The sequence below is a fragment of the Lethenteron reissneri genome, chromosome 5 (assembly GCF_015708825.2).
Source record: "Lethenteron reissneri isolate LAM-NWPU_2019-01 chromosome 5, ASM1570882v1, whole genome shotgun sequence".
In the NCBI taxonomy this organism is placed as follows: domain Eukaryota; kingdom Metazoa; phylum Chordata; class Hyperoartia; order Petromyzontiformes; family Petromyzontidae; genus Lethenteron; species Lethenteron reissneri.
The window spans coordinates 4,288,220-4,360,308 of NC_083783.1; the positions used below are offsets into that span (position 1 = coordinate 4,288,220).

The 72,089-nt window shown below is 50.9% G+C and overlaps 2 protein-coding genes across 2 annotated transcripts in view; one reads left to right on the plus strand and one right to left on the minus strand.

The window, feature by feature from the left end:
- The first annotated feature begins 8,076 nt into the window (after positions 1 to 8,076).
- Positions 8,077 to 28,304, plus strand: LOC133351578 (G-protein coupled receptor 12-like). Its single transcript, XM_061566896.1, has 2 exons — positions 8,077 to 8,640; positions 26,469 to 28,304. Exon 2 carries the CDS (start codon positions 26,695 to 26,697, stop codon positions 27,700 to 27,702), a length of 1,008 nt encoding a protein of 335 aa, XP_061422880.1. The 5' UTR covers positions 8,077 to 8,640; positions 26,469 to 26,694; the 3' UTR covers positions 27,703 to 28,304.
- Positions 28,305 to 51,661: 23,357 nt separating this feature from the next.
- TYR (tyrosinase) overlaps positions 51,662 to 72,089 on the minus strand; it is a 25,361-nt gene continuing 4,933 nt past the window's right edge. The window contains exons 3-5 of the mRNA XM_061566639.1: positions 68,632 to 68,779; positions 65,240 to 65,418; positions 51,662 to 52,201 (exon numbers count right to left, since the gene is read on the minus strand). Of these exons, the coding sequence (XP_061422623.1) occupies positions 51,924 to 52,201; positions 65,240 to 65,418; positions 68,632 to 68,779 (605 nt within the window). The 3' untranslated portion in view covers positions 51,662 to 51,923. The remainder of the gene's footprint in view (positions 52,202 to 65,239; positions 65,419 to 68,631; positions 68,780 to 72,089) is intronic.

Below are 72,089 nucleotides of genomic sequence, written 5' to 3' on the forward strand. Positions count from 1 at the left end.
TCAATGGAAATGAGTGCACGCAAGCCCGCCTTTGCGATGAGGGTAGAGAGAGAGGGCGGGTGGGGGAGGTGATCGAGAGCGAGAGAAGAGGGAGGGGAGAGCGAAGAGAGATGGGAGGAAAGGGTAAGGGATTGTGGGAGGGGAGAGGGAGAGAGGGTGGTTGCCACCAATGAGGTACGTAAAAATCCGGGACGTGTCATGCAAAGTAAATGAAGAATATCTCACGATTAACATCTCACAGAGAATATCTCATCATTAATATCTCACAATTAATATCTGACAGTGAATATCTAACAGTGAATATGTCACAGTGAATATCTCACCATGAATATCTCACCACGCATATCTCACAGTGAACATCTCACAGTGAATATCTCACACCGAATATATCAGTGAACATCTGACAGTCACTATATCACCATTAAGATCTCACAGTGAAAATCTGACAGTGAATATCTGGCAGTGAATATCTCACCATGAAGATCTCACAGTGAACATCTCACAGTGAATATCTCACAGTGAATATATCAGTGAACATCTGACAGTCACCATATCACCATTAAGATCTCACAGTGAAAATCTGACAGTGAATATCTCACAATGAATATCTCACAGTGAATATATCAGTGAAAATCTGACAGTGAATATCTGACAGTGAATATCTCACCATGAAGATCTCACAGTGAACATCTTACAGTGAATATATCAGTGAAAATCTGACAGTGAATATCTCACAGTGAATATCTCACCATGAAGATCTCACAGTGAACATCTTACAGTGAATATATCAGTGAAAATCTGACAGTGCATATCTCACAGTAAATATATCAGTGAAAATCTGACAGTGAATATCTGACAGTGAATATCTCACCATGAAGATCCCACAGTGAATATCTCACAGTGAACACCTCACCATTAATATCTCACAGTGAATATCTCATCATGACCATCGTTTCACAGTGCCATTATTATAATTATGTTTGCTAGTAACAGCAGAAATAATAATTCACAAGACGACGATTCCCTAGAAAAAACCGGGACAGGTGGCAACCGTGAGAGACGGCAGCCGAGAGGAGAGTTGGAGAGACAGAGAGAGCCAAAGGAAAAGAGAGAGAGTGAGAGAGGAGAGAGGGGATAGAGTAAAGAAAGAGAGAGAGAGAGGTAGGGGAGAGATGGGAGAAAGAAACGCATCACCATCACCACCACTATAAGAGTATAATCATCGTGGCGGAGACAGAGAAAATAATAATAAAACAAACGAATATAGGGAGGGAGAGAGAGAGAGGCTTCATGTTCTCGTGTGTTTTCAGATTTTAATTTTATTTTATGCCGAATTGAATATCGGGATGATTTGTGTTTTTAAAAACGTGTGCATTAAAACACGTGTTTGTGTGTGTGTATAGATCGGGAGAGAGATATGGTAGGGCTAGGCAGGTAGGTTGAGAGAGAGAGTAGAGAGTGAGAGAGAGAGACGGAGAGAGGGAGAGAGTGAGCTTTGCCAATTGGCATGCGAGCGGGGTCTGACCGATGTGCTTTGTTTGTGGAGAGGGAATCTCGGCTGAGATGTTGAGAGAATTCTGCGTCCCGTGGCCATAGGGGCTTTGAGACAGCAGAGGTAGTCATTGTGTGTGGGAGGTGGGGTGGGGGGGGGTTCGAGTTAGGGTTCGATTGCGGCTAGGGTTAGGTACCCGTAGCAGGCGATATGTGGAGAGTTCGAGTTATATTATGGCTAGGGTTAGGTACCCGTAGCAGGCGATATGTGGAGAGTTCGAGTTATATTATGGCTAGGGTTAGGTGCCAGCGTTAGGCGTTGTGTGGAGCGTTGGACTTCGCTTGCTGAACGAATACATTGCGCTCAGGTCGCACTCATTCCACGCAAAGCGCTTGCCACGAATGAACCACGACACCTCGCTGCTGATCTAGTCAAGGATCACGAACCACCATCACGCGAACTCCGCTCATCCTCGAAGTAGCGGCGGCGGCTTCTGGCTCGGCCATCGGACAGGAAGCAGTGGTGGTCACCGCATCGCGCGGCGCTTTCAGACGCGCTCCTGCGACCGTCTGGAACGTTCTTCCGATACGAGGAAGCCACCAGGAGCTGCGCATCTACATTGGAAGCGCATTTCTTGAGGGCTTGCTCTTTGCTGTGTTTAGTTTGTTGTCCTGACCGCCCGCCAACCTCCGATTGGCGCGGTTGGATACGTACGGGTGCGATAGAACGCTCAGCGTACCGTGCAGGCATCGGTGGGTACCTGGACAGAGACACAGAGAGAGAGAGAGGAGGAGGACACGGGCGCCACTTCGAGCGCAGTTGTTAAATGTTTAATGTTCCTTTATTTAAACCGGCTTGGGGGGGGGGGGGCGGCGGGCGGCGGGATAGAGGAGGAAAACAAAATCCCAAATCATTCAAGGACGAATTGATCCGCGCTTTCGCGGTGCCTCTCGAAACGAAGGCTCGCAGAGCCGAGACGAAACTTTTCGAAGGAAATAAAAGTTTGGGATCTCACTCGCCATTGGTCGCGGCTCTTCGCCCCCCACCCCTCCCCGTTCCTGGTTGAATTCGATTTCGGGTCTCGGTGCGCTAACCATTGCGCCACCGCTCCCCCCATCCTCCCCCACACACGCACATAGAAAGACAAAGATGCCCCGTATAGCATTAAATAGATTTCGATTTAAAGCTTTCGTGACTGTAGGGATTCATCTTCTTGGTTCTTTCGGTAAAGTCACGTAGAAGGGAAGTAATAAAAGAATATTATATTATTTTATTATGTTTTATTTTTATTATTTTATTACTTCCCTTCTACGTGACTTTACCGAAAGAACCAAGAAGATTAAATAGATTGTTGGGGCAAGTGCTGTTAGCGAGTAGTACCTAGGGAAGCCCGCACGATACATGTACGATGGACTGATGTGGCAAAACACCACGCCCGGCCGCCTTTGTCTCCCCAGTGGAGATGCCTACACGGCTACTCTTTACAATTTTTTTTCAACCAGGTGGATTTTTGTCCGGGGCCTCCGGTTTCTCCCTCCACATTTAGAATCAACGTCACGCGTTTAAAGTCTTTGGCTGCGATACATTTCCACATGATGAGAAGCCATTTCGTTGAGCTATCATTTGCGGCCAGGTCGCTTCTGAAGAAAAAACCCAGCTTTGTAGTTCAGTGGGCGACACCTGGTAAAAATAAAAAATAAAAAATTAACCCGTAAAAACAAAGTTTTTCACTATAAATCCTTTATATGCGTGGCGGCTAGAGTCCTCTCATCCTCTGGCATGAGATGGCTGCCACCTAAGGGATAGATGATTGCCTGCCACCATTAAGCAATTGGTAATTAAATATAAAAAAAAATTCCTAAACAGTGTAAAGTTATGGAATTTTTTCACGAAAATTAATTGTCACGCACAACGAGTCTGTGTGCAAAATGTCAGCTCGATTGGGTCACGGGAAGTGGGTTAAAAAACGACCGAAAGATTTGCACGGTCGTAAGCGCGCAAGCAAGCAAGCAAGTGACCTTAATATAAAGGATTTAAAATGCTCATATATCTAGTTTTAACCTCAACACATTTTTCCATGGGTCTTTCGGTAAAACCACCTGAAGACGATTGCTTGAGTTGCGATCGAAACGTCGTGATACAGTAATTTTATTATTTTTCTATCTCCGTGGCTTTACCGACAGACCCATAGAATATGTTTTCTGCAGTCACGAAAGCTTTGAGTCACGACTCAACACATTTGTTTAATAACACTGTGTGGCCTTAAACAGAGGATATAATAGGCGACGTTTCTGGCAGCAGTCCTCATGCAGAGCACACAGAGAGGCCACAGTGGTAGAGCGAGGCGGTGTTCTTGGGTTCTGCTGTTGGCTCTGCCTCTTGCACCACTGCCAGTGCAGCAGATGCACCAAGCCCGGTTGCTGTTGGATCGTCAGTGGCGGCGAGTGACACGTGTCCCGCATCTAAGGCTCCCTCCCGGCTCACCATTCGGCAGTGACCAGTGTGGTGAAGTGTGGTAGCGGCCAAAACAAGCTCCGACCACGGCTATGTGGTGGCTATGAGATGTTAACTACCTCGCCTGGCGTGCAGGAGTTCGTGGGTTCGATTCCGACCCTGACACCTGCTGTATATTTGGAGTTTGCGTCTCTCTCTCTCTCCCTCTCTTATCATCATCATCACGGTTGCTAGGAGATGTTAACTACCTCGCCTGTTATACAGGAGGTGGTCGGTTCGATCCCGACCCTGACACCTGCTGTATATTTGGAGTTTGCGTGTCTCTCTCTCTCTTATCATCATCATCACCACGATGGCTAGGAGATGTTAACTACCTCGCCTGGTATACAGGAGGTCGTGGGTTCGATCCCGACCCTGACGCCTGCTGCTGTATATTTGGAGTTTGCGTCTCTCTCATCATCATAATCACGGTGGCTATGATATGTTGACTACCTCACCTGGTATAGAGGAGGTCGTGGGCTCGATCCCGACACTGACGCCTGCTGTATATTTGGAGTTCGCGTCTCTCTCATCATCATAATCATGGTGGCTATGATATGTTAACTACCTCGCGAGGTATACAGGAGGTCGTGGGTTCGATCCCGACACTGACGCCTGCTGTATATTTGGAGTTTGCGTGTCTCTCTCTTATCATCATCACGGTGGCTATGATATGTTAACTACCTCGCCTGGTATACAGGAGGTCGTGGGTTCGATCGCGACACTGACGCCTGCTGTATATTTGGAGTTTGCGTCTCTCTCATCATCATAATCACGGTTGCTATGAGATGTTAACTACCTCGCCTGGTATACAGGAGGTCGTGGGTTCTATCCCGACCTTGACGCCTGCTGTATATTTGGAGTTTGCGTGTCTCTTTCTCTCTTATCATCATCATCACGGTGGCTAGGAGATGTTAACTACCTCGCCTGGTGTACAGGAGGTCTTGGGTTCGATCCCGACCCTGACGCCTGCTGCTGTATATTTGGAGTTCGCGTCTCTCTCTCTCTCCCCGTGGTCGTGTGAATTTTCTTCGGGTCCTCCGGGTTTTCCCCTCCACATTTAGAATCAACGACGTGCCCTTTAGAGTGTGTGATGATAAGCCACTTTGCTAAGCTATCATTTGTGATTGCCAGGTCGCTTCTGAATAAGAGCTGTACAGCTCAGCGAGCCTTACCTGGTGAAATAAATAAATAGTCGCAGAGTTTAGTTAGAGCGTGGAGGTATCTTCATCCAGCAGTATATTGACTAATTAGTGCTTCGCGAATACTTTTGTTTTCATGTGGCCATATTTTATAGCGAAGGGGAAATTGATTCTAAGTGATACTCATCAGCAACGTGATCATCGGTAACGGTGGGGGAGTGAGGTGGGGGGGAGGGCACGGGGGGGGGGCTGGGGAGAGGGGGGGGGTAGGTCCATGAGGGGGGGGGGGGCTGGGTGGGGGGAGGGCACGGGTGGGGGGGCTGAGGAGGGAGAGGGTAGGTCTATGAGGGGGGGAGGGCACGGGGGGAGGGGCTGGGGAGAGGTGGGGGTAGGTCCATGAGGGGGGTGGGGGGAGGGCACGTGGGGGGCTGGGAAAAGGAGGGGGGATAGGTCCATGAGGTGGGGGGCTGGGTGGGGGGAGGGCACGGGGGGGGGGGGGGGCTGGGGAGAGGGGGGGGTCCATGACCTGTCCAGATTTAGGTATCACTCGGTACTGATGGTAGCCCTTGCCGGGCATCGAACTATAAAATTCTGCGGCCACCGGCTTACATAAGCGGAGCGCAGTGCGCTGACCTAACCACTGCGCCACCGTTCCATCCTTTGAAGGCGCAACGCTTCCTCCTGCAACTCTGAGACTCCTTGCAATTCGATTGAAGATGTCGACGATGACGACGATGATGCGGCATTCGAAACAACAAAGACAAAGATCCCCCGTATAGCCTTACCAGATTGTTGGGGCAAGTGCTGGAACGGCACACGAAGGGGTGGGTGGCCCAGCACCGCGCCCGGCCGCCTTTGTCTCCCCAGTGGCGATGTTGTTACACACCGCACCAGGTACTCATTTGAGGCTGAGTCGACCTAGGGGAGGCCCAGGACCGGTTCAGATAATCGTCACTGATGTTGGCCGTGAGCGGAAATCGAACTCGGGTCGCCAGGTTCGTAGCGCAGCGCGCTAACCACTACACCACCGCTCCCCACAACCGCGACACACACGCGCCACTTATTAACCCCCGGCTTCTGTTGTAATGCTGCTGCTGCTGCATCGGCAGTGGTGCACAAACATTCGCAACAAAAGAAACCTGAGCACATTCATCAACAATAACAACAACAACAACAACACAGTTGCCCTAAACGGGAAAAAACAACAACAGTGAATATAATAGGCGACGTTTCGGGCAATGACCCTTGTTTATCATAGCATCGATTACAGCCATCTTCATAGCAGAGATGCCATGACCATCGTTGTGCTATGAAGGCTCCTTGCCCGAAACGTCGTCTATTATATATATATTTCCTTGCAGGGCATTGCTATTGATATTTGAGTCCAGGTCGCCTTTGTAAACGAGGTAATGCATCTCGTGTCTCAGCTAGCCTATATTTAATATCTTGGTTAAACAAAGGATGCACACTGCTACTGAATTCGCCACAGTGCGTGCGCGCGTGTCTGTGTGATGCTGTGGGGAGCGGTGGCGCAGCGGTTAGCGCGTTGCGCTGCGAACCCGGCGACACGAGTTCGATTGTCGCTCACGGCCAACACCGGTGACGATTATCTGAACCGGTCCTGGACACCACCCCTGGGTCGACTCAGCCTCAAATGAGTACCTGGTGCGATGTGTAAACATCGCTACTGGGGAGACAAAAGCGGCCGGGCGTGGTGTTGGCCACCCACCCCCTCGTGTGCCGTGCCGGCCTTCATAGGTGCTCGCTAACAGCACTTGGCCCCACACTCTGTTGAGGCTATACGGGGGATCTTTGCCTTTGTGTCTGTGTGGAGTGGTGGCGCAGCGGTTAGCGCACTGCGCTACGAACCCGGCGACCCGATATCGATTCCCGCTCACCGCCCAACAACATTGACAGCGACCATCTCCTCTACGTCGACTCAGCCTAAAATGAATACCTCGTTCGATGTAAAAAAAACAACAGTCCATCAACACGAGGGAGACAAAGGCGGCCGGGAGGGGGGCGGCGTGGGCGGTTCTGGTCACCCCACGCCTCGCGCGTAGGTGCCGGCTTTAATAGGCGCTCGCTAACGGCACTTTGCCCCGACAGTCTGTTGAAGGCTATACGGGGGACCTTTATCTTTTGTGCGTGCGCAAACAAAGACAAAGATCTTCCGTTGTAGCCTACACGGGCTGTTGGGGCAAGTGCAGTTAGCGAGCACCTATGAAGGCCGGCTCGGCACACGAGGGGCTGGGTGGCCAACACCACGCCCGACCGCCTTTGTCTCCCCAGTGGCGATCTTTACGCACCGCACCAGGTACTCATTTGAGGCTGAGTCGACCTAGAGGGAGGACCCAATACCGGTTCAGATAAATCGTCACCGCTGTCGGCCGTGAGCGGGAATCGAACTCGGGCCGCCGGGTTCGTAGCGCGGCGTAGCGCGCTCACCACTACACTACCGCTCCCCCACACAGCGACACACACACACACACACGTGCACGTACACGCGCGCACGCGCACGCACGGAGACACGGGCACGCGCGCGTGGATTTTGTGAATGAAAGCCGCGTTTAGTATTCCGCTCTCGCCTCGCTCTCTGATTACCTCGGCACTGTGGTCGGTCCCCTTCTGACGTCAACGCGCGTGCGATGAGTCCGTGAACGCGGACGGATTGGCGGTGGTGGTGGTGGTGGGGGGGGGCAGGCAGAGAGTGGGGAGAGAGGGGAGGAGGAGAGTGGGGAGAGTGGGGAGAGTGAAGGGGAGGGGGGGAGCACGGGAGAGGCTGCGGCTGACGGTAAGAGCGCACGCGCGCGTGTGGGTGGCTGAGCAGGCAAGGCTGGTGGTGGATGGGTGGGGTTGTAGGAGGGACAGGGATAGGTGAACATACGCGCGCTCACTACTCCAAATGCGGTGTGTGGTGGAGGGGGGGTGTTTGGGGGGTGTTGGCGCGTAGGCGAATGCGGTACAGCCCCAACAGACGATCGTCACCGAGCCCCTAGATGTTGGGGACGCCGGTCACCCTGCCTCGTCTCTCCTCTCGGCCTTTGTCGGAATCGTTGCTGCGACGGCGACGATGATGCGACGTGGAACAGCAGCAAGACGCAGCAGCAGCAGCGGCAGCAGCGGCGGCGGCATCATAGCCAACAGCAGTAGCAGCGGCAGCAGCAGCAGCGACAGCGAGATGAGCTAAAGGAGGAGACGACAGTTTGGGATTGAACATCACGGGGCGAGCGATGTGTGGCGAGTCGATCGGGCGCTTATAGGACAAAAGGGCCACACACACACACCCACACACACCCACTCACCCACACACACAGTCTCCACTCCACAGCTAAGGGAGCTGAGTGAGCGAGTCAGCGTTAGAGGCGGTTAGCGTATCGGCCTAACGATTTATAATTGCAACTCAATTATAATATCATTACATCCGTGTAGGTGACCAGCCGAGGCGGACGTCATATATATAGAATTTCGCTTTCTTTATTTATTTCACAAGCGCTGGACAAGACCCACAAGGTGAGAGAGAACATGTCACGATCATGCTTGGGGATTTTTCATTGACGCGTGCGTGCGTGTGTGCGTGTTGTACTGTTTGCCTACAAGGTGCGATTATTACATCGCCACTAGGGAGACAAAGGGGGTCGGGCGTGATCCTGGCCAGACACCGTCTCGTGTGACGTGAGGGCCTGCAGAGGTGCTCGCTAACAGCCCTTGCCCTAACAGTCCGTTGAGGCTATACGGGGGATCTTTGTCTCTGTTTGGTGGGGGAGTGGTCGCTACGTCGGGCTACGATGTCCCGGCGATCCGAGTTCAATTCTCGCTCACAGCCAACAACGCCGGTGACGAATACCTGATTCAGTCCTGGGCTCGCAGCACTTGCCCCCAAACGTATGCCGAGGCTATACGGGGGGTCTTCATCTTTGCACTGTTTGCACACGCGAATAGAGACAAAGAACCGCCCCCCCCCCCATGTAGCATCAACATAATGTTGGGGCAAGTGCTGTTAGTATATAATCACGTGCACACACAAACACACGTGTAGTGCGTATGCTTCGCGCATGTTAGTATTTTGACAGTCCATAGATACACACACACACACTCAATATGTCTCACACACACAGAGACATGTCCATAGACACACACAAATACACTCGGTCTCAGACAAACACATGTACAGAGACATACACACACATGTACAGAGACATACACACACATGTACACAGACATATACACACATGTACAGAGACATACACACACATGTACATATACATATCCACAAACACATTGTCATAGACACACATACAGAGATAAAGACAAATATCCCCCGTATAGCCTTAACAGACTGTTGTGGCAAGTGCTGTTAGCGAGCACCTATGAATGCCAGCACGGCACACGAAGGGGATGGGTGGCCAGCACCACGCCCGGCCGCCTTTGTCTCCCCAGACACAGTCACACACACATGTGCGAAGAAACACACACCCAGACACGGTCACACGCGATCACGTCACGCACGCACACGGCCGCACGTGCATTCGTGTCCGTAGCGGCGTGACGAATGTGGGGGGCACAGGGTGCCTGCCCCCCCCCCTCCCTTGATAACCACCGTTTGAGACGAATCCAACATCGGGACCCCACCTGAACCATTGTCGGATGCCTCCGAGCTGACAATTACGCTACTACTGCGCCACCGATCGCTATACGCGATGCAGTGTGCACAACTCATGCACACACATATACACGGATATGTGTATCTAAATTTTTTAATGGATCCATGAACAACGTTAAAGATACGTACATATATAGACAGTCGCATAGACATACAAAGACACACGTTTACAAAGATAAAGGTGCCCCGTATAGCCTGCACCGGATGTTGGGTCCAGTGTTGGTCACGTACAGACATTCGCATGAACAGACACGCACGGAGATCACACACATGCGCAGACACGTTGCACGCAGATACACACATGTACACAATTGCACCCACGTATACTCATGAACATACACGACTACACATGCGCCCACACACGTACACTGACACACATGCGCGCAGATGCTGTACATTGCACACACACATACACAACGAATGCTTGTACGCATGAACAAAGAAGGTGGACACACGCGTACACGTGCACACAGTCATGTGCACGCGTACACGTACACACCCAGACGCAGTACACACAAAAGACACATACTATGACGACTCACACACTCATATTTTGCATATCATATGTAACAAAGACAAAGATCACCTGTATAGCCTGAACCGATTGTTGGGGCAAGTGCTGCATGACACGCGGTAAAGAGGCTTTCGCAACAAATATCATCGATAATACAGGTTTTTTTTTTGGGTTAGATCTCGTAAATATATAAATGTGTCGTTAAACCCGCCACCACCCGATACAGACAACTAGTAAGGGTTGTCACGTAAACAGAACGTGGCCAATTCGTCACTAGGACAGCGCACCGGTGTGTTGGAGAGCAAATCCACAACATTTACAATCTGAGCACGACGTTTCGCCAGTGATTACAACGCTGATGAAGCGAGTTGTTATTACTGGCGAAACTTCGTACTCAGATTGTAAATGTTGTGGCTTTGCTCTCCAACACACAACCGGTGTTGCTGTACTAGTGTACTACACTATACACTACACTATACACTACACTACACGCTAGTGATGTACTAGTAACGAATTGACCACGTTCTGTTCACGTGACAAAACTTACTAATTGGCTGTGTCAGGTGGTGGCGGGGTTAACGACACATTTATTACACTGGTCAACACACTTTTTCTGGCATAAGGTATTCCAACGGGTTTGAAGGTAATTTTGGGGTGCTGATTCCAAATCTGGCATCAGTTTTTGTCTATCACATCAGGTTTTTGAGATATCATATATTGCATTTTCAATAAAAACTGCAGAAGAAAAATATTAAATAAATGTGGATATCTACATAAAATGATATTATAAACACACTATCCTAAAAACACAGCACCATATTTTAACACTAAAGCAGTCACTGACTCGCAACAACTTGCAATCATAAGTGACAGAGTTAATTTCGGGTAAAATCAATGAAAATGGGGTATGCCGATAGCATAAAAAATAAGATGTGATAGAGCAAATCTGAGATCAGATTTGGAATCAGCACCCTGAAATTAGTCTAGAACAGCTGCAAAAGTCCAGGCCAGAAAAAAAGTTATTTTTTTGTTGACCAGTGTTATTTTTACAAGATCTCACCCCAAAAAACCCCCTGTATTATGGGGCAAGTGCTGTGAGCAAGCACCTATTGGTGGGAAGGCCACGCCCGGCCGTCTTTGTCTCCCCAGTGGCGATATTTTTATTACACATCGTACGAGGTACTCATTTCATCTGTTTCTTCCTGGTTCACCAGTTCCACTGCTGGATAATTTTTTCCGCTGGTATTGCGATCGAAACGTCGTGGTATATTTGTTTGATTTTTATACCTACGTGACTTTACCGAAAGAACCAAAGAGTATGTACTCATTTGAGGCTGAGTCGACCTAGGGGACGACCAGGACTGGTTCAGAGCGGGAATCGAACTCTGTTCTCCGGGTACGTAGTTCAGTGCGCAGCGAACAGCGCATTCACCGCGACCACAGCGCGTGTGCCAGGCTCGGGGCACCTCGAGGCGCCGAGTGAAGTGTGCAAGGCTGGCCGCTGGCAAGAGGTCAGAGGGCAGGCACAGGTGTTCAGGGTTGGCTGACTCAGATTACAGGCAGATGCACCTCCCCGTGCTTCCCACTGCGCCAACACACGTATTGTGGTTGTTGTTGTTGTTTGACTTGCATCCCACTGGGATTTTTGCACAGCGTTGTGTGCGGTGCTTTTTTTCTGGAAGACTTTGCAGTTTTTTCCTGGATTTTTCTGTTTGCGCATAGTCACTTTAAGATGTTTTCTTGTTCATGTTTTTTTTTGTTTGTTGCGGTTGCACCCGATTCAAGAGCCGAATGGCTCACAGGGCTATACCTAATAAATGAAACTGAAACAAAGGCGAGGATCTCCCGTTGTAGGCGGCACACGAGGGGGTGGTGTGGGCAGCGGTGCTCACGTTCGCGACACACCGCATCGGGTAGTCATTTGAGGCCGAGTAGACCTGGAGGACGACCAGGACCGGTTCAAATCTTCGCCAATGAATATTGGTCGCGGGCGGGAATCAAACTCGGGTTGCAGCAGGGCTTGTAGGGCTTGCAGGGGCTTGTAGTACAGCGCGCTCACCACTACACTACCTCTCCCCACGATATATAAACAAAGCAAAGACAAAGATCCCCCGTATAGCCTGAACAGGCTGTTGGGGCAAGTGCTGTTAGCGAGCACCTATGAAGGCCGGAACGGCACACGAGGGGGTGGGTGGCTAGCACCACGCCCGGCCGCCTTTTTCTCCCCAGTGTCGAAGTTGACGACACATCGTACGAGGTACTCATTTGAAGCTGAGTCGACCTAGGGGAGGCCCAGGACCGGTTCAGAAAATCGTTACTGGTGTTGGCCGTGAGCGGGAATCGAACTCGGGCGGCCGGGTTCGTAGCGCAGCGTAGCGCTAACCGCTACGCCACCGCTCCCCAACACACACACAACAACAACAACAACTGCCATTCGCCACTAAGTGGCGGTGACGTCACCACGGCGCTTGTGCCAGGCCATGTGCACCTTGAGGCCACGTGAAGTGTCGAACGCCCGCTGGCAGGAGGTCACGGGGCAGACCCAGGTGCCACAGGTCGACTGACCGAGATGATTGAGATGACTGGCTGATGCACCACCTGTGCCCCCGACTGTGCCAACTTGCTGTGTTTTAGCCACCCGGCGCTCCGCTCGTTGACACACACACACAAAGACACACACAAAGACACACAGTTTCAGTTTTCAGTTTCATTTATTAGGTATAGCCCTGTGAGCCATTCGGCTCTTGAATCGGGTGCAACCGCAACAAACAAAAAACAAAAACATGAACAAGAAAACATCTTAAAGTGACTATGTGACTGGGTGCAAACAGAAACATCCAGGAAAAAACTGCAAAGTCTTCCAGAAAAAAAGCACCGTACACCACACAAAGACATACACACGCAAAGACACACACACACACAAAGACACACACAAAATACATACACACACGCAAAGACACACACACAAAGACACACACACACAAAGACACACACACAAAGACACACACACGCAAAGACACACACACACAAAGACACACACACAAAGACACACACATGCAAAGACACACACACACAAAGACACACACACACAAAGACACACACACACACACAAAGACACACACACAAAGATACACACGCACAAAAATACATACACACAAAGACACACACATACAAAGACACACACATACACAAAGACACACACACATAAAGACACACACACAGACACACACACATGCGCACGTGGAATGCACTCGTTCCTAACTGTGCCACTTTCCCGTGTGTCACGGCTGCCCGTGTCACAACGCGATGTGTGCCAGCCACCTTCTTGGTGGCGATTGGTGTCACAGGGGGCGGCCTCTCGCGGAAACGGCGGTGATCAGCGGTAACGTTGGGCGCTAGAGGCTCTGCGACCGAAACGTCGGCCAGGTTGCGCCGGGCCTCGCTTGAAAGCTAAGCGGGGTATGGAGCCTGTAGAGAGGGTTGCCATGGGCAACATCGGACGCAAAGAGACAAAGATCCCCCGTATGGCCTTCGACAGACTGTTGGGGCAAGTGCTGTTAGCGAGCACACGTGAAGGGCGGAACGACACACATGGAGGGGTTGGTGGCCAGCAACCACGCTCGGCCGCCTTTGTCTTCCCAGTGCGGAGGTTTACTCGCTGCAGCGGGTACCCATTTAAGGCCGAGTCGAGCGAGGGGAGGCCCAGAACGTGGTTCGGATAATCGTCACGGGTGCGACGATTTTCCGAACCAGGGGGGGAATCGAACTCTGCGGCCCGAGTTTCGTAGCGGAGTGCGCTAACCACTGCGCCACCGCTCCCCTCCCCCCTCCACACCTTGCAAACATGACTGCGGGTGGTCAGTAGAGGGCGTTGCAGCAAAATCCATTGTTGTACTGCACTATACTTCTATGCTCCAACGTCCGACCCGCGTTGACCAGTGTGGTGAAGTATGGTCAAATAGCCACCCATCCAGCAGTGGATTAACAGGGAATCAAGGGGTCATCCATTTAGAATGTACGCATGGAGGGAGGAGTGGGGGGGGGGGGTTAACCTAAATGCGTAGCTTAAGTATGGGGGGGTCTAAATTTCGATTTAAAGCTTTCGTGACTGCAGGGATTCATCTTCTTGGTTCTTTCGGTAAAGTCATCACGTAGAATGGAAATAATAAAATAATGAAATAAAACATAATAAGATATTCTAGATTTGAAGCTTTCGTGACTTGCAAGGATTCATATTCTTAGGTTTTTTCAGTAAAGTCACGTAGGTAAAACATCAAAATTAATAAAAATAAAATAAAACAAAAATCATGACGTTTCGGAGGCAACACAAGTCTCCGTCATCAGGTGGGACCGTCATAGCCGGATTAGCTGCATCAAGTGAGGCAATGATTCAAGATGTAATCCCTTAAAAAGCAAGTTGAGGGGGAGGAGAGGAGAGGGGGGAGCTCATCAGAATGATAAGATAATTCTCACGACGTTTCGGCCACAACGCAAGCAGCCGTCCTCAGGTGAAGACCAGGTCTGTCGGGGAGACAGAAGATATGGGGGGGTCTGACAATGTACGCAGAGGAAACGGGGGGGGGGTGGTGGGGGGTTGAAACCTCGATAATAATTTGTCTACATTGGCCTTCAAATGAGTTCGATAGCCCGGCGGTAGACTGATCCGTTTGCTTAAACACGTTCATATTATTAATCCTTGATCGTTTCTGCATGGATTAAATATCGGCCGTTCTGTAGGATTCGAGGGGGGGGGGGGTGTAAGGAGTCCGCGTGCGTACAGGGAGGGGGCGGGAGGGGTCAAGGTTTGACAGATTTTTTAGTAGCTACTAAATGGATGGGTCCCGAGCGAGATGTACATTGTTAACGTTACATGGATGTTGGCAATGATTGCATAATAATGACGGCAGGATTGTGGTATGATCCGATGATGATGATGACTGATGGTAATTGATGATGGTGATAACGATGGTGATGGTAACTGGTGAGTGTGATGATAACGACTGCGATTGCAATTTGTGAAAACGATTGATGGTGGTGATAACGATGATGATGGTAACTGATGGTAATTGATGATGGTGATAACAATTGATGGTGATGATAACGATGATGATGGTAACCATGGTGATTCATAACGAGGCACGATCAACCAGATTCAATCCACTGCTGCGTGAATCACAACGGAAATTATTATTTATTATAATGAATTATTAAAATGTATATATACACACACACACAATATCCGCAGTTACCTAATTGAATTAAAATTGCACGCGCGCCGGCTAATAACAATGTGTTTAAAAATACTCGATGGGAGCGAGGGGGCGGGGTTTGGGCAGAGATGGTGGGGGGAGGGGGATGGGGGGAGGGGTAGGGGGATGGGGGAGGGGTGGGGGGTAAATGAGGGCCTCAAGCCGAGCTGTAGTGACGTCAGCATCGTCGTCCTCGCTTTCACAAAACACCCACGCGCGAATACGCACTGCGAAAATCCGAGTTGACCACCACCACCACCTCCACGACCACCACCGCCACCACCCTCCCCTCGCCTCTCTCTCTCGCCATTCCCATCGCCTCTCTGAGATACCCAGGTGATAGTCGGACATTACCATTGTCATCATCGTCATCATTGGCAGCCACGGCCATCTCCACTGCTGGATGGATACGTGCCCAACGCACTATCACCAGCTCCCCTTCCCCCCACGCCCACTGGATGAGTTTTCTCGCTCGATCAGCACCGACATCCTTCGTGATGTATCAGCCGTTCCCTGTCTCTACTGCTGGATGGGGGAGACGTGGGGGAGGGGGGGGGTGTTTAAACCATAATTCACAATCGTTGGCGGTCAGTGCGGGAGCATAGATGTAGGAGCATAGTACAGTACAACAATTCATTTTGCTGCCATACCGTTGACCGCAATAGGAGCGGCACCTCCCACAACGTCACGTGGGATGTGCCTTAGCTTCCCAGATCGGGTGCATTCGGGGTGGGTGGGAGTGATGATTGTAATGTTCAATCCACTGCTGGATGAAGGCCTCCCCATGCAGCGTTGACCGATGAGGGGTGTTGAGCATTCTGGTCAAGTTCGGGTTGGTGAAGGTTGAGACCCATAGAGTTACACAGGGATTCATAGACTCACATAGAGATGCATAGAGACTCACATAGAGATCCATAGAGACTTACATCGAGATCCATAGAGACTCACATCGAGATCCATAAAGACTTACATCGAGATCCATAGAGACTCACATCGAGATCCATAGAGACTTACATCGAGATCCATAGAGACGCACATAGAGATCCATAGAGACTCACATCGAGATCCATAGAGACTCACATAGAGATCCATAGAGACTCACATAGAGATCCATAGAGACTCACATAGAGATCCATAGAGACTCACATCGAGATACAAAGAGACTCACATAGAGATCCATAGAGACTCACATAGAGATTCATAGAGACTTACATCGTGACCCATAGAGACTCACATAGGGATCCATAGAGATCCATAGAGACCCACATAGAGACCCATGTTTATTTTGGTTTATAAGAACTCAAGAGTAACGTGGGTCAAATGCTAAACTAAAAAAAATAAAACTATTATGCAAATTGCATCTCCGATTTGCTGAGTGAGAACCCGCCATACCGAGCTGGAAGGCTGCCAGGCAGTGAGCTGGTGCTGCGAACAGCTGTTCTACAATCCTCTATCCATTAAGATGTTTTCAGCCAATGAGTGGGTAGACTACCTTGCGGGAGGAACACCCGCAGAAATCCTGCGCGTGCGAGAGGGGGCAACGCTCTATCCCACGCTTCGCTGCTGCACTGCATTCTGCCGGCGAGCCCACGGGTGGAGGGAGGGAGCCATTCGTGCGGTTGTGTTCCATCAACCCTGCCTCCACCGTGACGCAATCACAGGGGGCCACCACCCCCACCACTACCACCAGGCGACGTTTCGGGCGACGGTCCCTTCTTGTTCTTCTTGTTCTTCTGACGAAACGACCCGCGGTGATCCTGGTGGCGCGACACGGGCCCCCGGCGCCGCGGGACGGAGAGTGAGCCCCCGGGCCCGAGTGTCGAATTCTCGCGATGAATATTGAATGCGGCCGCGATTAATGATGGATGAGTGGAACAGCGGTTGGGGGGGGGGGGTGCAGTGGACGAGGCACGTGTACGATTGTCCCCTTTCGTTATTATTTTTGAAAATTATTGTTTATCATTCTTGAACGCGTCTCGTCGCCTGGCCGCGCCGATGCTTTTGAAGATCCTGATGCGTCGTCTACCCCCGCCCAAGGGAATGAACCAGGCTCCAACGCTCCCTTGTGCTGCTTCGGAGATCCGTTCAACGAGAGCGGGCGTATAGGTGGCTGCAGGAAAATACAAATAATTAAATAGACGAGGCAATGCAAGCCCCAGTGTTGGTTGCGGTGACACGAGCCACCTCCCAGCAACACGTGCCTGGGTTCGATCCCGGCCACGGGCACAATCTCTCCTCCTATTCTGCACGAGTTTCCTTAGAGCCCTCCGCTTTCATTCCATAGCCCCCCCCCTAACATCCCCACCCGCCCACACAATATAACTGGCATCCACCAATGACGTCCAGTGCTGACTCAGAGAGAGAGAGAGGACGACTCAGAGAGACAGAGAGGAGGGGACGACTCAGAGGCGCGAGGAGGAGGAGGAACCACAGACGAGCGAGAAGGCAGCAGCAGCAGGAGCAGCAGCCAGGCGGCGTTGAGCAGTGTTCTCAACAATTGCCCACGCTCTGCGGCCCTCTGCGTATGAAGGTGTTTTCGCCCAATGAATGTTGAGTGTTTGTCTTCGCGCGTGAAGAAACCGGAGCACCCTGACAGCACTCGCACGTGCGAGGAGGCTTTTGCCACGGCACGTGCAGATGGAACAGATGGAGATTAATCCGCACTTTGCTGTCCCACCTTGGACCCGGCTCCTCCTTTCACAACCCATCTGCGCGGTGGTCCACCAACCCTGGCTGCTGCATCCACACGCAGTGGTGGATCAGAGGCAACCCACGTGCTTAGCCATCACTCCTCTGTTGATACATGTCCACGTGGACATGTATGTATGCGTGTGTGGGGAGCGGTAGTGTAGCAGTTAGCGCACTCCGCTATAAACCCGGCGAACCGAGTTGCGATTCCAACACCAGCGATGATTATCTGAACCGGTCATGGGCCTCCCCCCCTAGGTTGACTCAGCCTCAAATGAGTGCCTGGTGCGGTGTGTACAACATCGCCAGTGGGGAGCGAAAGGCGATCCGGGCGTGCGTTGTGTAGGTGCTACTCGCTAACATCACTTGCCCCAACAGCATGTTACGGCTATACGGGGGATCTTTGTCTTTGCGTGAATATACATATGAAACGGTGTCCACGCATATATTAATCCCCGTAGCGACGAGGGTTTTTTTTAGCTTGGCTGCATGGCATGCGATGTCTCCCACGTGATGTCTCCCTCGCCCGATTTGACCCTCGCCTCAGGCGCGGTTAATTCAAGTGCCGTGACTCTCTCACATTGCCTGCCGCTGCTATTCCCACGACTTGCTTCATTATTCCAGGATTTTCACGAGTAATGTAGTAATATTCTTCGCGATAGTACTGTAGGTAAAAAATAAAATAAAAAATTAATTAAAGTAATGATATAAATAAAATAATAAATCACGACGTTTCGGATGCAAACAGTGATACAGTAAATTTGGCTGTGACGGTCCCACCTGATGACGGAGACTTGTGTTGCCTCCGAAACGTCGTGACTTATTATTTTATTTATATTACTACTTTTATAACATTTTAATTTAATTTTTTACCTACGTGACTTTATCGAAAAAGCCTAAGAGTATATGAATCCTTGCAGTCACGAAAGCTTTAAATCTAGAAGTACGGTCTAAGTAATTATTCCAGGGGTCAGAGGTTAGAATCGATGACCCCGCGCCGGCAGTTGAAATCGTAAGGGCACATTTTTGTTCTCAAATCAGAATCGTTTGAATATTTATTTATCACATACTCTTTGGTTCTTTCGGTAAAGTCACGTAGGTATAAAATGAAATAAATAGCAATATTTATTCTCGAGGAATCCGATGATCTGCGAAGCTCTCGTATCACGGATGCCCAGTAAGGGGCACGCGGTTAGCAGTCGACTCGTTGCCGGCAGTCGTTAACCCTCTATCACGTGACCCTTAACTCTCTATCACGTGACCCTTGACCCTCTATAACGTGACCCTTAACCCTCTATCACGTGACCCTTAACCCTCTATCACGTGACCCTTAACCCTCTATCACGTGACCCTTAACCCTCTATCACGTGACCCATAACTCTCTATCACGTGACCCTTAACCCTCTATCACGTGACCCTTGACCCTCTATAACGTGACCCTTAACCCTCTATCACGTGACCCTTAACCCTCTATCACGTGACCCTTAACCCTCTATCACGTGACCCTTAACCCTCTATCACGTGACCCTTAACCCTCTATCACGTGACCCTTAACCCTCTATCACGTGACCCATAACTCTCTATCACGTGACCCTTAACCCTCTATCACGTGAACCTTAATCCTCTATCACGTGACCCTTAACCCTCTATCACGTGACCCTTGACCCTCTATCACGTGACCCTTAACCCTCTATCACGTGACCCTTAACCATCTATCACCTGACCCTTAACCCTCTATCACGTGACCCTTAACCATCTATCACCTGACCCTTAACCCTCTATCACCTGACCCTTAACCCTCTATCACGTGACCCTTAACCCTCTATCACGTGACCCTTAACCCTCTATCACGTGACCCTTAACCCTCTATCACGTGACCCTTAACCCTCTATCACGTGACCCTTAACCCTCTATCACGTGACCCTTAACCCTCTATCACGTGACCCATAACTCTCTATCACGTGACCCTTAACCCTCTATCACGTGAACCTTAACCCTCTATCACGTGACCCTTAACCCTCTATCACGTGACCCTTGACCCTCTATCACGTGACCCTTAACCCTCTATCACGTGACCCTTAACCATCTATCACCTGACCCTTAACCCTCTATCACCTTACCCTTAACCCTCTATCACGTGACCCTTAACCCTCTATCACGTGACCCTTAACCCTCTATCACGTGACCCTTAACCCTCTATCACGTGACCCTTAACCCTCTATCACCTGACCCTTAACCCTCTATCACCTGACCCTTAACCCTCTATCACCTGACCCTTAACCCTCTATCACCTGACCCTTAACCCTCTATCACGTGACCCTTAACCCTCTATCACGTGACCCTTAACCCTCTATCACCTGACCCTTAACCCTCTATCACGTGACCCTTAACCCTCTATCACGTGACCCTTAACCCTCTATCACGTGACCCTTAACCCTCTATCACCTGACCCTTAACCCTCTATCACCTGACCCTTAACCCTCTATCACGTGACCCTTAACCCTCTATCACGTGACCCTTAACCCTCTATCACGGGACCCTTAACCCTCTATCACGTGACCCTTAACCTCTATCACGTGACCCTTAACCCTCTATCACCTGACCCTTAACCCTCTATCACGTGACCCTTAACCCTCTATCACGTGACCCTTAACCCTCTATCACCTGACCCTTAACCCTCTATCACGTGACCCTTAACCCTCTATCACGTGACCCTTAACCCTCTATCACGTGACCCTTAACCCTCTATCTCCTAACCCTTAACCCTATATCACGTGACCCATAACCCCCTATCACCTGACCCTTAACCCTCTATCACGTGACCCTTAACCCTCTATCACCTGACCCTTAACCCTCTATCACGTGACCCTTAACCCTCTATCACGTGACCCTTAACCCTCTATCACGTGACCCATAACCCTCTATCACCTGACCCTTAACCCCCTATCACGTGACAGGTCGCGTTCCGTGGGGTAAAGTGTTTGTGTCTCCCACCTCTTACAGTAGTTCCCGCTTCAATGGAATAGAGAGAGAGAAAGAGAGGGTGAGGGCCAAGATGCCCTCTCTTGAGTGGACTTTTCCGCCGCGGCAGTGGGCGTGAGAAAGCACTTTCAGGGCTGCGCCTTTATTATTCGAAGCTAGTTGAGCCCTCGTTCCTGGGCAGCAGGGGAGGGGGGGGGGGTGTTGCTTGACCATACTTCACCACTCTGGTCAGTGCGGATCGGTAGGGAGTTGTCCCCTATCCGGTAGAGCTACTCGGGTCTGCGAGGTTGTTGTAGGCACATCATGTGCCCATCGGAGGTTACTATGAGCAACGGTTGGCCACATCATCCAGCGGTGGATTGGACACAGCTCATGTTGACGACGATGACCTCATCGTCGACGTCGTCATCGTCACAGTGGCGAGGCAGTGACACGTCTCCTTGCCGGTTGGCTAAGTACGGCGCGAAAGAAGTTCAACGTGCACACCATTCAAACCACGCCAGATTTCCACGCAGCCGGATCTGTCAATATCAGAGGCTGCCTTGTTTCTATCTGCGCCGTGTCTCATCGCGCGTGGCATTTATGTGCCATGAAGAAGGGCCATATCCCGAAACGTTGCCTATCACATATGCACACGTACCCTTCCAAGGCCACCACGTTATTGACACGGAAAGTGTCACGTGTCGATTCTCTATCGCAAGCGGAATCGCGAGCGGGGAATCGCGAGCGGTGAATCGTGAGCAGGGAATTGCGAGACGCTGCTGGGGGAGATGCGAGCAGGGGGGTGAATTTGAGGTGAACTCATCCACGCGTGGGGTGAGACTCGGCCTGCCCCGGGACCTTCGCCTCTCTTGACCGTCGGGGATGTATTTAGATGCATCGTTATCGATTGCTCCGCCTTGTGCTGAATCGATTCGAGGTCGTAGTTAGAATCGGCTGTTGCGATTTTTGATTATGAATATCGCCCCCCCCCCACCAACTCCTCCACCCCCCCCGACCTCACGTCCCATCGCGCCGCGCGAGGAGCCCCGAGCGCATTCCGGGTTCCGGTTCATCTCTCTCTCTCATCTCCCTCCTGGTCATCTCTCTCATCTCTCTCTCATCTCCCCATCTCCCTCCTGGTCATCTCTCTTACATCTCCCTCCTGCTCATCTCTCTCTCATCTCCCTGTCCCTCCTATTCCTCTTAGTCCAACCTCTCCTATTCCCATGTCCTCTCTGCCTCTGCGGTTCCTCTCTGCCTCTCTCCCGACCCTCTCCGATGTCTCTCGCGCTTCACGCGCTCTCATCTTTGCTCCTCTCTCCCCTTAATTGCTCGCTCTCCCGTCGCTCTCTCCTCTCTCTCTTTTTTTACGATCAGAGGAAACCGGAAGATGCTCGGTGTAGTCGGCACTTTGCTTCGCTCATCATTTCGTTTTTTTTGTTTTTTTCAATGTGCCCAACCCCCCCCCCCCCCCCCCCCCCTGTTTAAATGAAAGATTTCACAAAAGATGTCACGCTCTGCTCTCATCCTTCATACCCCTTCCCTCTCTCTTTCTACCCCCTCTCTCTACCTCCCCCCTCTCTCCCTACTCTATGTCTATGTCCCCCCTGTTTTCTATGTACATATTTGGATTTTTTTTTTACAAGTGCTGCATCTGCACCCAGCCCTTCTCGTAGTCCCACGGCCTCCGACGGGTAGCTCAGCTCTGCACGCAGAGCTCCCCGTCTTCTGCCACCGAGCACACGGCCTCCTCCAACGCCCACTGCTCCTCTCCCCGTCCTTACCCTGTCCTGAGAGGAACGCGCACGCACAAAGACAAAGTTCCCCCTCCTTGTGTAGCCTTTTACAGATTGTTGGGGCAAGTGCAGTTAGCGAGCACCATTGAAGGCCGGCACGGCACACGAGGGGGTGGTGTGGCCAGCACCACGCCCGACCGCCTTCGTCTCCCCCCCCACCCCCACTATACGGACCAGACGTTACTTGAAGCAGGGATCTCTGCGGCAGCTCTGTGATGCCCACTTCTGCGGGCCGTTCTCTTGACGCTCTTCGTACTTCGCGAGATTTCCGAAAGCAGATTCGTGGTTAAATTGTGGACAATAACAATGCAGTTCGGTAGATCGCGCGCACACACACAGACGGCCGTGCATGCTGGGCGTTCTTTCGCACCGTACGCAGGCCAAACCGTGCCAAGCGGAGGTGCGACTATGGTCATCTAATCAACGCAACGGGCCGTATATTCAACCCATAGAGACACGCAGACATACAGAGAGACGCACACAGACCCATAGAGGTACACACAGACCCATAGAGGTACACACAGACCCATAGAGGTACATAGATATCCATTAAGGACAAGCAACAGTCATGTTAATTCAGGCCATGTAACCCAGAGGGTGGACCAAGGCCTTAATTATAATAAATATTGGGGGGGGGGGGGGGGGAGACACATACATAGAGATACATAGAGACTCATAGAGATACATAGAGATACATAGAGACACATAGAGACACACTAAAGACACAAGCCACAGTGTTGCGACTGTGGCCACGTGACCCACACTACGGACCGCGCAGTGAGCCCACTGCGATCTGAGCGCTCTTTCAACGGAGGAGGAACAGCGACACGACACGAACTCTCCGTCTCTGCTGAAGCTGTCTCATGCTGCTCAGCAGCAGCAGGACCTCGACATTGGTATCGAGCTTCTGAGCAAAATTGCTGTCATCAATAACAACAATGCGACCAAAATAATACGAATTATTATTCATCCTCCTGGTTTCTGTTGTTCTGTCCGGCAACGGGCAAGTGACTCACGCTGCCGGATACCCGAGAAGAGGGAACGGGCGTCACCACCCAGAGCTCACTCGAATATCGCTGAACGCGCGTGTGTGTGAGTGTGTGTGTGTGGGAGCGGTAGTGTAGCGGTTAGCGCGCTGCGCTATGAATCTGGCGACCCGTGTTCGATTCCCGCTCACGGCTAACACCAGTGACGATTATCTGAACCGGTCCTGGGCCTCCCCTAGGTCGACTCAGCCTTAAATGAGTACCTGGTGCGGTGTCGCAAACATCGCTACTGGGGAGACAAAGGCGGTCGGGCGTGGTGCTGGTCACCCACCACCCCCGTGTACCGTTCCGGCCTTCATAGGTGCTCGCTAACAGCACTTGCCCCTACAGTCTGTTAAGGCTATAAGGGGGATCTTTGTGTGCGAGTGTGTGTGCGAGTGTGTGTGTGCGAGTGTGTGTGCGAGTGTGTGCGAGTGTGTGTGTGTGTGCGAGTGTGTGTGTGTGTGCGAGTGTGTGTGTGTGTGCGAGTGTGTGTGTGTGTGCGAGTGTGTGTGTGTGTGCGAGTGTGTGTGTGTGTGCACACGTGAGCGAGTGTGTGTGTGTGCGAGTGTGTGTGTGTGTGAGTGTGTGTGAGTGTGTGTGTGAGTGTGTGTGCGAGTGTGTGTGTGCGTGTGTGTGCGTGTGTGTGCGTGTGTGTGTGTACGCGTGTGTGTGCGAGTGTGTGTGTGTACGCGTGTGTGTGCGAGTGTGTGTGTTGCGAGTGTGTGTTTGTGTGTGTGCGAGTGTGTGTGCGAGTGTGTGTGTGTGTACAAGTGTGCAGGTGGCTGTGTGTGTACGAGTGTGTGTGTGTGTGTGTGCGAGTGTGTGTGTGTACGAGTGTGTGTGTGCGTGCGAACGGTGGCGCAGCGGTTAGCGCGCTGCGCTATGAACCCAGCAACCCGGGTTCCATTCCCGCTCGGGGCCAACACCAGTGACGATTATCTGAACCGGTCCGCGGCTTCCCCTAGGTCGACTGAGCCTCAAATGAGTACCTGTTGCGGTGTGAAAACATCGCTACTGGGGAGACAAAGGCGGCCGGGCGTAGTGCTGGCCACCCACCCCATCGTGTGCCGTGCCGGCCTTCATTAGGTGTGCTACTCGCTAACAGCACTTGCCCCGACAGCTTGTTAAGGCTATACGGGGGATCTTTGTCTTTGTGGCGTCTGGGTTCGTGTCCCGAGCACGCTGCTGCCTCAGCATCCGGTGCCAGAGGGAGAGGAGAGATCACAGAAGAGGAATATGCAGCCACCTTCCTTACGAGGAAGCGAATTCGGTTGAACGGAAGAAAGTCATTATCGTCGTCGTCATTGTCATCATCATTGTTTACGATCAATATATCATTCAATAAGAGCGGGGGGGGGGGGGGGCTCAAAGATCAGAACATTGTCGTCTGTGCTTTTCTATGTAAGTCTATGGGTCCCTATGCAAGTCTATGGGTCTTTATGTAAGTATATGGGTCTCTATGGAAGTCTATGGGTCTCTATGTAAGTCTATGGGTGCCAATGTAGGTCTATGGGTCTCTATGTAAGTCTGTGGGTCCCTATGTAAGTCTATGGGTCTCTATGCAAGTCTATGGGTCTCTATGTAAGTCTGTGGGTCCCTATGTAAGTCTATGGGTCTCTATGTAAGTATATGGGTCCCTATGTAAGTCTATGGGTCTCTATGTAAGTCTATGGGTCTCTATGTAAGTCTATGGGTGCCAATGTAAGTCTATGGGTCTTTATGTAAGTCTATGGGTCTCTATGCAAGTCTATAGGCCTCTATGCAAGTCTATGGGTCTCTGTGTGAGTATATGGGTCCCTATGTAAGACTGTGGGTTCTCTATGCAAGTCTATGGGTCTCTGTGTGAGTATATGGGTCCCTATGTAAGGCTGTGGGTTCTCTATGCAAGTCTATGGGTATCTATGTGAGTCCATGGGTCTCCGTGTGAAATCCATGGGTGTCTGTGTCAGTCTATGGGTCTCTGTGTGAGTCCATGGGTCTCCGTGTGAAATCCATGGGTGTCTTTGTCAGTCTATGTGTCTCTGTGTGAGTCCATGGGTCCAGTCATAGACAGAGGATATGAAAAAGGTCTGGAGCCTGAATTTGAATTGGGGGACGGGGTTTCCCAGACTGTGGGGGCAGCAGAGAAGAATGAGCAACCCCCTTCATAGAAGAGCATGACAAAAACTGATCATCATCATCAGCAGCAGCAGCCACTATCAATCCACTGCTGGGTGAAGGACTTACATAAAGACGATATCGCCATCTCTCACCATGCTGCTGATGTTGTCATTTTAATTTTTGTAAATATAAAAAAAAAATCGACGAATATTGTGAGCGTGCACACTCACTACTCCGCCTTTGTACGCATGCTCGTCGAACTTCTTTCGCACCGTACGTAGCCGACCGTGCTTTTATCGGCCGCTCGCTAACCTTTGATGTGTCCGCACGCCGCTGCAGGTCGCTTCCAATCTCCTCGCTCAAGTGGCCGCTGCTGTGACCGGCGACTGCCGGACCGACGAGGGCGGTGGTGGTGGTGGTCGTGGTGGTGGTGGTGGTCGTGGTGGTGGTCGTGGTGGTGGTGGTGGTCGTGGTGGTGGTGTTGGCAAAGACGACGACGAAGACGAGAAAGACCGAAGGACGAGCCGATGCCGCCGCCGGCCCGAGCCTCGGCAACGCTCGGAGCATGAACGAGGACGTCTCCAACTTATCGGCGCGCCTCTCCCCCTCGGCCGCGATGATCATGGAGGGCTCCATCGACGGCAGCAACTCCTCCTCGTCCCTGGCCGCCGCCTCCGTGGTGCCCAGCTTCTCGTCGGTGAACCCGTGGGACGTGGCGCTGTGCGTCACGGGCTCACTCATCGCGTGCGAGAACGCCGTGGTCGTGGCCGTGATCGTCCACTCGCCCGCGCTGCGCGAGCCGATGTTCCTGCTCATCGGCAGCCTCGCCACGGCCGATCTCCTCGCGGGCCTGGGACTCATCTTCTACTTCGTTTTCCAGTACGTGTACCAGTCGGACGCGTCGAGCCTGGTGAGCGTCGGCCTCCTGGTCGCCTCCTTCTCCGCGTCCGTGTCCAGCCTGCTGTCCATCACCATCGACAGGTACCTGTCGCTCTACTACGCGCTCACCTACCACTCGGAGAGAACAATGTCGTGCACCTACATCATGCTCGCCACCACGTGGGGCGCGTCGATGGTGCTCGGCGCGTTGCCCTCGCTCGGCTGGAACTGCCTGCGCGACTTCGCCTCGTGCAGCATCATCCGGCCGCTCACCAAGAACCACGTGGTCTTCCTCTCCGTCACCTTCCTCTTCGTGTTCGCCATCATGCTGCAGCTGTACGCGCAGATCTGCAAGATCGTGTGCAGGCACGCGCAGCAGATCGCCGTGCAGCACCACTTCCTCGCCACGTCGCACTACGTGACCACCAAGAAGGGCGTCTCGACGCTTGCCATCATCCTGGGCACCTTCGCCGCGTGCTGGATGCCCTTCTCCATCTACAGCCTCATCGGCGATCTCAGCTTCCCCAGCGTCTACACGTACGCCACGCTGCTGCCCGCCACCTACAACTCGGTCATCAACCCCATCATCTACGCGTTCCGCAACCAGGACATCCAGAAGGCGCTGTGGATCTTGTGCTGCGGGTGCCTCTCCACCAACGTGCCTTTCCGCGCGAGGACACCCAGCGACGTTTGACCGCTGCCTGCCCTGCCCTGAGCCCGCGCGCGCGCGCCCCACCACCCGCCCCGTTGTGCGGGTGGTGGTTGCGTTGGTAGTGGTGGTGGTGGCCACTTTGGTTGTCAAAGTGAGGAGTGGAGGTGGTGGTGGTGGTGGTGGTTGTGAGTCTGTCTGCCTCTCAACGTGTGATGGCTGCTGCTACTGCTGCTACTGGTGGTGGTGTAGTTGTGGGTGGTGGCCAGTTTGTTTCTCAACGTGAGAACGACTGCGTGGCTGTCAACGTGAGGACCCGTGGTAGTGGTGGTGGTGGCACTGCTGATACTGCGCCCGGTGACTCACATTCTCAGCGTGAGAGCTGCATGGTGGTGAGTCAAAGTCTTCTCCCCCCCACGGGAACGCTGTGTGACACGTGTGCCCCACGGACGGACGGAAGGACACACGAGCCAGGAGAGAGAGAGAGAGAGGTGGAGCGATGGGCGGAGAGAGAGACGCGCACACACACACACGATGCCACGGTCACTCTCTCAAACTCCTCGGTGGCGTCACGCTGCCAATGACTCACCCAGCGGATGATGGCGCAACAGATGCCCAGGCTGCTCCTTCACGACACTGAGGGGGCCTCGGAGGTGCAACCTTGAGCGTGGCGTCGTCGTGGTCGATGTTTTATTTTTTAAAGAGTCGTCCTGCTCCAAAAACAAAACAATAAACGAGCGCGCCCATCGGATGGACACAAAAATATCAAGAAATGTAACGAAACGAAACGCGCCGAATTCAAGAGCAGCGCGAGCGAAACAATCTCGGAGTGCAGCTGCGCACACCTCTCGCCGTGGAATATTTATTTATATAATGTCATTGCATATTTATTGATTTATTTGCTTACCCAATTGGGTAGACCGCGGACTCCCTCTCTTGAAGTGGCGGTGAACACGCGGATTCACCCACGTGCACTCCACGCGCTCCACGTACTGCCACGTGATCCGTGCGTCCCACGTGTGTTCCACGTGCGTCCCACGTGTACCACGTGCGTCCCACGTGTACCACGTGCTCCACATGGTCCGTGCGCTCCGTGTGCACTGGATGGGTGAGGGGGGAGGACGTGGCTTTGTTGTTGAGTGGTCGCTGCTGTCTCTCACAGTCCCGCGTCTCGAGTGAAAATCCGCAGACACGATTTCGCATGTTTGTTGTTGTTGTTGTGGTGGTGGTGGCGTTGTTAGCAAACAAACAAAAAAAAAGCAGGGCATGATTGTGATACTGCAGCCTGTGTCTGTGAAATTGTGGATCTTGGGGGGGGGGGGGGGGGGCGCGGGGAAACTAGTATCGGACAAAAACAAGTCCGGACGTTTCTAGATTTTTTTATTTTTCTGGACGATGAACGGTGCTGGGTTCGAGGCGGGTTTTCCATACATCGCGCGGAGTCAGTGCAGATAATTTATTTTGTTTTAAATCATCTCGAGCCTCCTGTAAATCACGTGACTGCTGTGTGGCCACCCCCCACTCCTAACCCCTCCCTTAGGAGTGGAGGGTGGGGGGGTTGACCATACTTCACCACGCTGCTGATCAGTGGGGGTAGATGCATGCCGAGGTGGAGCACATACGACGTGTAGAGCATAGCAGTGCAGTACAACAACCGTGGCGTTCGGCCGCAAGGACTGCTCTCCGCTGATTCCACAGAACTTAGCCCCTCCTCCCTCGGCAGCCTATAATACCTGGTATTGCCACGCGGTGTTGGGTGTTAATGGGGACCACGAGAGCAATTAAAATGTAACAGGAACACTCGCGGAGCCACTGAAACCTTTCTTTTTTGCGTGACCACGCAGGGGAGAGACCACAGCACGAAACCGGCCACAACCCAGACCTCCTGCCTCGTGATGCTTGTCTCAAGGTCAAGTGGTCACAGTAGACTTACACGAAAACGATGTGGTCCATACTCTTTGGTTGTTTCGGTAAAGTCACGTAGGTAAAAAAATTAAATAAATGAAAACAACTGATGACGGACGCTTGTGTTGCGCCCGAAACGTCGTGATTTAATTTAGTTGTTTTCATTTATTTTATTACATTTTTTTCCTTACGTGACTTTACCGAAAAAAACAAAGAGTATGAATCGTTGCAGTCACGAAAGCTTCAAATCTAGAAACGATACAGTCTAGTTTGTATGGTACCAGGTTAAGGCCACACTTGAGCTACTTGGCGCTTTTTTTTGGGGGGGGTGTTTTCTTTTCTTTCAGAAGCCGTGGCAAATGATCGCCCAGCGAAAGTGGATTATCGCCACCGACACTTTGATTCGTGGTCGCGATTCGAGCTCAGGAGGTCCCCGTGGTGGAGACGCGGTCTCTACGCGTCCCGGTAGATTTTCGCCAGTTTTTTTTAAGTGTCTCTCATGTTAGTCCTGTAGTTCACATTGCGAGGAGTGGTGGAGTGGTGGCGCAATGGTTAGCGCATTGTACAGGGTGCTTAAAAAAATATTAACACTTCTGAGAATTTGCAACAACGCCGAAATAAATGTACCGCCTCCGAGCTCTGGAGAGAACCTGTGAGAGGATCCCAGGCACGCGTTGACAACGCTGGCGAACACGTGGAGACTCTCTTTGACTTTCTAAAGCTGTGAACATTACATTTGTTATCATGTTACAGTGCATTATCCGTTCGTTTCCAATAACGATAGTCCCATGTAAGTGTTTACATTTTGATTGAAAGCTTTCGTGACTGCAGGGATTCATATTATTGGTTCTTTCGGTAATGTCACGTAGAAGGGAAATAATAATAATAAACATATAAAAAAATTTAAATTCTCACGACGTTTCGAATGCAACACAAGCAATCATCGTCAGGTGTGAAATCCACAGCAAGAAATGTTATTATTTCCCTTCTACGTGACTTTACCGAAAGAACCAAGAATATGTTTACATTTTGTTGAAGCACCCTGTAGTGTTAACCTTCCGGTCTGAGTTCGATTGCTTGCCACGGCTAACATCAGTGGCGAGCAATACCTGAACTAGTCCTGGATGTCAACCCACACTTGACCAGCGTGGTGAAGTATGGTCAAACAAACATCGCCCAGAGCCATCAGCGGATTGACAGAAGTGGCTGTGTGCATTCAAAACAACAGACCAATGAGACGTCAACACGGCTCTCTCTCGCTCTCTTCAATTGCGTGCAAGAGTTAGGCCACATAACCCCCTAACGGAAACCCTTCTTGTAGCGGTGCCGTGCCCAAGCAATTGCAGGGCTGCGCCTTGACCTTTTACATTGGCGATTAGGTCGGGCGAGGAGATGTTAACTACCTCGCCTGGTATGCAGGAGGTCGTAGGTTCGATCCCGACCCTGACGCCTGCTGCTGTATATTTGGAGTTTGCGTGTCTCTCGCTCTCTCTCTCCCCGTGGTCGCGTGGATTTTTTTCTCTGGGTCCTCCGGGTTTTCCTCTCCGCATTAAAAAAATCAACAGCACTGCTGTAGGTGTCCACGTGACCATAAGACAATTTGGTTGTGATCGCCAAGGTTCGCTACTGAAAAAAATTGCTTATAGAGCTCAAGTCAGCCTTACCTGGTAAATAATTATAATAAATATCTTGATTTGAAGTTTTCGTGATTGCAAGGAATCATACTCGTTGGTTCTTTCGGTAAAGCCACGTAGGTAGAAAAATTATGAAATAAAGCAAAAAAATAATATTTCACGACGTTTCGATCGCAACACAAGCGGTGAAAAAATAATATGGCAGTGGAACTGCTGAACCAGCGAGTAAATACATAAATAGTTTAAGTATTCAGTTGCTTTAAAGTGTTGCGAGTAACATTTAATCGCCATCGCCGCTGCTCTCGTTTGGGGCAAAAAAAAAAGAAAAAAAAGCCTCGTGGCGAACCCGCCCACACATCTGATGACGTCACCCGAGTGACGTCACAACAGCGAATCTATGAATAAATTAAAGTCGATTCCACGTGCTCGCTCGACAGAGCACGACGCTCCTCTGCGCGCGTGGGAGCGGTGGTGCAGTGGTTAGCGCGCTGCCCTAGGAACCCGGCGATCCGAGTTCGATTCCCGCTCACGGCCAACACCAGTCACGTTTATTTGAACCGGTCCTGGGCCTCCCCTAGGTTGACTCAGCCTCAAATGAGTACTTTGTGCGGTGTGTAAGCATCGCTGCTGGGGAGACAAAGGCGGCCCGGCATGGTGCTGGCCGCCCACCCCCCTCGTGTGCCGTTCCGGCCTTCATAGGTGCTCGCTAACAGCACTTGCCCCTACAGTCTGTTAAGGCTATACTGGGGAGGGGATCTTTGTCTTTGTACAGAGTGTGTATAAAATGTATATCTCAGATCTATTCATATCACGAGGCGAGACATTTCAGGTTCACGGCGGTCTAAGTAGTGTTTTTCACGGTTTTGCTTTTTGCAGTTTTATTTTGTTGTGGCTGGGAGCGGAGTGGCTCCCTCCTCGTCATCGCGTGGGGTGCAGCCGCAACGCGTCATCGACATCCCCCCCCCCCACTACCCCCCCCCCCCACTACCAGAATATATATTCGTGTTCGTGACAATACGGGCTTAATTTAATTGTTATCCTTCCCTTGTACCTCCGATTAGCACGGTTGGCTACGTACGATACGAAAGAAGTTCAACATACACACACGTACGGTCCCGGAACCCTTCCCCGTTATTTCCATGAGCAAGATCAAATTTCTATTTACAGCGTCCTGAAGCGATCGATAATAATTCTTCTTTGTAAGTTATACAACAACAACAACATCAACAATCACAGGAATGTAGAATGCCAATTGATGGAACGCACAATCGATAGAAGCTGGTGTGCTTCGTGCAGGACTCAGCTGAGATGGCGCGCCCCGGTAGCTTTCCTGCGGAAGCGGCAGCAGTAGCAGCAGCAGTAGCAGCAGCTACAGCATTAGCAGCAGTAGCAGCAGCTGCAGCAGCAATAGCAGCAGCTACAGCAGTAGCAGCAGCTACAGCAGCAGCAGCTACAGCAATAGCAGCAGCTGCATCAGTAGCAGCAGTAGCAGCAGCAGCTACAGCAGCTACAGCAGCAGCAGCTGCAGCAGCAGTAGCAGCAGTAGCAGCTGCAGCAGCAACTGCATCAGTAGCAGCAGCAGCTGCAGCATTAGTAGCAGCTGCAGCACCTACAGCAGCAGAAGCAGCAATAGCTGCAGCTGCAGCAGTACCAGCAGCTGCAGCACCTACATCAGCAGAAGCAGCAGCAGCAGCAGTAGTAGCAGCAGTCGCAGCAGAAGCAGCAGCAGTTGCAGCACCTACAGCAGCTGCATCAGCTTCAGCAGCAACTGCAGCAGTAGCAGCAACTGCAGCAGTAGTAGCAGTTTCAGCAGCAGTAGCAGCAGCAGTAGCAGCTACAGCAGTAGCAGCAGCAGCTTCAACTGCAGCAGCAACAGCAGACCACAAAGGGAAGTCAACATTTGTTTTAGCACGGCTGTTTGGATTCCACGTGCTGAGCTGGTGACAGTCTCGCGTTAAACACGCGTATATTTACTTAGAATGTCGTCACAGGTCCGACACGTTGTCAAAATCACCGCCCGTTGCATGGGGTGGTAGCAATCTTCGTAGGCACAATTCTGCGTTCTCCCCTCCTACTGCTGCTCGTCCTGCCGTCAGCTGGGGACGTGCAGGCCACGCTCCAACTGCACCCACGCGATCTCGAGGAGGCCAATTCTCGCGTTATTGAAACCGCTTCTCCGTCTGTCAGTGAACCGTATTTCATTATTTGTGTTTGTTTAACACCGTCATCATCATCAAACAGCATCAACAACAACAACAACCGACAGGCGACGACAACAACTAACGACAAAACAAAAGTGACCTTAAAGAAAACCTCAACAACAACGACAACGATCCCGTCACGAACGACCCTTGATTTATTTTGTTCCGATTTAAAGCTTTCGTGACTGCAGGGATTCATCTTCTTGGTTCTTTCGGTAAAGTCACGTAGAAGGGAAGTAATAAAATAATAAAAATAAAACATAATAAAATAATTCTCACGACGTTTCGGCCACAACGCAAGCAGCCGTCATCAGGTGAAAACCAGGTTTTCATTATTTTATTATGTTTAATTTTTATTATTTTATTACTTCCCTTCTACGTGACTTTACCGAAAGAACCAAAAGATTATTTTGGTCCCTTTGTAAAACGTCGCCGCTTTGAGATCGTGAACGCTGTAAGCCCCCCCCCACCCCCCCCATGTGCTTGCGTGGGGTAGTAATCAGATTTCACTCATTGGCCGCTATTCATGAGACGCGCTGGGGACACGCGTTTAGTGGTGCGAGCTTAATTGAGTCTCGTCCTTCGCGGAGAAGAGATCACATTACTGCCCCGCGTGATGTGATTTTACTTCGCTCGCGTTCCCCTCTCTCTCTCTGTGTGTCTCTTTCTCTGTGTGTGTCTCTCTTGCTGTGTGTGTCTCTCTATGTGTGTGTGCCTCTCTCTCTCTCTGTGTCTCTCTCTGTCTCTTTCTCTGTGTATGTCTCTCTTTCTGTGTGTCTCTCTCTCTCGCTGTGTGTGTATCTGTGTGTGCGTCTCTCTCTCTCTCTGTGTCTCTTTCTTTGTGTGTGTCTGTCTCTCTCTCTCTCTCTGTCTCTTCCTCTGTGTGTGTCTCTCTCTGTGTGTCTCTCTGTGTGTGTGTGTCTCTCTCTGTGTGTGTCTCTCTCTGTGTGTGTGTCTTTTCTCTGTGTGTCTCTCTCTTTATGTGTGTGTCTCTCTCTCTCTCTCTCTGTCCATCTCTCTCTGTGCGTCTGTCTCTCTGTGTCTCTCTCTGTGTGTGTGTCTCTTTCTCTCTGTGTGTGTCTCTCTTTCTGCGTGCAAAGACACGCACCGGCGAACGATGCACAGACAAAGATACTCACACACACACACACCTCCCCGCGCCTCCGAATAGCGTGGTTGGCCACGTGCGGAGCGAACGAAGTTCAACATGCATGGCACAGAAACAGATGCATTACAGAGACACACAGACAGAGAATGCAAGGACTAAGATCCCCCCTACAGACTTTGACAGACGTGTTGGCGCTGTTAGACAGCACGCGAATACACACGCACACACACGTATACACTTACAGACACACAGGCACGCATAGACACAGGACATATACGGTACACAAACACCAGAGACACACGGACACAGCACATACAGCAACACAGACCAACGCATGCATACAAACACCCACAAAGACAAAGGATCCCTCGTGTAATCAGCACAGACTGTTGGGGCAAGTGCTGTTAGCGAGCACCCACAGACAGCCACAGATAGGCACAGATAGGCACACAGACGCGCGCACTGACCATCGTGGTGAAGTATGGTTCAACAATCATCCCCCCGACCAACAACACCACCATCACCCATGGCTATAAACTGCGTGGATTGACCTTCATCCAGCAGTGGATTGACAAAGGGCTGTAAACGTCTCATGATGATTGTGTTTGTGTATATATATATAATGGTTGTCGCGTGACCTCTATAGCAGCCAACCAGATGTGACCGCTGCTTTATCCACAGGTTTTTTAATCGTCGTTGTGGTTGTGTGGGTGGGGGGCCGTGACGGGGGGGCGTGGAGGGGGTAAATGGAACGTCTAATCCATACTACAGGTTGTTGTTTATTTGGGGGGTTAGATCGCGTGAATATGTAACTGTGTCGTTAAACCCGCCACCACCCGACACAGCCAACTAGTGAGGCTTGTAACGTCAACAGAACGTGCCCAAATCGTGTGCTGGAGAGCAAAGCCACGACATCTACGATCTGAGCACGACGTTTCGCCAGTAATCACAGCCAGCTTCATCAGTCGACAACCAAATTTGCGCCTAATATCAAATTTCGATGTAAAGCTTTCGTGACTGCAGGGATGCATCTTCTTGGTTCTTTCGGTAAAGTCACGTAGAATGGAAATAATAAAATAAAAAAGTAAGCATAATATAAAATATATAATTAATCTATTATGGTCTATTGTTATTATTTTATTATGAATATAGAATAAAATATAATTATTTTATTATGTTTTATTTATTTTATTTTATTATTTCCATTCTACGTGACTTTACCGATAGAACCAAGAAGATAATATCAAATTGTTAGGGTGTCCACTCGTACCACTGCGTCATCACCAATCAACCCCCCACCACCTCCCCCATAAGCGCTCGCTGCTGCATTGCCAACGAGCTGCTGGCATTTTGACGTCGTGTAGAGACGGGGGTACGCACGTTGAGGGTGATATTCGCGGGTGGGTTAGTTCGGGGGAGCGTGTGATTGGTGGGTGGGTGGGCTGGAGCCTAATTGCCACGTGGAGTGTGCGTCTGGCTGTGGGGAGCGGTGGCGGAGCGGTTAGGGGAGGCCCAGACGACCCCGCTCACGGCCAACACCAGTGACGATTTTCTGATTTTCTGAACCGGAACTGGGCCTCCCCTAGGTCGACTCGGACTCAAATGAGTGCGTCGTGCGTGGTGCTGGCCACCAACCCCCTCGTGTACCGTGCCCGGCCTTCTTAGGTGCTCGCTAACAGCACTTGGCCCATCCGCCTCTTCATGCTATACGGGGGATCTTTGTCTTTGTGCGTGTGTTGGGGGAACGGTGACGCAGCAATTAGCGCACTGCGCTACGAACCCAGCCGGCTCGAGTTCGATTCCAGGCCGCGGCTAACTCGAACTAACGAACCAATATCAACCGACGGGAAGTAATCATCTCAGTCAGTCCTTGTCACCCGCCACCACCACCCCTAGATCGACTCAGACTTTAAATGAATGAGGTGTGTAGGAAGGAACAGCGCATCATCATCATCACCATCATCACCGGAGAAATTCACCGCCACTCACGAGCCGTGCCGGTCTTCACAGGTGCTCGCTGACAGCACTTGCCCCAACAGCCTGTGCAGGCTACACGGGGGATCTTTGGCTCTGCTGCCGGCTGGGTCTCATTGGTATTCAGCTCGCGGCCTGCGACTCGTTAACATTCAGGGCACACGGCAAGGCTTTGCGTCTTTCACGGAGACCGAGTCGTACACGAAGGCAAAGATCCCCCGTACAGCCTCAACGGACATCTTGAGGCAAGTGCTGTTAGCCGGCACGATATCCACATGATGGAGTGGGTGGTCAGCATCACGCCCGGCCGCCTTTGTCTCTCCAGTAGCGATGCTTACACATCGCACCGGATGCTAATTTTAGACTCACTCGACCTAGGGGAGGCCCAGAATGGCTTCAGATAATCGTCACCGGTGTTGGCCGCGAGCGGGATTCGAACTCGGGTCGTCCCCGGGTTCGTGGCCGCAGTGCGCTAACCGCTGCACCACCGCTCCCCACAGTCGGACGCGGACACACAGTGAGACGCAATCGCATCTCGTGCACATACTGACAGGCACACACACTCACAATCACACACACGTACACGCTGACATACACAATCATACGCTCACGGAGTCATCACCCATTGACACACCATTATGTACCGGCATCACGGTTCAAAAATTTATGAATTGTGACGGATTTTGCCTCCTGTATACCAGGCGAGGTAGTTAACATCTCATAGCCACCGTGATGATGATGAGAGAGAGACATGGAAACTCAAAATACACAGCAGCAGGCGTCAGAGTCTGAATCGAAGCCACGACCTCCTGTATACCAGGCGAGGTAGTTAACATCTCTCAAGCACCGTGGCGCCCTTCGGCTCAGAAGCTCCATTGAAAACGGTGATGTTCATTATGAACCAAGGCCTGTCCTCAGCCTGGTCCTTAGCCTGATCCTCAGCCTGGTCCTTAGCCCAGCTACTCGCTCCCCTGGCTGGCAGAGGGGGGTGGTGGGGGGGAGATGTGGTGGTGGTGGTGATGGTGGTGGTGGTGATGGTGATGATGGTGGTGATGATGGTGATGATGGTGTTTGTGCTATCGAGTGTGGCAGTGTCTCGAGAATGGATTCGGTTTGCGGTTTTTGTGAACGTTCTGCCGAGTTGATGTTGTTGTTGGTTGTTGGTGTTCGCCACAACGGGAAGTGGTGGTGGTGGTGACGTGAGGCGCTCACCAAAACCCACAACGTTTATACCAGGGCCTGCTCCTTGCTGAGGGTCAAATTTGACCTTCATGTCACTTTAGCGGGCACCCATCCACCCACCCACACCCGATTATAAAACGCACTTCTCTCACTCGCCGCTGGAGGCGTCTTTCGATGGCAGCTGCCGCTGAGAGCGGCCCTGACATTTGAATTCACGCGGCGAAGTTTCCACGGGGGGAGGGCGGAGACATTCCACCCCCATCCCCTCCAGTACCCGATTAGTGCGGCTAAGATGCTCGCAGTGACGGGTAAATAGCGATTGCGGGCCGTTTCGAAGCGGTGAGCCTCACGTGACAAAGTCACGTGATTCGCGGGGCCCTGTGATACGAAGTGTCGGGCCGTGTGTAGCCCACGTGGCGTAGGTTCCTGCCAGACTTCATGTATCCGGGGCCCAGACCTCTGTGCTCGAGGTCCCATCATCGGGTTTCAATAACCAACGTGATTGTTTGGTCATAAAGCACTTGCTCGGCGTGTTTTTATTTTACATTAACCATCATCATTCCTCGTGATGAAAATAATGCTGATGATGATTGTGGTGGTGATGATGATGATTTTTTGGGGGTGGGTTTGGAATCGTTTCTCTCCGCCAATGGCTGTCCATTCCATTTTTGAACAAAAAAAAAAATCTCAGCGATGAAGATTTAATTTTGGTTCTTTTTTTTCGCCTTTGGTTTTTCAAAGAAAATATATTTAGTGATTGCGACTTGAAGCACTGTACAGAGCGGGTTTTGATAGACGCACTTTAGTTCTGCCTTTTATGAAGCGATACCCCGTGCGTGTGAGATTGCGCGTGTGTGTCTGGGGAGCGGTGGCGCAGTGGTTAGCGCGCTGCGCTACGAACCCGGCGAACCGACATTCGAGACCCGCACCCGACCAATAACAGTGGCGGTTATCTGAACCGGTCCTGGGCCTCCCCCTCCCTTCCCCTAGGACGACTCGGTCGTAAAAATTACTAACTGGTGCGGTGTGTTAACATCAGCACTGGGGAGACAAAGGCGGTCGGGCGTGGTGTTGGCCACCCACCGCCTTCCTGTGATGTGCCGGCATTCATAGCTGCTCGCTAACAGCACTTGCCCCAAATAGTCTGTTAAAGGCTTTACGGGGGATCTTTGTCTTTGTGCGTGCGCGCGTCTGCGTGAGTGCGCGCGCGGGTGCATATCCATTGCATATCTTTACTGTACAGAAATCTATTGAAAGACAAAAACAAAACGACAATCTGAATTTTAAAGGCAAAGGTGCACAATCGTCTGAAACAAAAAAAAAAACTAAAGCAAAAAAAAAATGATGTTCAAGTTGAAAATAAAAATGCATAACATTTCCATTCGCTAAAAAAAAAAAACCCCGCGCTGTGTCGAGACTCTTATTTCCCCGCGTGGCTGCACCGCTCCCTGTCTCCCGTGATGCGCACCCCCCCCCCCCCTTCACAAGCGAGGTTGTTCGACGGCTGCCACCAAAAGCCCGGATCGGATCGACGGATTTGCAACGGAGATCCTGGATCCGGATTGTAACGAGCGGATCAAGATCCACGCGGTTACGGGAGGCGCGCGAGCGATCTCCAATCAACTACCGTGACAGTGTCCCGCCATCTGCTCTTAAACTCACACAGAGACCAATAGACTCAAACAGAGATCCATATACTTACACAGAGACCCATAGACATTGAACCCAGCAGACGAGGAGATGTCTGAGCGTAAGCAGGGCACAACTCATAGGGGTTTTCCCCTTTTTTCTGGCAACAAAACTGACACATTTTGCAAGGAATCATGTTTACATTAACCACAATACTTGCAGTCAAATGCAAACAAAAAACAATCCTCTGATAATTTATGCATTGTCCTTGAAACTGATTGGTCCACACCAGAGACAGCTTTTCTTAGAGCCTAGTCTCATACGGTGTTCGACCAGATGACGCCAAAAGGCGCACAGTTCAAAGACAACGCACCATCAGAGTAATGAGAGCTCGGGGTAAGCATCTACATCATGAGGCCTAGGGGAAAAAAAAACATATGAGTATATTTTGGTACTGGCAAAGGAGGCCTCATGATGCAGGGCACAACTATTGAAGGGCCATGCGACGTCTAGGAAGAACGTTTTCGATCGGTGCGTACAACCTGCTGTGCCACGTGGTGCAGACGACGACGAGAACGCGAATAACAAACGGCGTGGAGCCAAACGTGAAAAGTGAGCGGAGGGGCGCACGCGCTGACAACTACACGGCAGAGGTCGCAAACGGGTTTTGATTCCTTACCCTTAACCGTACCCGGCCGCACCAGGGTCGCAAATGGGTACCCGCACCCGTACCCGGGTACCCGTTCCCTACCCGTACCCTACCCGAAATGAGTGACAAACAGTTACTCACCAGTGACTCACGGCCTACCCGTACCCGGCCGCACCAGGGTCGCAAATGGGTACCCGTACCCGGGTACCCGTTCCCTACCCGTACCCTACCCGAAATGAGTGACAAACAGTTACTCACCAGTGACTCACGGCCTACCCGTACCCGTACCCGGCCGCACCAGGGTCGCAAACGGCTACCCGTACCCGTACCCGGCTAGATTTACTGTATCTAGCTGTGACCCGGCCGGGTACGGGTAGCCGGGTATCGGGTAGGGTACGGGTATCGGGTACCCGGTTGCGACCTCTGCTACACGGAGAGACAGAACGAGGAACACGCGGGTTAGGGAGCTCACCCAGGGCAGGTTAACGACATCGTACGAACTCTTAGGATGGGGCTCGGCAAGCAACATAACAGGACGTTCTAGATTTGAAGCTTTCGTGACTGCAAAGATTCATTCTCTTAGGTTTTTTTCGGTAAAGTCACGTAGGTAATTTTTTTTTAATTAATAGAAGTAATAAGATAAATTATTTTATTTCTATTATTACTTTTATTAATTTCAATAGAATGTTTTTACCTACGTGACTTTACTGAAGAAACCTAACAGTATAACAGAAAGTGCCTTTGTAAAAAAAAAATCTAATTCGGTAAAAAAAACGCATACAAACGCCCAACTTTTTATGTGATGAATATGATGAACTCTTAGGTTTTTTAAAATCCTTTATATTAAGTTTGCATGCTTGCTTTGGACTGTGCAAATCTTTCGGTCGTTTTTAACCCACTTCCCGTGATCCTATCAAGCTGACATTTTCCACACAGACTCGTTGTGCGCGACAATTAATGTTCGTGAAAAATTTTTTCCTTAATTTTACACTTTTTAGGACAAAAATATTATATTTAATTACCAATTGCTTAATGGTGCAATGCAATCATCTGACCCATAGGTGGCAGCCATCTCAAGCCAGAGGACGAGAGGACTCTAGCCGCCACGCATATAAAGGATTTATAGTGAAAAACTTTGTTTTTACGGGTTATACTTATTTCCGGTAAAGTCACGTAGGTAAAACATAAAATTAATAGAAACAAAATAAAATAATAAATCACGGCGTTTCGGAGGCAACACAAGTCTCCGTCATCAGGTGAGACCGTCACAGCTAGATTTACTGTATCAAGTGAGCAAATTCAGCTGTGACGGTCCCACCTGATGACGGAGACTTGTGTTGCCTCCGAAACGTCGTGATTTATTATTATTTTTTTCTATTAATTTTATTTTTTACCTACGTGACTTTACCGAAAAAAACCCAAGAGTATGAATCCTTGCAGTCACGAAAGCTTCAAATCTAGAATTAATATGATGAACGCTGCACTTGTCGTCGTTTTCATGCAGGAGGCGCTGCAAACCTACGCGCCCCCTGCATGAACGACGGAGGCGCAGGGACAGACGTTCGATTACGTTGGGATCGATCTGCAGACGGTGGTCTTCTCACACGGCCAGCAGCTCTCTGTCGCCTTATCCCGATCCCGCAATCCCAAACAGGTGACAGTCCGCATCGAACCGAGCCCCCAGCAAGGACATCTACTTAACGACGAGAGAAAATTCACACGAAATGTCGTTTTCAATGAAGTCCTCCAGATGCTAAATTATATTTATATATAAACAACTTTCTCTATCTGTCGATGATGAATATGATGAATGCTTGAGAGAGAGAGAGAGAACGAGAATGGCTGCGTGCAGAACGAGAGAGAGCGAGCGAGAGAGCGAGCGAGAGGTGGGGGTTTACATAAAGCAAAGTAAAATAAAATAAAATTACGAAATGATGAACGAAGCAAAGTGCCGACTACACCGAGCATCTTCTTGTTTCCACTGAGCGTAGAAAAAGAAAAAGGAGAGAGCGCGTCGAAACGATCAGAATCGGAACATGCATTGATAGTGGAGCGATCTGATGAGCCACCACTCCTGGCCATCTGTGGACCGAGATATTTTTCTGGGCAGAAGCGAGTGAAGTTGACGGCGTGGGGAGGAGGTCTTCATCCAGCAGTGGCTAGACAATGCCCGCTGCTGCTGCTGCTGATCATGATGGTTAAACGCGAAGATGATGGAACGATGCGATTCGGTGTTGATTCCCAGAATCGACTTGGCCCCCACCGACACGACTTTGCCATTTGTTTTGCAATGACGACGACGATGACGACAATTTCCCATTCTTCCCGCATACACTATCACAATCAACAAGTCCATAATCAACGTTTTTCGGTTTAGATCGCGTTATTTATAAATGTGTCGTAACCCTCCACCACCCGACACGGCCAATCAGTAAAAAAGTGTCACGTTGACAAACGGACAAATAGTTCACTGCTTTAACCCACCGGTGTGTTGAAGCGTGAATCAACAAGTCGCAAGCGATTTAAAGCTTTCGTGACTGCAGGGATTCATCTTCTTGGTTCTTTCCGTAAAGTCACGTAGAAGAGAAATAATAAAATAATAAAAATAAAACATAATAAAATAATTCTCACGACGTTTCGGCCACAACGCAAGCAGCCGTCCTCAGGTGAAGAACAGGTCTGTCGGGGAGACACTGGTCTTCACCTGAGGACGGCTGCTTGCGTTGTGGCCGAAACGTCGTGAGAATTATTTTATTATGTTCTATTTTCATTATTTTATTATTTCCCTTCTACGTGACTTTACCGAAAGAACCAAGAAAAAGAAGTCGCAAGCGCAAAACTGTATCTATCTTTCTATGATGAATACGAGGTTGTTGGGGGGGGGGGGGCAACGCAGGCGCCCCCCCCCCCCAACAACCTAGTCAATCAATATTTCAAGAGCCGCAATGCTCTGTGTGACGCACGCGAAACGGCGGCTCCTTTATAAACGACGTCACGAAGCAATCCCTTGAAGAGCCATCGGAGTGGAGGCCAAGGAACGAAACGTGGGAGACGGCTGATGATGACGGACAAGGGTCGTGCGAGATTCAGACGGCCTTCAGCAAGCAAAGAGATGTTGGCCGTGGCTGATTATAATGATTATGATGATTGTATTTTGAAAAATATGCAACGTGCTCAAATGACCTTGGTTGCTCGGCGCAGATTCATATCCGTCTCATGTAATACAAATCACAAGCGAGCCGGCTGCTCGTAAAACCGGGCTCGGCTAAGGTTTTGCTGGATCTGGATCGCGCCGCATGCTCCAGCCGTATTCCCGCAGTCCAATCCGTTCGATCCACTCCGTGTTTCCACTGCGGGCACCGCGCGTGCGTGCGTGTTGGGGGAGCGGTAGTGTAGCGGTTAGCGCGCTGCGCTATGAACCCGGCGACCCGGGTTCGATTCCCGCTCACGGCCAACACCAGTGGCGATTATCTGAACCGGTCCTGGGCCTCCCCTAGGTCGATTCAGCCTCAAATGGGTACCTGGTGCGGTGTGTAAACATCGCCACTGGGGAGACAAAGGCGGTCGGGCGTGGTGTTGGCCACCCACCCCCTCGTGTGCCGTGCCGGCCTTCATAGGTGCTCGCTAACAGCACTTGCCCCTACAGCCTGTCAAGGCTATACGGGGGGTCTTTGTCTTTCTCTCATCCGGCAGCGGTTATTGAGCCGCGCTACGAAGCCGGCGACCCGAGTTCGATTCCCGCTCGCGGCCAACACCAGCGACGATAATCTGAACCGGTTATGGGCATCCCCCTAGGTCGACTCAGCCTCAAAGTAACTACCTGCTTCTGTGTGCAAACATCGCCACTGCTGGTCAACGCACCTCTTTCGTGTGCCGTGCTGGCCTTCAGAGGCGCTCGCAAAACAGCACTTGCCCCTCAACAGGACTTCGAGCTACACGCGGGGGGGGGGGGGGGTCATTGTCTCTTCTCACACGTTGCCGCGGTATTTCCCCGCGTGTCCACTCCGCGTGCAACGCGGAGTGGAACATTGCACACTGACGGGAACACGCGCGGCGCCCGTTGTGTTCCAAGGCGGCAAAGTAATAACAATGCAACTAATGGCAATTAACTGTGGCTTTGCAACAATTATGTGTTTTAAATTGATTCATCCAGGATTACAGCCACGCTGAGTCGAACGGCATGTGTCTCTTTTCAGGATGGTCCTGCTGACGACACGGTGTTTTTATTATTATTATTTGAAGATTGTCGGCCAATGAATGACGATGAGTTGCGTTTATAATTATTAATTATGAAAATTATCCAGGTGGGATCGAGCACGCCAGAGCTCGCAGAGTGAATCCCCACGGCTTGCGCGAGAGGTCACGTGGTTGGTAACGCGAGAGGTCACGTGGTTGGTAACGCGAGAGGTCACGTGGTTAGTAGCGCGAGAGGTCACGTGGTGGTAACGCGAGAGGTCACGTGGTTGGTAACGCGAGAGGTCACGTGGTTGGTAACGCGAGAGGTCACGTGGTTGGTAACGCGAGAGGTCACGTGGTTGGTAGGGCGAGAGGGCACGTGGTGGTAACGCGAGAGGTCACGTGGTGGGGTAACGCGAGAGGTCACGTGGTTGGTAGGGCGAGAGGGCACGTGGTGGTAACGCGAGAGGTCACGTGGTGGGGTAACGCGAGAGGTCACGTGGTTGGTAACGCGAGAGGTCGCGTGGTTGGTAGCGCGAGAGGTCACGTGGTGGTAACGCGAGAGGTCACGTGGTTGGTAGGGCGAGAGGGCACGTGGTTGGTAGCGCGAGAGGTCACGTGGTGGGGTAACGCGAGAGGTCACGTGGTTGGTAGCGCGAGAGGTCACGTGGTTGGTAGCGCGAGAGGTCACGTGGTGGTAGCGCGAGAGGTCACGTGGTGGTAACGCGAGAGGTCACGTGGTGGTAACGCGAGAGGTCACGTGGTGGGGTAACGCACTGCCTCGCGTGGCTGTTACCCAGTCGACGTGGAAAGTTGGGGACCAACGTTGGCCCAACGTTGGGCCCTGGGGGCCTGTGCCGAGCAACTGTGTTAACAAAACAACAACAGCAACAACAACAACAACAGCCCTAAGAGACACTGTGTCTATGTGGCTATACGAATTCGATTTCCGCTCAGGGCCAACACCAGTGACCATTATTTGAACCGGTAATGGGCCTCCCCTAGGTCGACTCAGCATCAAAGTGAGTAACTGGTGCGGTGTGTAAAACATCCCCCGCACCTGCGATTACAACGGTTGGCAAAGTACGGTGCGAAAGAAGTTTAACATGATAATTGTTTTTTTACCCTTTTATCTGGCAACAAAACTGGCACCTTTTTTACAAGGAGTCATGTTTGCATTGACCACATTACCTGCGGTCGGAATGCAAAAAAAACACAACTCTGATAATATATGCACTATCCTTGAAATTGATTGCCCACACCCGAGACAGCTTGTAAAAAATTAACCCGTAAAAACAAAGTTTTTCACTATAAATCCTTTATATGCGTGGCGGCTAGAGTCCTCTCGTCCTCTGGCTTGAGATGGCTGCCACCTATGGGTCAGATGATTGCTTGGCACCATTAAGCAATTGGTAATTACATATAATTTTTTGTTCCTAAAAAGTGTAATATTTTGGAAAAAAATTTTCACGAAAATTAATTGTCACGCACAACGAGTCTGTGTGCAAAATATCAGCTCGATTGGATCATGGGAAGTGGGTTAAAAAAACTACTGAAATATTTGCACGGTCGTAAGCAAGCAAGCACGCAAGCAAGCAAGCACGCAAGCAAGCAAGCGAACATAATATAAAGGATTTAAAAAAAGGTTTCAGTTTTGTTGCCAGATAAAAGGGTAAAAAACAATCATCATATTTTGCTACTGGCAAAGGAGGTTCCAAAGAAGTTTAACATAGATACATCGCCAGGAAGGAGACAAAGGCGGCTGGGCGTGGTGTAGTCCACCCACCCCAATCGTGTGCCGTGCCGGCCTTCATAGGTGCTTCCTAACAGCACTTGCCCCTACAATTTGTTAAGTCCATACGGGGAATCTTTGTCTTTGCAAGGGGAGCCGCAGTGCAATGTTTTGAGCGACCCGAGTTCGATTCCCGATCGCAATCAATTACGGGGGCGAATATTGGAACCGGCCCTGGGTCTCCTCCGCCTTGAATCGGTACCTGGTGCGATGTGTAAACAGTAGCACTGGGGAGACAAAGGCGGCCGGGCATGCGTGCTGCTCGCCTAACAGCACTTGCCCCAACAGCGTGTCAGAGGCTACACGGGGGAACTTTGTCCTTGTATTACGTGACGTCACTTTCGGGCTGTTGATTCAAACTTGGATAGAAATCTCTACGTCACGTGACAGTGGAACAGAAACCGGTTTTTTTTTAGGTTCAAAACGTTCTCAGGTGATTGCTTCTGATGCAGCTGCTGCGTTGGGTCGTGATGCACAAACGCAATTAACAAGAACACTGGCAGAGCCAGTCGGGGGTAGCACGCGCCCCCCCCCCCCCCCCCAATGATCCGATCGAAATCCCTAATTTCGATAGGATAATTGGGGTTTTTTGCGACCCCCACTGCCACTGTGTAACATATTATTAGGTGCCAGGGACGCTATGAGATGATAGAACAATAGTCTGAGTGTGGCCGGGTACGGGTAGACGGGTAGGCCGTGAGTCACTGGTGAGTAACCGTTTGTCACTCATTTCCCAACGTCTTGTCTCTTCTCACAATTCAAGTTCCTAGAATCAACCCACCCGCGCCTGCAACATGGCTTTATCCCAGAGGTCGCAATCGGGTACCCGATACCCGTACTGTACCCGTACCCGGCCCGGTACGGGTAGGGTACGGGTACGGCCGGGTACGGGTACCCGTTTGCGACCTTGGTGTCAAGGCGCCCTTCCCCCCTTCCAACCCAGCTTAAATATACGCTCCAAGCGTGGTGGTGTTTCATTCAGACGCTGTCTCCCCGACAGACCTGGTCTTCACCTGAGGACGGCTGCTTGCGTTGTGGCCGAAACGTCGTGAGAATTATTTTATTATGTTTTATTTTTATTATTTTATTACTTCCCTTCTACGTGACTTTACCGAAAGAACCAAGAAGATGAATCAAAACCCGTTTGCGACCTCTGGGGGAGCGGTAGGGAGGCGAGGAAGGCGGGGGGGGGGGGAATTATGAAGGGGGGGAGAGAGGGGGGGGCTGATCGGCTCGTGACGGTCAGCTGCTCACCAAGGGGTGAGAGCGATGTTGTGAGATGGAGCTTGGGGTGGGGTGGGGGGTGTTACTGTGTTGGGTGTGCGCGTGATTGACCCCCCCTACAGCAAGGGGGCGGGGGGGTCAAACAATGGGAGGGGGGGGGGCTGCGTCATTCTACGAGGATGTCCGGGTTGAAGGCCGTGAGTGGATGGCCGTACTTGCATGGGGCACCCTTGATACAGTAAATGTAGCTGTGACGGTCCCACCTGATGACGGAGACTTGTGTTGCCTCCGAAACGTCGTGATTTATTATTTTATTTCTATTATTACTTTTATTGATTTTAATTTTATTTTTTACCTACGTGACTTTACCGAAAAAACCTAAGAGTATGAATCCTTGCAGTCACGAACGCTTCAAATCTAGAATCTAAACTCAAACTTTTTATCTTCTTGGTTCTTTCGGTAAAGTCACGTAGAAGGGAAATAAATAAATAAAACATAATAAAATAATTCTCACGACGTTTCGGCTACAACGCAAGCAGCCGTCCTCAGGTGAAGAACAGGTCTGTCGGGGAGACAGCGTCTGAATGACCTGTTCTTCACCTGAGGACGGCTGCTTGCGTTGTAGCCGAAACGTCGTGAGAATTATTTTATTGTTTTATTTTTATTTTTTTATTATTTCCCTTCTACGTGACTTTACCGAAAGAACCAAGAAGATGAATCCCTGCAGTCACGAAAGCTTTAAATCGAAATCAAACTTTTTATTTTAGTTTACCAGCTAATGCCCATTGAACGGTTCCGTAGCTCTTTCTTGAGAAGCGACCCGGCTCTCACGAATGATCGATCAACGAAGTGGGCTCATCACACGGACATTTATAGCAGCCAAATACTCCAAACCGGTGGTTCTTAACCTTTACTGGAGCATTGCACCCCTTGGGGCCGTCCATAAATGACGTCACGCACCCGGGGGGGGGGGGGTGGTCAGACATTTGTGACGATGTGTGACGAGAGGGGGGGGGGGTTGAGAAATGTGACGTCACAACAAAATGCATAATTTTAAATAAATTTAGAATTGTTATAACAACACTAATTGTTATAACAGCACTCCTACAACATCAGAGTGCAGCGCCACATTAAACACGCACTACAATGACAATAGTTTAGAGCGATTTTAAGCATGTTTTATTTTCACAATGAAAATATGGTTTTCGGGGGGGAGGGGGGGCATAGCTTTGTGACGTCATATTTGATGGGGGTCTGACTTTTTGTGACGCCGTGTGACGAGGGGGGGGGGCGGAGGGTCAAAAATCGTCCAAAATCGCGTGACGTCATTTATGGACGGTCCCTTTGGTTCTCAATCCTAACAAAAAGAGAAAACATGTATGATGCTAATAAACACGTAGGTTTGATGAAACAAAGTAGTTGTGTCTTGATTTGAAGCTTTCGTGACTGCAGGAATCCATAATCTTTGGTTCTTTCGGTAAAGTCACGTGGGTAGAAAATAAAATAAATCACGTTTCGGGCGCAGACTGTTTTAAAAGGTGACGGACGCTTGTGTTGCGCCCGAAACGTCGTGATTTGTTTTATTTCATACCTACGTGACCTTTTCAAACAGTCTGTGCCCGAAACGTGATTAATTTTATTTTCTACCCACGTGACTTTACCGAAAGAACCAAAGATTATGGATTGCTGCAGTCACGAAAACTTCAAATCAAGACACAACTACTTAGTTTCATCAAACCTACGTGTTTATTAACATCATACATGTTTTCTTTTGTTTTACGATTGAGAACCAAAGGGGAAATGACGTCACGCGATTTTTGACGATTTTTGACCCCCCCGCCTCGTCACACGGCGTCACAAAAAGTCAGACCCCCCCTCCCTCAAATATGACGTCACAAAGCTCTGCCCCCCCCCCGAATACCATATTTCCGTTTAGAAAATTAAACACGCTTCAAATCGATCGCTTTAAACTACTGTATTGTCATTGTAGTGCGTATTTAATGTGGCGCTGCACTCTGATGTTGTAGGAGAAAACATTTATTAAAAATATATTTAATTAAGTAGAACGTGTTGTCTATATTTATTTCAAGTACTTGTGCTTAATTTGTGTGTTACCTTCTAAAGCAATCTGGCCAACGTCTGGAGCCCCCAGAGGGTGAAGCGTCCACCCCAGGTGAAGAAGAACCACTGCTCTCAACGCGTTGGATGTTGATTCGAAATGTGGAGGGAGGACCCGGAGAAAAACCCACGCGACCACGTTAATGGAGACACGCACGCTCCAAATATCGAGTCGGTATCAGGGCCGGGATTGAACCCGCGACCTCCTGTATACCAGGCGAGGTAGTTAACATCTCATAGCCACCGTGATGATGATGAGAGAGAGACACACACACAAACTCAAAATATACAGCAGCAGGCGTCAGGGTCGTGATCGAACCCACGACCTCCTGTATACCAGGCGAGATAGTTAACATCTCCTAGCCACCGTGATGATGATGGTGATGAGAGACACACAAACTCCAAATATACAGCAGCAGGCGTCAGGGTCGGGATGGAACCCACGACCTCCTGTATACCAGGCGAGGTAGTTAACATCTCCTAGCCACCGTGATGATGATGGTGATGAGAGACACACAAACTCCAAATATACAGCAGCAGGCGTCAGGGTCGGGATGGAACCCACGACCTCCTGTATACCAGGCGAGATAGTTAACATCTCCTAGCCACCGTGATGATGATGGTGATGAGAGACACACAAACTCCAAATATACAGCAGCAGGCGTCAGGGTCGGGATGGAACCCACGACCTCCTGTATACCAGGCGAGGTAGTTAACATCTCCTAGCCACCGTGATGATGATGAGAGAGAGAGAGACGCAAACTCCAAGTATACAGCAGCAGGCGTCAGGGTCGTGATCGAACCCACGACCTCCTGTATACCAGGCGAGGTAGTTAACATCTACTAGCCACCGTGGCGTCCTCATCACAAGTAGACTCATTTGCCAATCACACAGCCATAAAAAGGACCGAAATTAATAGGTGACGTTACGGGCAGTGACCCTTTTATAGGATCAGAGTATTCATCTATATTGGAGGAGCTATAAAGCTCCTTTTCACGGATGCCCAGTCGATATCTGTCATTGAAGGACGGTGTTTGTGAGGATTTAGTTACGTGTTGTTGTTGTTGTTGTTTGTGATAATGCGTCACTGCCGACGCAGCAGGACTCAATCGCACGTTCGATCCAGCGCGATAAATCCTCAGGACACATGACAGACGAGTTCTTGATCATTTATTCACGTCAATAACGATGATGATGATGATGCTGATGACGATGATAGAGAAATCTACCCAGCGACATTTTGACAGAATCTTCGATCAGAATCGATTTCTGCTTCGAACTGTTGCATCGGCAATCGAACTCGGGTCACCAGGTTCATAGCGCAGCGCGCTAACCGCTATACTACCGCTTCCCCAAAACACACACACATACCTAAACACACGTACACACACACACACACGTATACGCACACACGTATACACATACACACGTACACACACATACATATAATGGTACCCTTGCCCCGCGCGTCCCTACAACTCCTACGGCACCACCGAACACAAAGATCCCCCGTATAGCCTTCACAGGCTATCGAGGGCAAGTGCTGTCAGCGAGCAGCACCGATAAATTGCGGACATACCACCACCAAACGAATAATGACAAATATCCCCTATATAGCCTCACAGCCACCACCACGACCACTAGAACGTCATTTAGGACGCGCTGGGGTAATATCATTGGGTCATGTGCCCTCCTATGATGATGAGGATGACGGATGGTGGTTGGATGATTGATGATTAATCATGATTATGATGATGACAGAAAAAAATCTATACGGCAAATTTTACCACCTTGGGGAACCAAGTTCTACTCTGGGCCCATAAAATCGTGTTAACCACCACCACCACCATCACCACCACCACCACCATCACCACTATCACCACCACCACCACCACCACCATCACCACCACCATCACCACCACCACCACCATCACCACCACCACCATCACCACCACCATCACCACCACCACCATCACCACCACCATCACCACCATCACCACCACCATCACCACCACCATCACCACCACCACCATCACCACCACCATCACCACCACCACCACCACCATCACCACCACCATCACCACCACCACCATCACTACCACCATCACCACCACCATCACCACCACCACCATCACCACCACCATCACCACCACCACCATCACCACCACCATCACCACCACCATCACCACCACCACCATCACCACCACCATCACCACCATCACCATCACCACCACCATCATCACCACCATCACCACCACCATCACCACCATCATCACCACCACCATCACCACCATCACCACCACCACCATCACCACCACCATCACCACCACCACCATCACCACCACCACCATCACCACCACCACCATCACCACCACCATCAACACCACCACCACCACCACCACAATCACCACCACGATCAGCACCACTCCCACCAGCAGCATCCTACTCATGACCCCGTGCCCCCTGCCCATGTCTGCCCTACAACTCTTACACCACCACCATGATCATCATCATCACCACCATCACCACCATCACCAACACGATCACCACCACTCCCACCAGCAGCATCCTACTCATGACCCCGTGCCTCCTGTCCATGTCTGCCCTACAACTCTTACACCCCCACCACCACTATGACCACCATCACCACCACCACCACCAGGAGCACCACCGCTAGAACGTCGTCTGGAACGAGCCGGGCACCCCGTTGGGCTCGACGTCATCCAGCAACCTGCGGGTCTCCTGCCCGTCCTTGCCCTGGGCGCCCTCCCAGGCGAGAAAGCCGCGGCGCTGTCGCCTCTGGCGGGACTCGACCCCGAGGCGGCACGCGCGCCACGCGCCCAGCCCCAGCAGGGAGGCGAGCAGGGCGCCCAGCAGCAGGGCGCCCACCACCCACGGCCACAGCTCCTGCAGCTGCGCCTGGAAGCGCGTGAACCAGGAGCCCTCGCCGCCTGCGGTGGGGCAAGTGTGGGGGGTAGGGGGGGGGCAAGTGGGTGGGGTAGGGGGGGCAAGTGTGGGGGGTAGGGGGTGGCAAGTGTGAGGGTGGGGTGGGGCACGTGTGGGAGGCAAGTGGGTTGGGTAGGGGGGCAAGTGGGGATGGGGCAAATGTGGGGGGTAGGGGGGGCAAGTGGGGGGGGGCAAGTGGGGGGGGCAAGTGGGGATGGGGCAAGTGTGGGGGGGGGTAGGGGCACGTGTGGGGGGGGGTGGGGGGGGCAAGTGGGGGTGGGGTGGGGCAAGTGTGGGGGGGGGGGGTTGGGGCAAAAATGGGGGGGTGGGGTGGGGGGATGGGGTAAGTGTGGGGGGGGGGGTAGGGGCACGTGTTGCGGGGGTGGGGGGGGCAAGTGGGGGTGGGGTGGGGCAAGTGTGGGGGGGGGGGTTGGGGCAAAAATGGGGGGGTGGGGTGGGGGGATGGGGCAAGTGTGGGGGGGGGGTAGGGGCACGTGTGGGGGGGGTGGGGGGGGAAAGTGGGGGTGGGATGGGGCAAGTGTGGGGGGGGGTTGGGGCAAAATGGGGGGGGTGGGGGGATGGGGCAAGTGTGGGGGGGGGGGTAGGGGCACGTGTGGGGGGGGGGGGGTGGGGCAAGTGGGGGTGGGGTGGGGCAAGTGTGGGGGGGGGGGGGCGGGGAAGAGGATGATGAAGGTGTGAGTTGTTGTTGTTTACGAGAAGAGATTGTGCACCACCGCCACCACTACCACCACGTGCTCGTCTTACCACGTGGGTTATCGCTCGCTGCGGACAAGTCACGCTGACTCTTTCACGTCACGAGGGTTACTGCGGCTGCTGCTGCTGATAAATTTTGGTTGTTACTGCCACGTGGTTTCAACCACTTCATGACGAGTCGTGTTTTTTGCACATCATTGTTATTCCGCGTGGGAGGAGGAATCCCACGCCTTGCGCGAGGGGACAACAACAACAACGACAACAACAACGACAACAACAACGACAACAACAACAACGACAACAACGACAACAACAACGACAACAACAACAACAACAACAGCGACAACAACGACCACAACTACAACAACAACGACGACGACAACAACAACGACAACAACAACAACGCTCCATCCCCGCACGGAGATTCGTCCACACACTTCGCTGCGCCGCCTTCTCGTGGCGGGCCAGGTGGCTACGGCGCCTCCTCGACTCCCACGGGTAGAAGAAGCGAGTTCCACAACATTCGTTGCGGTGGTCCACCAACCCCTGCTGCTCGTGACCCAGCAGTGCTGTGGGGTCACAGGCAATCACGTGCAGCGTAGCCACCACCACGGCCAGGCCAGGCGTGTGCAGGTGGTGTCATTAATGCACAGTAGGTGATTTAAAATAGATTACGTGGGGAGCGGTGGTGCAGTGGTTAGCGCACGCTGCGCTTCGAACCCGGCGACTCCCGTTCACGACCGCCACCAGTGACGATTACCTGAACCGGTAATGGGCCTCCCCAAGGTCGACTCAGCCTCAAATGAGTGCGGCGTGTAAACATCGCCACGAGGTAGAGGCGCGGCACGTGGTGCTGGCTCACCCGCCCCCTCGTGTGCCGTGCCGGCTTCGCTCGCAGCACTTGCCCGAAACAGTCTGCCGAAGCTATACGGGGGAACTTTGTCTTTGTACTACATCGCCGCGAGGGAGCTCGCTAACAGAACACGAGGATGCTCACTAACAGAACACGATCACGCTCACTAACAGAACACGATGACGCTCACTAACAGAACACGAGGACGCTCACTAACAGAACACGATGACGCTCGCTAATAGAACACGATGACACTCACTAACAGAACACAATGACGCTCACTAACAGAACACGAGGACGCTCACTAACAGAACACGATGACGCTCACTAACAGAACACGATGACGCTCACTAACAGAACACGAGGACGCTCACTAACAGAACACGATGACGCTCACTAACAGAACACGATGACGCTCACTAACAGAACACGATGACGCTCACTAACAGAACACGGTGACGCTCACTAACAGAACACGAAGACGCTCACTAACAGAACACGATGACGCTCACTAACAGAACACGAGGACGCTCACTAACAGAACACGATGGCGCTCGCTAACAGAACACGATGACGCTCACTAACAGAACACGAGGACGCTCACTAACAGAACACGATGGCGCTCGCTAACAGAACACGAGGACGCTCACTAACAGAACACGATGGCGCTCGCTAACAGAACACGAAGACGCTCACTAACAGAACACGATGACGCTCACTAACAGAACACGAGGACGCTCACTAACAGAACACGAGGACGCTCACTAACAGAACACGATGACGCTCACTAACAGAACACGATGACGCTCACTAACAGAACACGAAGACGCTCACTAACAGAACACGATGACACTCACTAACAGAACACGATGACGCTCACTAACAGAACACGAGGACGCTCGCTAACAGAACACGAGGACGCTCACTAACAGAACACGAGGACGCTCACTAACAGAACACGATGACGCTCACTAACAGAACACTATGACGCTCACTAATAGAACACGAGGACACTCACTAACAGAACACGAGGATGCTCACTAACAGAATACGAGGACACTCACTAACAGAACACGATGACGCTCACTAACAGAACACGAGGACGCTCACTAACAGAACACGATGACGCTCACTAACAGAACACGAGGACACTCACTAACAGAACACGAGGACGCTCACTAACACAACACGATGACGCTCACTAACAGAACACGATGACGCTCACTAACAGAACACGATGACGCTCACTAACAGAACACGATGACGCTCACTAACAGAACACGATGACGCTCACTAACAGAACACGATGACGCTCACTAACAGAACACGGGGATGCTCACTAACAGAACACGATGACGCTCACTAACAGAACACAATGACGCTCACTAACAGAACACGATGAGGCTCACTAACAGAACACGATGACGCTCACTAACAGAACACGATGACGCTCACTAACAGAACACGAGGACGCTCACTAACAGAACACGATGACGCTCACTAACAGAACACTATGACGCTCACTAACAGAACACGAGGACGCTCACTAACAGAACACGATGACGCTCACTAACAGAACACGATGACGCTCACTAACAGAACACGAGGACGCTCACTAACAGAACACGATGACGCTCACTAACAGAACACGAGGACGCTCACTAACAGAACACGAGGACGCTCACTAACAGAACACAATGACGCTCACTAACAGAACACGATGACGCCCAGTAACAGAACACGATGACGCTCACTAACAGAACACGATGACACTCACTAACAGAAAACGATGACGCTCACTAACAGAACAAGATGACGCTCGCTAACAGAACACGAGGACGCTCACTAACGGAACACGATGACGCTCACTAACAGAACACGATGACGCTCACTAACAGAACACGATGATGCTCACTAACAGAACACAATGACGCTCACTAACAGAACACGATGACGCTCACTAACAGAACACGATGACGCTCACTAACAGAACACGATGACGCTCACTAACAGAACACGAGGACACTCGCTAACAGAACACGATGACGCTCACTAAAAGAACACGAGGACACTCACTAACAGAACACGATGACGCTCACTAACAGAACACGAGGACACTCACTAACAGAACACGAGGACACTCACTAACAGAACACAATGACGCTTGACTAACAGAACACGATGATGCTCACTAACAGAACATGATGACGCTCAGTGACAGAACACGATGACGCTCACTAACAGAACACGATGACACTCACTAACAGAACACGATGACGCTCACTAACAGAACACGATGACACTCACTAACAGAACATGATGACACTCACTAACAGAACACGAGGACACTCACTAACAGAACACGATGACGCTCACTAACAGAACACGAGGACACTCACTAACAGAACACGAGGACACTCACTAACAGAACACAATGACGCTTGACTAACAGAACACGATGATGCTCACTAACAGAACATGATGACGCTCAGTGACAGAACACGATGACGCTCACTAACAGAACACGATGACACTCACTAACAGAACACGATGACGCTCACTAACAGAACACGATGACACTCACTAACAGAACATGATGACACTCACTAACAGAACACGAGGACACTCACTAACAGAACACGATGACGCTCACTAACAGAACACGAGGACACTCACTAACAGAACACGAGGACACTCACTAACAGAACACGAGGACACTCACTAACAGAACACAATGACGCTTGACTAACAGAACACGATGATGCTCACTAACAGAACACGAGGACACTCACTAACAGAACACGAGGACGCTCACTAACAGAACACGAGGACACTCACTAACAGAACACGATGACGCTCACAAACAGAACACGATGACGCTCACTAACAGAACACGATGACGCTTACTAACAGAACACGATGACGCTCACTAACAGAACACGATGACGCTCACTAACAGAACACGATGACGCTCACTAACAGAACACGATGACGCTCACTAACAGAACACGATGATGCTCACTAACAGAACACGATGATGCTCACTAACAGAACACGAGGACGCTCACTAACAGAACACGATGACGCTCACTAACAGAACACGAGGACGCTCACTAACAGAACACGATGACGCTCACTAACAGAACACGATGATGCTCACTAACAGAACACGATGACGCTCACTAACAGAACACGATGATGCTCACTAACAGAACACGATGACGCTCACTAACAGAACACGATGATGCTCACTAACAGAACACGATGACGCTCACTAACAGAACACGAGGACGAACAACTCACTAACAGAACACGAGGACGCTCACTAACAGAACACGAGGACACTCACTAACAGAACACGAGGACGCTCACTACAGAACACGAGGACACTCACTAACAGAACACGAGGACGCTCACTAACAGAACACGAGGACGCTCACTAACAGAACACGATGACGCTCACAAACAGAACACGATGACGCTCGCTAACAGAACACGATGACGCTCACTAACAGAACACGATGACGCTTACTAACAGAACACGATGACGCTCACTAACAGAACACGATGACGCTCACTAACAGAACACGATGACGCTCACTAACAGAACACGAGGACGCTCACTAACAGAACACGATGATGCTCACTAACAGAACACGATGATGCTCACTAACAGAACACGATGATGCTCGCTAACAGAACACGATGACACTCACTAACAGACACGATGATGCTCACTAACAGAACACGATGATGCTCACTAACAGAACACGATGATGCTCACTAACAGAACACGAGGACGCTCACTAACAGAACACGATGACGCTCACTAACAGAACACGATGATGCTCACTAACAGAACACGATGACGCTCACTAACAGAACACGATGATGCTCACTAACAGAACACGATGACGCTCACTAACAGAACACGATGATGCTCACTAACAGAACACGATGACGCTCACTAACAGAACACGATGATGCTCACTAACAGAACACGATGACGCTCACTAACAGAACACGAGGACACTCACTAACAGAACACGAGGACGCTCACTAACAGAACACGAGGACACTCACTAACAGAACACGAGGACGCTCACTAACAGAACACGAGGACACTCACTAACAGAACACGAGGACGCTCACTAACAGAACACGAGGACGCTCACTAACAGAACACGATGACGCTCACAAACAGAACACGATGACGCTCGCTAACAGAACACGATGACGCTCACTAACAGAACACGATGACGCTTACTAACAGAACACGATGACGCTCACTAACAGAACACGATGACGCTCACTAACAGAACACGATGACGCTCACTAACAGAACACGAGGACGCTCACTAACAGAACACGATGATGCTCACTAACAGAACACGATGATGCTCACTAACAGAACACGATGATGCTCGCTAACAGAACAGGATGACGCTCACTAACAGAACACGATGACGCTCGCTAACAGAACACGATGACGCTCACTAACAGAACACGATGACGCTCACTAACAGAACACGATGACGCTCACTAACAAAACACGATGATGCTCACTAACAGAACACGAAGACGCTCACTAACAGAACACGATGATGCTCACTAACAGAACACGATGATGCTCACTAACAGAACACGATGATGCTCGCTAACAGAACAGGATGACGCTCACTAACAGAACACGATGACGCTCGCTAACAGAACACGATGACGCTCACTAACAGAACACGATGACGCTCACTAACAGAACACGATGACGCTCACTAACAAAACACGATGATGCTCACTAACAGAACACGAAGACGCTCACTAACAGAACACGATGACGCTCACTAACAGAACACGAGGACGCTCACTAACAGAACACGATGGCGCTCGCTAACAGAACACGATGACGCTCACTAACAGAACACGAGGACGCTCACTAACAGAACACGATGGCGCTCGCTAACAGAACACGAGGACGCTCACTAACAGAACACAATGGCGCTCGCTAACAGAACACGAAGACGCTCACTAACAGAACACGATGACGCTCACTAACAGAACACGAGGACGCTCACTAACAGAACACGAGGACGCTCACTAACAGAACACGATGACGCTCACTAACAGAACACGATGACGCTCACTAACAGAACACGAAGACGCTCACTAACAGAACACGATGACACTCACTAACAGAACACGATGACGCTCACTAACAGAACACGAGGACGCTCGCTAACAGAACACGAGGACGCTCACTAACAGAACACGAGGACGCTCACTAACAGAACACGATGACGCTCACTAACAGAACACTATGACGCTCACTAATAGAACACGAGGACACTCACTAACAGAACACGAGGATGCTCACTAACAAGACACGAGGACACTCACTAACAGAACACGATGACGCTCACTAACAGAACACGAGGACGCTCACTAACAGAACACGATGACGCTCACTAACAGAACACGAGGACACTCACTAACAGAACACGAGGACGCTCACTAACACAACACGATGACGCTCACTAACAGAACACGATGACGCTCACTAACAGAACACGATGACGCTCACTAACAGAACACGATGACGCTCACTAACAGAACACGATGACGCTCACTAACAGAACACGATGACGCTCACTAACAGAACACGGGGATGCTCACTAACAGAACACGATGACGCTCACTAACAGAACACAATGACGCTCACTAACAGAACACGATGAGGCTCACTAACAGAACACGATGACGCTCACTAACAGAACACGATGACGCTCACTAACAGAACACGAGGACGCTCACTAACAGAACACGATGACGCTCACTAACAGAACCACTATGACGCTCACTAACAGAACACGATGGACGCTCACTAACAGAACACGATGACGCTCACTAACAGAACACGATGGACGCTCACTAACAGGAACACGAGGAGCCACCAGAACACGATGACGCTCACTAACAGAACACGAGGACGCTCACTAACAGAACACGAGGACGCTCACTAACAGAACACAATGACGCTCACTAACAGAACACGATGACGCCCAGTAACAGAACACGATGACGCTCACTAACAGAACACGATGACACTCACTAACAGAAAACGATGACGCTCACTAACAGAACAAGATGACGCTCGCTAACAGAACACGAGGACGCTCACTAACGGAACACGATGACGCTCACTAACAGAACACGATGACGCTCACTAACAGAACACGATGATGCTCACTAACAGAACACAATGACGCTCACTAACAGAACACGATGACGCTCACTAACAGAACACGATGACGCTCACTAACAGAACACGATGACGCTCACTAACAGAACACGAGGACACTCGCTAACAGAACACGATGACGCTCACTAACAGAACACGAGGACACTCACTAACAGAACACGATGACGCTCACTAACAGAACACGAGGACACTCACTAACAGAACACGAGGACACTCACTAACAGAACACGAGGACACTCACTAACAGAACACAATGACGCTTGACTAACAGAACACGATGATGCTCACTAACAGAACATGATGACGCTCAGTGACAGAACACGATGACGCTCACTAACAGAACACGATGACACTCACTAACAGAACACGATGACGCTCACTAACAGAACACGATGACACTCACTAACAGAACATGATGACACTCACTAACAGAACACGAGGACACTCACTAACAGAACACGATGACGCTCACTAACAGAACACGAGGACACTCACTAACAGAACACGAGGACACTCACTAACAGAACACGAGGACACTCACTAACAGAACACAATGACGCTTGACTAACAGAACACGATGATGCTCACTAACAGAACACGAGGACACTCACTAACAGAACACGAGGACGCTCACTAACAGAACACGAGGACACTCACTAACAGAACACGATGACGCTCACAAACAGAACACGATGACGCTCACTAACAGAACACGATGACGCTTACTAACAGAACACGATGACGCTCACTAACAGAACACGATGACGCTCACTAACAGAACACGATGACGCTCACTAACAGAACACGATGACGCTCACTAACAGAACACGATGATGCTCACTAACAGAACACGATGATGCTCACTAACAGAACATGAGGACGCTCACTAACAGAACACGATGACGCTCACTAACAGAACACGATGATGCTCACTAACAGAACACGATGACGCTCACTAACAGAACACGATGATGCTCACTAACAGAACACGATGACGCTCACTAACAGAACACGATGATGCTCACTAACAGAACACGATGACGCTCACTAACAGAACACGATGATGCTCACTAACAGAACACGATGACGCTCACTAACAGAACACGAGGACACTCACTAACAGAACACGAGGACGCTCACTAACAGAACACGAGGACACTCACTAACAGAACACGAGGACGCTCACTAACAGAACACGAGGACACTCACTAACAGAACACGAGGACGCTCACTAACAGAACACGAGGACGCTCACTAACAGAACACGATGACGCTCACAAACAGAACACGATGACGCTCGCTAACAGAACACGATGACGCTCACTAACAGAACACGATGACGCTTACTAACAGAACACGATGACGCTCACTAACAGAACACGATGACGCTCACTAACAGAACACGATGACGCTCACTAACAGAACACGAGGACGCTCACTAACAGAACACGATGATGCTCACTAACAGAACACGATGATGCTCACTAACAGAACACGATGATGCTCGCTAACAGAACAGGATGACGCTCACTAACAGAACACGATGACGCTCGCTAACAGAACACGATGACGCTCACTAACAGAACACGATGACGCTCACTAACAGAACACGATGACGCTCACTAACAAAACACGATGATGCTCACTAACAGAACACGATGACGCTCACTAACAGAACACGATGACGCTCACTAACAGAACACGACGCTCACTAACAAAACACGATGACGCTCACTAACAAAACACGATGATGCTCACTAATAGAACACGATGATGCTCACTAACAGAACACGATGACGCTCACTAACAGAACACGACGCTCACTAACAGAACACGATGATGCTCACTAACAGAACACGATGACGCTCACTAACAGACCACGATGACGCTCACTAACAGAACACGATGACACTCACTAACAGAACACGAGGACGCTCACTAACAGAACACGATGACGCTCACTAATAGAACACGATGACGCTCACTAACAGAACACGATGACGCTCACTAACAGAACACGATGATGCTCACTAACAGAACACGATGACGCTCACTAACAGAACACGAGGACGCTCGCTAACAGAACACGAAGACGCTCACTAACAGAACACAATGACGCTCACTAACACAACACGATGACGCTCACTAACAGAACACGATGATGCTCACTAACAGAACACGAGGACGCTCACTAACAGAACATGATGACGCTCACTAACAGAACACGAAGACGCTCGCTAACAGAAAACGATGACACTCACTAACAGAACACGAAGACGCTCACTAACAGAACACGATGACGCTCACTAACAGAACACGAGGACACTCACTAACAGAACACGAAGACGCTCACTAACAGAACACGATGACGCTCACTAACAGAACACGATGACGCTCACTAACAGAACACGAGGACGCTCACTAACAGAACACGATGATGCTCGCTAACAGAACACGATGACGCTCACTAACAAAACACGAGGACGCTCACTAACAGAACACGATGATGCTCACTAACAGAACACGATGATGCTCACTAACAGAACACGATGACGCTCACTAACAGAACACGAGGACGCTCACTAACAGAACACGATGACGCTCACTAACAGAACACGATGATGCTCACTAACAGAACACGATGATGCTCACTAACAGAACACGATGATGCTCACTAACAGAACACGAGGACGCTCACTAACAGAACACGATGACGCTCACTAACAGAACACGATGACGCTCACTAACAGAACACGAGGACGCTCACTAACAGAACACGATGATGCTCACTAACAGAACACGATGATGCTCACTAACAGAACACGATGATGCTCGCTAACAGAACAAGATGACGCTCACTAACAGAACACGATGACGCTCGCTAACAGAACACGATGACGCTCACTAACAGAACACGATGACGCTCACTAACACAACACGATGACGCTCACTAACAAAACACGATGATGCTCACTAACAGAACACGATGACGCTCACTAACAGAACACGATGACGCTCACTAACAGAACACGACGCTCACTAACAAAACACGATGACGCTCACTAACAAAACACGATGATGCTCACTAATAGAACACGATGATGCTCACTAACAGAACACGATGACGCTCACTAACAGAACACGACGCTCACTAACAGAACACGATGATGCTCACTAACAGAACACGATGACGCTTACTAACAGACCACGATGACGCTCACTAACAGAACACGATGACACTCATTAACAGAACACGAGGACGCTCACTAACAGAACACGATGACGCTCACTAATAGAACACGATGACGCTCACTAACAGAACATGAAGACGCTCACTAACAGAACACGATGACGCTCGCTAACGGGACACGATGATGCTCACTAACAGAACACGATGACGCTCACTAACAGAACACGAGGACGCTCGCTAACAGAACACAAAGACTCTCACTAACAGAACACGAGGACGCTCACTAACAGAACACGAAGATGCTCACTAACAGAACACGATGACGCTCACTAACAGAACACGATGACGCTCACTAACAGAACACGATGACGCTCACTAACAGAACACGAGGACGCTCACTAACAGAACATGAAGACGCTCGCTAACAGAAAACGATGACGCTCACTAACAGAACACGAAGACGCTCACTAACAGAACACGATGACGCTCACTAACAGAACACGAGGACGCTCACTAACAGAACACGAAGACGCTCACTAACAGAACACGATGACGCTCACTAACAGAACACGATGATGCTCACTAACAGAACACGAGGACGCTCACTAACAGAACACGATGACGCTCGCTAACAGAACACGAAGACGCTCGCTAACGGAACACGAGGACGCTCGCTAACAGAACACGAGGACGCTCACTAACAGAACACGAGGACGCTCACTAACAGAACAGGATGACGCTCACTAACAGAACACGATGACGCTCACTAACAGAACACGATGACGCTCACTAACGGAACACGATGACGCTCACTAACAGAACAGGATGACGCTCGCTAACAGAACACGATGACGCTCACTAACAGAACACGAGGACGCTCGCTAACGGAACACGAAGATGCTCACTAACAGAACACGATGACGCTCAATAACAGAACAGGATGACGCTCGCTAACAGAACACGATGACGCTCACTAACAGAACACGAAGACGCTCACTAACAGAACACGATGACGCTCAATAACAGAACAGGATGACGCTCACTAACAGAACACGAAGACGCTCACTAACAGAACACGATGACGCTCACTAACAAAACACGATGACGCTCACTAACAGAACACGAGGATGCTCACTAACAGAACACGATGACGCTCACTAACAGAACACGAAGACGCTCACTAACAGAACACGATGACGCTCACTAACAGAACAGGATGACACTCACTAACAGAACACGATGACGCTCACTAACAGAACACGATGACGCTCACTAACAGAACACGATGACGCCTACTAACAGAACACGAGGATGCTCACTAACAGAACACGATGACGCTCACTAACAGAACACGAAGACGCTCACTAACAGAACACGATGACGCTCACTAACAGAACAGGATGACACTCACTAACAGAACACGATGACGCTCACTAACAGAACACGATGACGCTCACTAACAGAACACGATGACGCTCACTAACAGAACACGATGACGCTCGCTAACAGAACACGATGACGATCACTAACAGAACACGATGACGTTCACTAACAGAACACGATGATGCTTACTAACAGAATACGATGACGCTCACTAACAGAACACGATGACGCTCACTAACAGAACACGATGATGCTCACTAACAGAACACGATGACGCTCACTAACAGAACACGATGACGCTCACTAACAGAATACGATGACGCTCACTAACATAACACGATGACGCTCGCTAACAGAACACGATGATGCTCACTAACAGAACACGAGGACGCTCACTAACAGAACACGAAGACGCTCACTAACAGAACACGATAACGCTCACTAACAGAACACGAAGACGCTCACTAACAGAACACGAGGACACTCGCTAACAGAACACGAAGACGCTCGCTAACAGAACACGAAGACGCTCACTAACGGAACACGATGACGCTCACTAACGGAACACGAAGACGCTCGCTAACAGAACACGAGGGCACTCGCTAACGCATGGGTAGGGCGTGCACCGCCGCTCACGCGGCGCGTACCTGGCTGCAAGTACTCGTACTCGTATCCCAGCTCCCTCGAGGGCACGAAGGCGGCCGCGTTGGTGACAAGCGGCAGGAAGGGCACCATGAAGTCCCCGCCGTTCTGGCCGATGGGTGAGCCGCGCGCCGGGTAGGCGGAGGCGTTCGCGCCATGAGCCCGCAGCCACCGCTCGTACAAACTGCGCGCGGGGTGAGAGATGATATCACATTGCCCCATGATGACATCACATTGCCCCATGATGACATCACATTGCCCCATGATGATGTCACATTGCCCCATGATGACATCACATTGCCCCATGATGACATCACATTACCCCATGATGACATGACATTGCCCCATGATGACATCACATTGCCCCATGATGACATCACTTTGCCCCATGATGACATCACATTGCCCCGTGATGACATCACATTGCCCCGTGATGACATCACATTGCCCCATGATGACATCGCATTGCCCCATGATGACATCGCATTGCCCCGTGATGACATCACATTGCCCCATGATGACATCACATTGCCCCATGATGACATCACATTGCCCCATGATGACATCACATTGCCCCGTGATGACATCACATTGCCCCATGATGACATCACATTGCCCCGTGATGACATCACATTGCCCCGTGATGACATCACATTGCCCCATGATGACATCGCATTGCCCCATGATGACATCGCATTGCCCCGTGATGACATCACATTGCCCCATGATGACATCACATTGCCCCATGATGACATCACATTGCCCCATGATGACATCACATTGCCCCGTGATGACATCACATTGCCCCATGATGACATCACATTGCCCCGTGATGACATCACATTGCCCCATGATGACATCACATTGCCCCGTGATGACATCACATTGCCCCGTGATGACATCACATTGCCCCATGATGACATCGCATTGCCCCATGATGACATCGCATTGCCCCGTGATGACATCACATTGCCCCGTGATGACATCACATTGCCCCGTGATGACATCACATTGCCCCATGATGACATCACATTGCCCCATGATGACATCACATTGCCCCATGATGACATCACATTGCCCCGTGATGACATCACATTGCCCCATGATGACATCACATTGACCCATGATGACATTACATTGCCCCATGATGACATCGCATTGCCCCATGATGACATTACATTGCCCCGTGATGACATCACATTGCCCCGTGATGACATCACATTGCCCCGTAATGACATCACATTGCCCCGTGATGACATCACATTGCCCCGTGATGATCTCACATTGCCCCATGATGACATCGCATTGCCCCGTGATGACATCACATTGCCCCATGATGACATCACATTGCCCCGTGATGACATCACATTGCCCCGTGATGACATCACATTGCCCCATGATGACATCACATTGCCCCATGATGACATCACATTGCCCCGTGATGACATCACATTGCCCCGTGATGACATCACATTGCCCCATGATGACATCACATTGCCCCATGATGACATCACATTGCCCCGTGATGACATCACATTGCCCCATGATGACATCACATTGCCCCGTGATGACATCGCATTGCCCCGTGATGACATCGCATTGCCCCGTGATGACATCACATTGCCCCATGATGACATCACATTGCCCCATGATGACATCACATTGCCCCGTGATGACATCACATTGCCCCATGATGACATCACATTGACCCATGATGACATTACATTGCCCCGTGATGACATCACATTGCCCCATGATGACATCACATTGACCCATGATGACATCACATTGACCCATGATGACATCACATTGCCCCATGATGACATCACATTGACCCATGATGACATTACATTGCCCCGTGATGACATCACATTGACCCATGATGACATCACATTGCCCCATGATGACATCACATTGCCCCATGATGACATCACATTGACCCATGATGACATTACATTGCCCCGTGATGACATCACATTGCCCCATGATGACATCACATTGCCCCATGATGACATCACATTGCCCCGTGATGACATCACATTGCCCCGTGATGACATCACATTGCCCCATGATGACATCACATTGCCCCATGATGACATCACATTGCCCCATGATGACATCACATTGACCCATGATGACATTACATTGCCCCGTGATGACATCACATTGCCCCATGATGACATCACATTGCCCCATGATGACATCACATTGCCCCATGATGACATCACATTGCCCCATGATGACATCACATTGCCCCGTGATGACATCACATTGCCCCGTGATGACATCACATTGCCCCATGATGACATCACATTGCCCCATGATGACATCACATTGCCCCATGATGACATCACATTGCCCCATGATGACATCACATTGCCCCGTGATGACATCACATTGCCCCGTGATGACATCACATTGCCCCATGATGACATCACATTGCCCCATGATGACATCGCATTGCCCCATGATGACATCACATTGCCCCATGATGACATCACATTGCCCCGTGATGACATCACATTGCCCCGTGATGACATCACATTGCCCCATGATGACATCACATTGACCCATGATGACATCACATTGCCCCATGATGACATCACATTGCCCCGTGATGACATCACATTGCCCCATGATGACATCACATTGCCCCGTGATGACATCACATTGCCCCGTGATGATCTCACATTGCCCCATGATGACATCACATTGCCCCATGATGACATCACATTGCCCCATGATGACATCACATTGCCCCATGATGACATCACATTGCCCCGTGATGACATCACATTGCCCCGTGATGACATCACATTGCCCCATGATGACATCACATTGCCCCGTGATGACATTACATTGCCCCGTGATGACATCACATTGCCCCATGATGACATCACATTGCCCCATGATGACATCACATTGCCCCATGATGACATCACATTGCCCCATGATGACATCACATTGCCCCGTGATGACATCACATTGCCCCGTGATGACATCACATTGCCCCGTGATGACATCACATTGCCCCGTGATGACATTACATTGCCCGTGATGACATCACATTGCCCCATGATGACATCACATTGCCCCGTGATGACATTACATTGCCCCGTGATGACATCACATTGCCCCATGATGACATCACATTGCCCCGTGATGACATCACATTGCCCCATGATGACATCACATTGCCCCGTGATGACATCACATTGCCCCGTGATGACATCACATTGCCCCGTGATGACATCACATTGCCCCATGATGACATCGCATTGCCCCGTGATGACATCACATTGCCCCGTGATGATCTCACATTGCCCCATGATGACATTACATTGCCCCATGATGACATCACCACCTCGCCCCAGCTCCCGTCCGTCCCGTCCTTCACCTGTCCACGAAGGTGTGGTGCATCGTGAAGATGGGGTCGTTGGCGGAGCCCTGCACCGAGGACATGGAGCCGTTCATGAAGATGTGCAGCGAGTTGTGCATGCTGCGGCGCGAGGGGGTCACCATGCCGGTCAGCGGGTCAGCGAAGCCTGGGGGGAAGGGGGGCGGGGTCGCGCGGGTGCCGGACATTGTCAACGAGAGAGAGTGTATGTGTGTGTGTGCGCGTATGTGTGTGCGTGTGTGTGTGTGCGTCAGCCAGGAAAACATCATGGCACAAAGTGGGGATAACCCTGCTGAGGGTGCGGTGCCTCAAATATTGGAAGAGGTCACCCCTTATGAGTGGCTGGCTGAGGTGCCAGATGTTGAGGAAGTACTGAGGGCGATCCGGAGTCTGAGACCAGGGAAGGCACCGGGCAGAGATGATCTCCCAAGCGAAATGCTGAGGGAGGGTGGCGTTTGTGCACAGACTGCCCTATATGACATCATAGCAACAGTCTGGACCACTGGACGGGTTCCGCAGGACTGGAAGGATGCCCTGGTGGTCCCCCTCTTTAAGAAGGGGGACCGCACAGACTGTAACAACTACAGGGGCATCTCACTCCTCAGTGTGCCGGGTAAGGTCCTGGCAAGGATTATTCAGCATCGCCTTGCTCGGCACGCTGAGGAGAGGCTTGCGGAGCCCCAATGCACAGATGCCATATTTTCTGTCCGTCTGCTACAGCAGAGGTGTAGGGAATTCCAAAAAGACCTACATCTCTGCTTTATTGACCTGGTCAAAGCCTATGATGCCATCAGTAGGACTGGGCTCTGGGTTGTTCTTCGTGCTTTCGGAGTCCCTGACCCTCTGCTCACGATCATTAAGGACCTTCATGATGGTGAGCGGGCCCGGGTAAAACTACGTGGCCGGGAGTCGGAGCCTTTCCCTGTACACCTTGGGGTGCGACAGGGATGTCCTCTGGCTCCCACATTATTTAACATCTATTTTGACCGCGTAGTTCGTGAAGCCTTCAATAGCTGTACCGGGGGAATTTCCATTTGGTACAGATATAATGGGAGGCTGATCGACGCCCGGGTGCGATCAAGGGATGGGTCCCTATTGGTCAACCACGTTATGTATGCCGATGATTTGGTAATAGCTGCTCATTCAGAAGAGGAGTTGGAGACGCTGCTGCTGAGACTGGAGCGTGCCACTAAGAGGTGGGGCCTTACCATCAGCCCCACCAAAACTAAGCACCTGCCTGGGTATTTTGTACCATCGGACACTCCACCCCCACAACTCCCAATTGGTGATGGGGCAGTTGTGGAGAGAGTGGAGAGTTTCCCATACCTGGGCAGTGTGCTTATGACCGGCTCCAGTTTATCAGCAGAGGTCTCACTCCGAATCAGTCGAGCGGCAATATCTTTTCATCGGTTGCGTAACGCTGTGTGGAAGCTACCTGGTCTGTCGCTCCGCACGAAGCTTCAGGTCTTCTCGGCCGCGGTCATTCTCTCCCTTCTCTACGCTTGCGGAACGTGGACCCCCCTAGTGGAGCATCTTCGCCGGTTGGAAACATTTAGGCTGGCCTGCCTACGATCCATCCTGGGTTTAACCAGGCTGGATTGTGTGAGGAGCTCACAAGTCCTTGAAAGATCTGGGCAAAGTCCCATCAGTGAGCTCCTCCGGCGGGCAAGGCTGCGTTGGCTGGGTCATGTAGCCCGCATGCCCAGCCACCGCATGCCTAAACAGCTTTTGTTCGGCCGGATCGAGGGGGCTAAACGGGCGCGGCACGGGCTAGAGAAGAGATGGAGTGATGTGGTACAGGAGGACGTGGAGCTGAGTGGACTTGCCGATGACTGGTACCAGCGGTGTCAAGATCGGCCTCAGTGGAGGAGGCTCGTGAAGGACGCTACTGGGCAGTTGGAGGCAGTCGCCCTCCAACAACAACGGAGGGCGGAGGAGCGACGCTCACAACAACGAGCGGAGCGCCGGGTGGCTAAAGCACAGCAAATTGGCACAGTAGGGGGCACAGGTGGCGCATCAGCCAGTCATCTCGGTCATCTCGGTCAGTCGACCCGTGGCACCTGGGTCTGCCCCGTGACCTCCTGCCAGCGGGCGTTCGACACTTCACGTGGCCTGAAGGTGCACATGGCCTGGCACAAGCGTCGTGGTGACGTCACCGCCACTTAGTGGCGAATGGCGGTTGTTGTTGTTGTTGTTGGTGTAGCGGTTAGCGCGCTGCGCTATGAACCAGGCGACCCGGGTTCGATTCCCGCTCACGGCCAACACCAGGGACGATTATCTGAACCGGTACTGGGCATCCCCTAGGTCGACTCAGCCTCAAATGAGTACCTGGTGCGGTGTGTAGTAAACATCATACGGTTGGCTACGCACGGTGCGAAAGAAGTTCAACCTGTACATACAAACATCGCCACTCAGGAGACGAAAGGCGACCGGGTGTGGTACTGGCCACCTCGTGTGCCGTGCCGGCCTTCATAGGTGCTGCTACTCGCTCACAGCACTTGCCCCTACAGTCCGTTAAGGCTACACGCGGGATCTTTGTCTTTGTCGACACAGCGTCCTGTGCTCGTGTGCGCTCCGAAGCTGGCGAACCCCGGGTTCGATTCCCGCTCACTGCCCACCAACACCGGTGACGATCTATCTGAACCGGTCTTGGGCCTCCCCACGGTTGACCATAGCCATGGTGTGGAGTCAACGTCGCCACTGGGGAGACAAAGGCGGCCGGGCGTGGTGCTGGCCACCCACCCCCTCGTGTGCCGTGCCGGCCTTCATAGGTGCTACTCGCTAACAGCACTTGCCCTAACAAGTCTGTTAGATCTAGATTTGAAGCTTTCGTGACTGCAGGAATCCATACTCTTTTTGTTCTTTCGGTAAAGTCACGTAGGTAGAAATAAAATAAATCACGACGTTTCGGGCGCAACACAAGCGTCCATCATTAGGTGGGAAAGCAAGGGTCTGCAGCAGACCATGCAGGTGGGAAAGCATGGTCTGCCTTTTTTCACCTGATGATGAACGCTGTATCTATTGATACAGTAAATCTGCCTGTGACGGTCCCACCTGATGACGGATACTTGTGTTGCCTCCGAAACGTCGTGATTTATTATTTTATTTTTATTAATTTTACTTTTCACCTACGTGACTTTACCGAAAAAAACCCCAAGAGTATGAATCCTTGCAGTCACGAAAGCTTCAAATCTCGAACCAAAAAGTACGTCCGTTAAAGTCTCCCACGAGGAGTGGCAGCCGGCCGGGCGGGCTGCGAATCGTCGCCAGAGGTCGCAAACGGATTTTGTTTTCTTACCCGTACCCGGCCGCACCAGGATCGCAAATGGGTACCAGTACGGGTACGGGTACCCGTTCCCTACCCGTACCCTACCCAAAATGAGTGACAAACGGTTACTCAACAGTGACTCACGGCCTACCCGTACCCGTACCCGGCCGCACCAGGGTTGCAAATGGGT

Coding starts and splice junctions, on each gene's coding strand:
- LOC133351578 (XM_061566896.1), top strand. CDS start 26,695: ATGAACGAGGACGTCTCCAACTTATCGGCGCGCCTCTCCCCCTCGGCC.